Raw genomic sequence first — 60,948 nt, forward strand, 5'->3', positions numbered from 1 at the left:
TATTTCATTGTCATCTATAAAGTTTATACTTCAAACTTTATTTAAGTGTCACATACATGTTCTATAGCATTTTTGTTCAATAAAAATTAGTTTTAAACCCTACTCGTTAACTGTACGAATTATGGAGCAACTTCGTTTCACATTTTTGTTGATCGTTTTAGTTGCAATGCTTTATCTACTCACTTCACCACATGTATTAACACACAAGTATGATGCTCATGACATGTTTTAGTAAATGATTTAGGGTGTAACATTGAGTGTGTTACACGTGCGGCGCGCCTAGGGTCCTGCGACGGGGCGTGCTCGTCCTCATACTGGCTCCCGGGCCCCGCCCGCCAGGAGAGAGAGAGGAAGGGGTTAGGGAAGGAGCGGTGGGGGCGGGACGGGGTAGACGGGGATGGGGACAGACGCGCGCGTGCAACAGTGAATGGCGCAGCGGCAAGCGCGGGCGAGCGGTCGGGCTGGCGACCGAAGCGGGGGTCGCACAATGACATTTTCTAATGGGTCATTCTGCTAGGCCATTCGGTGGGAGTATGCCTAGGTTAACGTTCGACGGAAGCCTATCCCATTGGACGTCCGGGTTCCAACAATTCTCTATTATAATAAGTTCAGGGCAAATAAACATGTTCTACATAAATTTTGTGTCAGTTGCTTATCCTTTAAGACCATCATTGATTGTAAATTCATCTGGTTCTAGAACTTTCTTCTAAACGTACGGCAAAAGTTTTGCTCGTAATATTATTAGAAAGAAAGAATTTGCCTAATACTAAGTGGAGCTAGGTCTAAGAACCATACAATTAGATGGTAAAATTACATACAAAGCAAGCATAATTAAGTTGGTTGAATTTCTTGCGGTAAAACCTATCCATCTAAGTTTAAGGCCTCAACTTAATATACGTCGTCTTTGCATGTATTATAGACGATGTTCTTTCATTACAAGTCGAAATAGTGAAGCATATGTGATGGCTTCATTAATTTGAAAGATCTCAATCTCTTGATGATTCTCATAGAGGTAGGATGCCACAGGAGTGAGCATATATGAGCATTTACGTCTGTAATGACTTGGTTTGTAAAAAAGAAAAATATTATGTGTAGCATTTTTTATGTATATAAATTGGTATAAAATATGGATCAAGTTGTAAATATATATGATCTTAATATATGACTAACTTGTAAGTGTGGATTCTACCATTAATTTGTCACTTATGTGTTTGATTTGTAACAATCTAAGAGTGTGTTTGGTTGAGCTGTGGCTGTGGGAAAAAGCTGTTGTGGGCTATGAGCTGTGGGAAAGCTGCTGTGGGCTGTGAGCTGTAGAAAAGCTGAAAGCTGTTTGGTTAAACAAGTATAAAATATACCTTCTATCTTTATCTCTCTTGAAACAACTGTGAAAAAACTTTTTATGCCACCAATTTCGAAAAGCAGAAAGCCAAAAGCTAAAAGCAAGGTCAAACCAGCTTTCAAAAATGTACTACGAAAAAGCAGCTACTTCTGAAAAAGCAGCCCCTTTGATTGGACTTTTGGCTTTTTTGCTAAAAGCCAAAGCCAAAAACCCAACCAAACGCACCCTAAACCTGGCAACGATGCGATCTCTCTCTATAAATACGTAAAAACAAAATTGTAAGTTTTTTTTTTACTTTGCCCTTATTTCCTTCGTTCTAAAAAAAAAGAATGCCATTTTAGATTGAGGACAAGTCAAAGTTTCTAAAGTTTGACCAAATTAATAGAAAATAATATTAAAATTATATTTTTTAAATAAGTTTAAACAAAAATATATTTTATAACTAATTTAATGAGATTTATTTAGTTCTTGCTCTATTTATACCTAGTAATATGGTCCAACTTATAATCCTAAAGCGGCTTGGCTTCGGCCATCAGCTCCGGAAACTATTTCGTGACCGATTTTCTCCAGAACCGCAGTTTTTTCCATGGAAGACTTTCCGTCGTTTTCCGGTTCCTTCTCGTTTTTTTGCCTTCCCCGCGCCTCCCACAATTACTGTCCGCTCCGAGTTCCGGGCAGGCGTGGGGCGCGGCAGCGCGGCTGCGACCCGAAGACAACTGCGCGGCGCAGGGCGTGTGCTTGGTGCTCGCGTGGTTCGAGACCGGCGTGACGCCCGACGCCGAGGACACCAGGCTCGTGCTCGCCCGCGTGGTCGGACTGCTCCGAGGAGGCCCGCATTCTTGGAGGCCGAGCTGTTGGAGCGCCTGGACACCGGCAGCGACAACGACATCGACCACGTGCTCATTGTCGGCCTCATGGCGTTCCTGCTCTACTGCCGCGTCGTCTTGTTTGACAGCATTGTTGATTACAGCAAGGCCGACAAGGCCGCGACGCAGGGGCGGATCCACCAATATGTCGAGCTCTGGCGGTCGTCAGGCCTCCCCGTCGGCGACCCCTCCCTCAGCGCGGTGTGAACTGCCTCCATGTTCGGCCATGGCCCTCTGCTTCTGTTATTTGACGGAGATAGACGACGACAGACATGCAAGTGGACCTGGCGAAGGCGAAACGTTTTCTGCCTTCAAGCCGTGTCCTCTCAGTAGAGAAGCCCAAGTTGGAAGGCGAACAGTTTTTTTTTTTTTTTTTTTTTTGCCTTTTAGCGTGTGTCTTCCGCCCTTCATCTCGTCGTCTAATAGTTCTCCGCTATGCTAAGCCACCGCCGAGCGTTGATCAAGCGCCATCGTGCTACGGTGCTGTTGACGCTGAAGATGACTCCAAGTCAACGCACCGTCGGGGCCTGGACGCCAAAAGAGGTTGAAAGCCTTAGTTTAATTTTAGATAATTAATAAAATCTTAAGGGTACTGATCATTGCTTTAAGTGAATATGAGATAGACGCTCTGTTCGCTGGTTGGTTTCTGGGCTGATAAGCCCAACTGATACTAGTTTGTTGTGAGAGAAAAACATTACTGGTTGGCTGATAAGCCTTGACTGAAACCAATGAGCGAACAGGCTGAGAAAGTGATAGAGCTAGATGATGGTAGTGGTGACGGCCTAAGTGATGGATCAATTGCTCCAAATTTAGAAAAAAAAGAAAGAGAAAAATAAAATGAGCTCAAGACAAATGTATTTTTGTTAGGGACATTTTATTTTGCCGATCAAGACGCAACAGAGTGTGTGATCGGGTTTAGGATAGATAACCGTACTATAAATAGGAGAAATCTTTAATTGCAATGGTTATCTAGTGCCACTAAGTATGAGTGTCATTTATAAGAAATCCTGAAAAATTATTTGTAAAAAGCTAACTTACGTGCCCAATTTATTTTGGACTATCTCGGTGAAGTTAGCACTTAAAAAAGGACAGAAATGAAAAGGGGTCAAAACTGGAGCCTACAGCTGTATTTCCGGTTCATCTGGACTTTTTGATGACCGAAGGTGTTCGGTTTGGGCAAGCTGATACGCGTCGTAACAGAGAGGGTGTGCTCGGCAATTTAGTGAGCTGAGTCGGCATTTCTATTGGGCGCGCGCAGGCGTGTGCCAAGCTGGCTCGGTCCATGCATGAGAGAGAGAGCGCGCTCAGCCAGCAAATTCTAGCTTCTCAGCAAGAAATTCTTGTTGAGAGTAGGGGGGGCCGCTGCATGTGTCAGACTAGAGATAGAATGAGTGCAGGCAGCCGCTCGTTTACTCTGTGTGGGAGAGAAAAAGAGAGCGGGTGTTGCTGGCGCTCATGGCCGCTGCCGAGTGGGGGCACCTGCTTGTGGGCCCAGCGCGTCAGCCTTTGCTTGCGGGGCACTCGTGCGTGAGACAGGGTCGCGACTCGCGTTTGGCCGAGTGAAAAGCGCATCCGTGCACAGGGCGTTGTCGCTCCCCCATTGGCTGCTACTGGTTCCACCGTTTGTTCTCGCATGTTTGCCGTTTGCTGCTCCGTTCGCTGCAGTAGGAGCCGTTGCTGTGGGGCCATGCGTCAGTGTGAGAGTGCTGGAGGGAGCCGTTGCTCCTGCCGTTGGCTTTCCCGTGCGCTGAGAGGAGGGTGGCCGGTTGGACCAACTGCGTGGGAGGCTGGCCGGCTGGGGATTAAGGCAGTGCCTTACTCTTCTCCCTTGTTCATCCTTGCAAGAACCCTAAGGGCCTGTTTGGATTGCAGGTTTCTCGTAGAAACTTCAAAGGAATAGCATTCCTTTGTTTTGCTGACGTCACCGTCCATTTGGAATGGAGGATTACAACTTCCCTTTCCTGAGGAAAGGTTTGCTTCCCATCTCAAAACGCAGGAATCAGAAAATCCACTCTGATCTCTTGGTTTCTCTTCCTATCGCGAAGTCCGAGACAAAGCGCTAACCTATAGAGAGAAGCAGCAGCCAGCGCAAAGTAGATTCTTGTTCACGTGAGGTTAGGTGCTTTTAATACTTTCTAAGTACCCATATTTGCCTAACATGTTATAATTCCTATGTTATAAATTCTTATGTTCCAAACAGCCAAATTTTCTGTTCCTGTGTTTTGAAATCCTGTAGTTTTTCACTTTTTATCATACCTTATTCCTGCGTTTTTTTTCTATTCCTGTGTTTTGGATTCCTTCGTTCCAAACAGACCCTAAGAAAAGAAAATAAAAGCTTTCTCCTCTCATCTCTCACTCTCTAGCATTTGTGCTCCATTAAAGTGAGAGATTGAGCTCTAGTGTTGATTTTGAGAGTTTCAAGAGCATCTCTTCCCTCTCCTCTCTCTCTCCTAGCTTGTTGCTCATTTGAGAGAGGATTTGGGGGGAAACCCTAGTGTTGTGCATTTGTGATTGCATATTTGGTGGCATTAGGTGGTGATTGCAATTGTGGATTTCTTGTTACTCTTGGTGATTGTCGTCACCTAGACGGTTGATGATTTGGTGATTGGTGAGGGGATTTGGTAATTGTGTTCGCCCCCAATCAAAGATTATTGTTGTGAGGGGTTCTTGACCTTTTTCCCAGTGGAGAATCAAAAGGTACTCTAGTGGATTGCGCGTGGCTTGTGTGATCCTCATCTTGTGTTGGTTGTGCGGCACCCGATTACGGGTTAGGCGTGTGATGTCTATTAACGCGTGAACCTCCAAGTGGATGAATCGCCACAACGGGGACTAACTTGCCGGCAAGCAAGTGAACCTCAGAGAAAAATCATTGTGTCATCTTGTCTCAGATAAGATCATTGGTATTCATTGTGATTGTGTGATTGATCTCTTGCCACGGCGGTATAACTACTCCACTCATTCTTGTATTTACATTCTAGTGTAGCTAAGCTCTTTAGTGTAATTAGTTTTGAGAGCTATCTTCTTTGTTGAGTAGTTTGATTAGTGAGGCTCTTTAGTTAGTCTTTGAGAGCTCAATAACTTAGATTTAGTGACATAGCCTTTGCTTGTGATATAGAGATCATAGATAACTAGAATTGTGGTTAGGAAGCTTGCAACCCTAGTAGAGCTAGCGCAACATTCGCTTCGCCATTTAGCTGTCTAGCCACTTGGTTCAAGTGTTGTTGTAGAAATTTTGATTAGGCTATTTACCCCCCCCCCCCTCTAGCCATTTAGAACCTTTCAGCAATGCAGCAAGAACACAACGTAATTGACCAAACCGATCTAGAGACTGATAAGGGCGTTGTAGAGCCCGTTCTTGGCTAAAAATGCTCCCGAACTTCTCTCAGGAAGACCCGTCGGGGAGAAGCACGTGGAGGATCTCCTAGGACTAGCAAGGTCGCCTTGGATGCCGCTGAATCTCACCGAGAAACTCAACGAACAACAGGAGGGGTTGAGAGGAGAAATAGGGCAAAAGGAGTTGATATGTTGTGTTTTTAACGATTGGATAGATGGGATCTCAATCGGCCATGATCCTCTCATATATAGAGGGGGTGGTCTTATCCCTATAGGAAACCTCTCCCAGCCTTATTTTCCAAGTTTCCCATGAGGTCGAAACTCCCGACAGTCGAAACTTCTAACCTTTGTCGGAACTCTCGACGTGGGGATAACCCTAAACACCCGAGCAAGTTTCTTCAGGCTTTCCAAAAGTTTCGACACCTGTCGGAACTTCCGACAGTCAGAAGTCCTGACTTAGGTCGGAACTTCCGACAACAGAGCATCTTTCCGGGGGCATAACTCCTTCATCCGGACTCTAAATTAGACGTTCCATATATGTTTTTTGACCATCTCGATGAGAGGAACACAATGGTAAAGTTTGTTTCATATTTTGACAACTTCAAAAAATGGACAATTTTAGTTGTCAACATATGCTTCCCTATTTTCTAGTGAATGATGCATAAATCTGAAGACACTTAATCAAGTAAATTAAAACAAAATAGCGATGATACGCATCTCATCGGCTGCTCAGTGACTAAGGGCAATGTATACATCAGCTATTTTTGTTCTAAGGGCGATACATGTATCAGCCATTGCTTGGAGAGCACTTAGGCTTCTTGCCAAACACTTGGAAAATATTTTTTCAAGTACTTCCCGTTGAATGCTCTATTGAGACGTTCACCTTGCAATGTCTCTAGCAAATAAGAGTTACCAAATATGACTTTGATCACTTTGTAAGGACCATCCTAATTTGGTGACCACTTGCCAAACTGATTGCTCTTCGATCCAATTGATAGTATGGTTTTCCATACTAATTCTCCCACTTGGAAGGATTTGCTCTTGACTTTCTTGTTGTATGCTTTAGCAACTCGAGCTTTATCTTTCTCTATTTCCTTGAGAGCTTTTAATCTCACATCAGTAACCTCATCGATGTTATCCATCACCAAATCATGATACACAACAACTAATAGATCATTTTGTTTAGCAAGCCTATATGCATCCAAATTCACCTCGACAGGCAACACGACCTCTTGACCATATACTAACTCAAAAAGAGTAACCTTTGTAGCACCATGCCTTGAAATGCGATGTGCCCATAGAGCCGCAGACAAAACTTCATGCCACCTCCTTGGATTCTCCTTAATCTTCTTTTTGATGAGCTTGATCAAAATCTTATTACTAGACTCAGCTTGACCATTGGCTTGAGCATAGTATGAAGATGAATTGAGCAACTTGATCTTATATAATTCCACAAATTCCCACACCTCTTTAGACACAAATGATGTCCCTTGATCTGCAGTTAACATTTGAGGGATGCCGAATCTATAAATAATATGCTAAGTGATGAACTCAATTACCTCCTTATGTATTATATTCTTCAAAGGAACTGCCTTGGTCCACTTAGTAAAGTAATCCATATCACCTAACACAAATCAATTTCTGTTCGAAGATGGGGGATGTATTTGGCCAATGAAGTCTAGCCCCCAACCATGAAAAGATAATGGTTTGATGATAGGATGAAGCATAGCAGCAGACACAAGCTGGACATTCCCAAACCTTTGGCACTCCTCGCAACCTTTGTAGTAACGAAAACAATCGGCCATCATAGTAGGCCAATAGAAATCGGCTCTACGCAATAACCACTTCATCTTTGGGCCGATTGATACGTACCACAAATACCTTCATGGACTTCTCCCATAGCCCCTCTTGCCTGATCTAATCCCAAGCACTTAAGTAACAAGTCTTCGGCGGTTCTTCGATAAAGCTCATCATTATGCAACACATATTTAAAAGCGCTCAACCGAACATTCTTATCAATTGTGGCATTAGGATCATGTAAATATCTCAACAAGGGAGTCCTCGAATCTTCTTAATTGGCTCCAACATCACTAGAAATTGCGTTGGGCCGATTTGGTAGCTTCATGGGTGAATTGATAGGGCCGGTCACAAGGGAGTCGGCTGAGCCGACTAGATCAGTTGGCTTAGTTGACTGGGAGGAATCGGCCTGGCCGACTAGGATAGTTGGCCTAGCCGACTTGGCTGCTGCAGGGAAAGAGTCGTCTTAGCCTGTACGTACACGAGAAAAATGTAAATTTTCATGCATCGGCTATTCTTGAATATGAAAATTATGCCCACCGACATCATAGCCAGATGCTTGTTGAGCTAACATGTTGGCCTTTTGATTTTCATGCCTTGGAATATACTGAATCTAAAATTCAGCAAAATAGTCAATAACATCAAAGCAAGCTCTTAGTGATCCTTCTAAACATTGAAACTCACCAGCAACTTGTTGAACCACCAACAAGGAACCACCATAGGATTCAACATGTTTTACCTCCATGGACCGCAACATGATCAACCCGAATAATAGAGCTTCATATTCGGTTTGATTGTTGGTACAAGAGAAATCTAATCGGCTTGACATCCCAACTTCAGCACCATTGGGAGAAATAAGAATAATACCAACACCTTGGCCATCTTTATAAACCGATCCATCAAAGTATAATTTCCATGGAGTAAAAGTAAGGTAATTGACTTCATTATCTAAATCAATACCATGCTCAACAATAAAATTAGCAAGAACTTGACCCTTTAATGTTTTCAATGGTTCAAAAGTCAAGTCATATTCTATTAGTGTGTATGCCCATTTGCCTATCCTTCCATGAAGAATTGGCCGATATAACATGTGCTTTATCACATCGGCCTGCCAAGCAACAACATATGTACAAGACAAAAGGTAGTGTCTCATCTTAGCACAAGCATAGTACAGTGACAAGCATAATTTCTCTATATGGTCATACCTTATCTCGGGATCAAGAAGACGGCGACCAAGATAAGCAATCACATATTCTTTACCTTCGTCTTCTTAAGTCAAAATAGCCCCGATTATCTTCTCTTCGGCAGCAATATATAATTTGAAAGGAACTCCTCTTCTAGGTGCACGAAGAACCGGTGGTGTTGACAAATATTCCTTTATTTTCTCAAATGCCTCTTGTTGCTTTGCCCCCCATGTGAATTTAGTTTCATCCTTCAGCTTCAATGTGGGGGTGAAAGGAACAATTTTCTCGGACAAGTTAGTAATAAATCTTCTCAAGTAGTTCACCTTCCCTAAGAACTTTTGCAAGTCCTTGTTGCATCTAGGCGCTTGAACATTCTTGATCTTCTCTATCCTCTTGGGATCAACCTCTATGCCTTTATCATGAATTATAAACCCCAAGAACTTCCTAGCCGATACTCCAAAAGCACATTTAAGTGGGTTCATATTTAATCCATAGCAATGCATCCTCTCAAAAGTAAGACACAAATCGGCCAAATGTGATTTATTGGTAGCCGATTTAATCACAATATCATCAATGTATACCTCCATAATTACCCTAATTAGATCATGAAAAATCAAATTCATAGCTCTTTGATAAGTAGCACCTGCATTCTTTAGCCCAAATGTCATTGCAACCCACTCAAAGAGACCAACAAACCCAGGACATATGAAAGCCATCTTAGACATGTCTTCCTCAGCCATGAAAATCTGATTATAACCGGCATTACCATTAAGAAATCTAATAACCTAGTGTCCTGAGGCATCATTGATAAGCATATTGTTTATAGGTATAGGATATTCATCTTTTAGAGTATCTCTATTCAGATCTCTAAAATCAATACAGACTCTAATCTTTCCAAAATCCTTCTTCTCAATAGGCACAATATTATAGACCCACTCTGCATACCTGCATGGTTGAATAAACCCCGCTTGCAATAGCCGATTAATCTCTTCTTTAATCCTATCATAAATTGTAGAATTAAATCGGCGGGGGTTTTGCTTGAAAGGCCTGAATCCTTTCTTAATGGGGAGCCGATGCTCAACAAGCTCTCGGCTCAATCCAGGCATCTCTATATAATTCTATGCAAAACAATCAACATATTCCTTGAGAAGCATGATTAACTCAACTTTGTAATCGACTTCCAAGTTTTGATTAATAAACGTCGGTCGCACAGAGCCATCCCTAATATCAACTTGTTCCAAAGGGTTGGTCGACGTAAAACCTTGGCCCAACTTATCGAGCTCATCAAAATCATCAATAACTTCATAGCCATCGGTCTCATTAGCCCGATACTGTTCAACATGATGTTTTAACCATTCAACATTGGCATCCATTACAGTAATGATTACTTGATGATATTGGGTCGATTATTAATTGGCTTCAAGGACATAGGAACAAAACTTTGCCTAGTAACACTAATAAATTTAAAGCTAGAAAGGTCTCTACCAGACAAGCAAGCAATAGCATCATGCCCCCAAGCGTAGGAGCATCGACTGCAGCAACATCAGCTGATGAATCTTAATGCACAACTAATAGAGATGGGGATCCCAATCTTCCATCAGGTGATGGTAACTATCATTGTGGCAGAGAATGACACACCGATCCGGCTTCAGATCAAAAGATCGAACCCTGCAATCTTAGCACCATAGCTCCTCTGGTTATCAACCAAGTCACGGACCAGGTTGACCTCACCAAGAAGGCTAATCCCTGCCTGTGCAACAAAGAATACAAGCAAGAACAAGAAAGAATGCAACCAAATTGTAGATGAAAGATTAATCTCATGAGTTGGGGTCTCACAAACCGAAGAATGGCGAAACTGTTTCTTGACAGAATAATCTAAGCAAAACCCCAAAACCTAATGACGGCGGCGGCGTATGATTATAAAGGTCTTAGGGTCATCGCCTACCCTGGACACGCCCCCTAATGGGCCCAAACACGATACACGGTCCAACGGACCAAAAGTAGGTGTCGCAGCACCCTGGTAGATTCTGGATGCTGACTTGTTTCGACTATTCCCGTTGATTCCGAAGAGATTTTGACATGAAACCACTTGGATTGGCTTCCTTATCAAATTATCTTTCTATCCATATGTGGATCATCGAAAACGGAGTTCGGATGCGTCCTGGGCATCCGTTTTATTGCAGACTGATCCTGACGGCCGAGGCAGACTCGAACTCGGATTGGACTGGGCCTCTGGCTTGGCTTGGACGTCCTTGCTGGCCTCCTAAGGTGGTGGCCAAGGAGGAGGACGTCCAAGGCCATCTCTTAGGTGTTCTCCATCTTCTTGGGGCATGCTCCAACTTGGGCCTGGGTCCCAAGGATGTCTAACAAGCCCATGACGACAGTATAGCTCCCGCCAGAAATAGTGACAGAATATATTGGTGATTTGGAGGCCTTGCCGACGTGATATTGAGATGGGACCAGATCTATTTGAAAGCTTATCAAACAAGCTTTCTATCAAGTGCTCATTGACCTCGATCGCACTCCGGATGGATGAGTTATGGCCTTTCCAATGAGGCACTATCGGGCTGCCGACGAACCGAAAGTTCAACTTTGATGAACTTCTATTATGAAACACATTTGAACCTACAATCAAATAGTGACATGTACATGTGGAACCAAGTGAATTGTACCAAAAATCACTATGCAAATGTAGGAACGAGCTCACCTTATAAATAATGGTTGTATCTGATGGTGTCATGTCCTCATCATCCTCCCCTTCTTGACAACAAACCATCCTCGATTTGGGATTAGCTGAAGAAAACGTTGTTGGTAGTAGCCAACATTGCTTCCCTTCTTGAAATTTAACATGTTTCTTTATAACAAAACTAGGGGACATGACAAGATTATAGCAATTATAATCCTTTGGTTGATCATACTTTTGCACAATGAAAGGAGATTTCAGAGTTGAATAAATATAGACACGATGCACCATATACTCTTCTTTACAATTATATTTTCCAATAAAATGATATGTACAAGTAGACAACCATGACAATTCAACACATTTAAGTTTCTCTTCTAAACTACTAAGAGCATATAAAGTATCAAACTCAATATAACCCAAAGTATTTGAAGAATACAATAATTTATTTTCATCTTTTTCGATAGCAATGGGAAGCAATTTTTTATGTTCAGCATAAGTAATTGGTTCCAAAATATGTAAAACTAAAGCATCTTCAACCAATTCATCTTTGTCACAAGGAACATCAAGCAAATTATCATGGGACAAAGATAAATCAGAAGAGGGTTCCACTAACAATTGCTCTATGACAGCATGGTTTGTGGAAAAATTTAGTACATTAGGACAATTTTCACCTTCCGTGAGTGTAGGACCATGGGCATTACCTGTGTTCTCAGCAGGAGTAATAGGTGCATGGTGAAGTGATGGTTCTAAATTTGCATATGAGGTTGTGAGCTCCTCATTTTCTTCTATGACATCCTCTCGCTTATGGACATTATCCTGTAGAAGGTTAGTCATAGCAAGAGGAATAACAACAGACTCTTCCTCTAAATGGTGCACCTCAGCATACAAAGTCAAAATAGGAGGTGGATTAATAAAGGTTTCTCGCATAAGAAGTTTCATATCATTCCAAGTTTGAGGTTTATCAGACGGATCTAAAGACTCCCCCCAAGATAAAGCAGAATGTCGTAAAACACTAGCTGCATTTTTTATCTTCCTCCTTGGACACATAAAGCGAGTAGCAAATATGTTATCTATGGTAATTTCCCACTCCATGTACTCATCAGCACCTATACCATCATAAGTCGGTGGATACGAACAACCTGTCATTGTTAGAAGACAGCAAAAGACAATACAAAAATATTATCCCTATCAAATGACTATGTGGTTGCAGTGGTGTCACTTTTGACAGTAAGTGGAAGCGTCTTACCAAGCTCTTACAAAGTTCTTACCAATGCAAGCAGTGGGCGGTACAACCGGCAGCTGGTTCGTGATACCTATGAGGTAGTGGTACCGAGATTGCAATGACTTTTTTCTGTACTGATATGAAGTATATATGTGGAGTTTGGGAGGCACGAAAAAAACAAATATATATATGTGGCACACAAGTCAGTGACAGACAGCAATATTGAATAAATGTCCAGAGCACTTGTCCTAGTTGCTGGTCTATACGTGTTCCTATCACCAGTTGTGATAAACAAGAGAAGAAACAAGGATGAAAGGAAACAAGTATTAAAGGTAGCAACGGATATGGACAAGGCAAAAGGTACCACAAACAATAGAGCTATTGAGTGTTCCTTATGTGCTCCTTTTCGATATCTTCTATTCTCTTTTACTATTTTTTTTCTTTTATTTTTTTTGTCCAATCTTTTTTTTCTTGCTTTTGCTCTTTTGATATTTTTTTTCTCAGCAAGGAGCACACAAGAATAAACCACAAAAAATTTGAGCTCAATTGAATAAAAGATGTGGCCTATAGAAAACTAGGACTGTGCTCTAAAAAGCATACCAAAACTTGTGGGCCCAGAAACTTAATTTTTCTAATCGAATTTTGCAAATCTAATTTTTTGCGAACCCAGCAAAGCTAGGATGAAATAGATCTAAAATTTTCTGGCGTTCTCCGTAGATATAAAATTTTCTCCGTTTCGAGTTCGGATGCAAAAGTTATGACTGTTTTAAGGAAGCTGCTCGAATAAGGGTTTTAGTGGACACAAGATGCAAACCGATGGTGATATGGAATAGCGGCGGGTGGAGGGATCAACACCAACTAGAAAAGAACATAATCTAAACCAGCAATAAGACTTTGACCTAGGACACAAACTCAACAACGGAATCTAAAACTGAAATATATAAAGGCTATGTCGTGGAAGGTTCTAGGATAGGAAATAAAAGTATGGCACTGGACTATAGGATGAATGCAAAACTCTCAAACTAGGGAATAAAAGTGAACCTGACGGTATACCTTAGCTCTGATTACCACTTAATAGAGACGGGGATCCCGATCTTCCGTCAGGTGATGGTAACTATCGTTGTGGCGGAGAATGACACACCGATCCGGCTTTAGATCGAAAGATCGAACCCTGCAATCTTAGCACCACAGCTCCTCTGGTTATCAACCAAGTCATGGACTAGGTTGACCTTGCCAAGAAGGCTAATCCCTGCCTGTGCAATGAAGAACACAAGTAAGAACAAGAAAGAACGCAACCAAATTGCAGATGAAAGATTAATCTCATGAGTTGGGGTCTCACAAACCGAAGAACGGCGAAACTGTTTCTTGACAGAATAATCTAAGCAAAACCACAAAACCTAATGACGGCAGCGGCGTATGATTATAAAGGTCTTAGGGTCATCGTCTACCCTGGACGCGCCCCCTAATGGGCCCAAACACGATACACGGTCCAACGGACCAAAAGTAGGTGTCACAGCACCCTGGCAGATTCTGGACGCTGACTTGTTTCGACTATTCCCGTTGATTCCGAAGAGGTTTTGATGTGAAACCACTTGGATTGGCTTCCTTATCAAATTATCTTTTCATCCATATGTGGATCATCGAAAATAGAGTTCGGATGCGTCCTGGACATCCGTTTTATTGCAGACTGATCCTGACGGCCGAGGCAGACTCGAACTTGGATTGGACTGGGCCTCTGGCTTGGCTTGGACGTCCTTGCTGGCCTCCTAAGGTGGTGGCTAAGAAGGAGGACGTCCAAGGCCATCTCTTAGGTGTTCTTCATCTTCTTGGGGCATGCTCCAACTTGGGCCTGGATCCCAAGGATGTCTAACAAGCCCATGACGACAGTGTAGCTCTCGCCAGAAATAGCGATAGAATATATTGGTGATTTGGAGGCCTTGCCGACATGATATTGAGATGGGACCAGATCTATTTGAAAGCTTATCAAACAAGCTTTCCATCAAGTGCTCATTGACCTCAATCGCACTCCGAATGGATGAGTTATGGCCTTTCCAATGAGGCACTGTCGGGCTGCCGACGAACCAAAAGTTCAACTTTGATGAACTTCTATTATGAAACACATTTGAACCTACAATCAAATAGTGACATGTACATGTAGAACCAAGTGAATTGTACCAAAAATCACTATGCAAATGTAGGAACGAGCTCACCTTATAAACAATGGTTGTATCTGATGGTGTCATGTCCTCATCAACAACCTCAACAACATCTCCCACCCATTGGATGAGAAATTGGTACAAGCTAGATGTCACATAGTGATTGGCATGAATCCAATCATGCCCAAGAATCAAATTATAGCTACCTTGCATGTCGACGATAAAGAATGTCGTAGCCAAAGTATTGCTTCCAATGGTGAGCTCCATGTTTGAAACTCTTCTAGCTGGGATGGGAGAACCTCCTCCAACATTGCTGATTGTCATGTTGGTCTTGATCAGCTCCTCATCAGTGCCACCGAGCTTCTTGTAAAGTGGATATGGCATCAAGTTCACTATTGCCCCACTATCGACCAACATGCTATGGACTAGTGTGCCATTGATATGGCCCTTCACATGTAGAGGCTTGAGATGGTTGATGGAGTCATCTATCTTCTGAAATACAGCGCTCTCTGTTACAAAGTTAAATTCCGCCACTGTAGAGTCATCTGCTACGATGTAGTAATCAATAGACAAAACAACCACATTGATCTCCCCTCTTTCCAAGGTGGCCTCATAGTTAACCATCTCCTCATCGGGAACCTCAGGGACCTCCATGCCAACCAGGACAGCAACGGTAGTAGCTAAATCATAGGAGGACACCTTGAAGGCACTCAGGACAGCAGGAGTTGGCTCAGTCGACTTTGGCACATCTAGGGCAGTAGGGGTAGGCAAAGTTGGCTTAGCCAACTTAGGAGTTGGCTTGGGCGATTAACTCAGCACAGGAGTTGACTTAGCCAACTAGCTAGCAGCAGCAGCAGTGTTCTGATCTTCCGAAGGGTTTTCGATGTGTACGGAGTTGAGAATTTCACCCTCCATCTTGGCAAGCTTTTCCCTCTTCTGTTGCTTATGTCAAGCACGCTGCAACTTACGCCTTTGAGTTTTATTCAACCCATGAGGACACCATATGAGTTGCCAATACTTAGAATCTCCTTCGGCGTGCTTCTTTTCTTCAATTCTAGCAACTTCTTTGGGAGCTTCATCTTGCTTAGATGCTGGAATTTCTTCAATTACAATCGGCCCATCATGATTAATGATAGGAGCTTCCATGGAGCCGATTGTGATGACTAATCAAGGCCTAGCACATGGTGGGGGAAACAACGGGAACCTCAACCTTCTTAGGCACATAGACTTGCTGCATTGGTGCCTTTCTCGATTCTTGTGGAGTTAAAGTCCTAGAAGTAATCACATGGTCTTGGCTTGCACCGCCGAAGCTCGATTGACCATTGTTCAATTAGCTAAACATGGAGGTCCTTGGGACTTGACCAGCAGGCTCTCTCCACCTTTGTTGACCATGCATAGGTGCCACCAGAGGATACGACACCCAAACTCCATAAGGACCCCATTGTGGCATAACCGGAGGTGGAATTAGGGGACCCCAGCGAGATACCCATGGAGCAACTCTCTAAAGTGGAGCTGCTAGTTGCGCCATTGTCAATTGCTTGGACTTGTCATCTTCTCGCTTAGGTGGAGTAGACTCTCTTTTTTTTAACGGCCAATCCTGGGAATCGCCCTTTTGTTGCTTATACTTGGTCATGGGCCTGTCAAAGGTGCATTGCTTCTTCACAAGCTCTCCCTGGTTCTTCTTCTCATTGGTCTTCTAGGTACCAATCTCCAGTAGCTGTGGAACAAATGTGCGCAAAACACGAACACCAGAGGAACTGGGGCTGCTAAAACCAGGGGAGTTGGCTCAGCCAACTTGGCTGAGGTGGGAGCAGAGTCTCCCTAAGTCGGCTGAGCTGACTGGCTCTGCTGTGTGTTAGGGTCAACTTGGCCGACTGGTGGAGTCGGCCTAGCCAGCCTCTGCTGTGCCACCATTGTTTCATACCACCGCTGCCTTCTCAAATATTACGTTGATCCAGTGGTGATCTTCAACTTGTTCTTGCCTTCATCATCCTTCTCAAGCACCACCTTGCGACTCAAATTCTTTTCGACATTCAGTGCTACACATGGTTCACCGATAATCACATTCTTGCCTTGAGTTGTATCGGCTTTCTCTAGACGAATCAAAACAGCGGGCGCCTGAAAGCTCTAGTTTGGTTTTGGTGAATTGATGAAACCCTAAGTGCTAATCTAGTTTATCAAAATGATCATGAGATAGGTAGCACATTCCAAGTGGTGAAGCAAATGAAGATCATGACATGATGATGGTGATGCCATGGTGATGATCAAGTGCTTGGACTTAAAAAGAAGAAAGAGAAAAACAAAAGGCTCAAGGCAAAGGTATAAGTGGTAGGAGCCTTTTCGTTTCGGTGATCAAGACACTTAGCGAGTGTGATCACATTTAGGTTTGATAGCCATACTATTAAGAGGGTTAAAACTCGTATCAAAATACAGTTATCAAAGTGCCACTAGATGCTCTAACTTATTGCATATGCATTTAGGATCTAGTGGAGTGCTAAAACCCTTGAAAATGTTTTTGTCAAAATATGCTAACACACATGCACAAAGGTGATACATATTGTGTTTAGCACTTGGGAGCAAGGGTTCAAAACTTCACCGGTGCCCTGTACAAAAAGGACAGGGTTTCACAGAGTGCATCGGACGCTGGTCACACAGTGACCGAACTCTGACCCTACATCTGGTCAGTAGTAGCTGTGAGCGCGCGGTCTTGGTCTCATGGCCGGACGCCGGTGCAAAGAGTGACCGAACGCTTAGGGCCTACGTCCGGTTAGTTGAAAGGTCCTTGTGTGGTTTTGGTAATTGAGTGACAACCCTAGGCGGACTAATTGTGTTTATGTGAGATACACAGGTGATTAGTCCACAAGTACATATGTGTGAGCAACATATGCCGTGAAGGTGAAAATGGTTTGGAGATGTTGCAAAGCTCACACATGTGATGATGAAGGAGCTTATTGCACATGAGACATGACATTGAGTCATGTGATCAAGGTGGAGAAGATCAAGACAAGACTTGGCTTGATGGACCGGTTGCAAGCGTGAAGGGCAAGTCAGAGGCTTTGGAGTGATGGACCACGTGGCGGTGAAGCTTGAGCAAGACTTGGCACTGATGGACGAAGGCAACGGTGAAAAGCAAGTGAAGTCAAGATCGATGAACCAATATGATCACATGATGATATGAAGTGGATCATATCATTGTTGATCATGTTGGTGCATGTGTAGCATCAACATTGGAGGAGATGGAATGGAATGCGCAAGGCAAAGGTATAACCTAGGGCATTTCATTTCACCGGTCATAGGTGTGTAGAGAAGTTGATGACTGGGTTTAGGATAGATGGTCGTACTATCAAGAGGGGCAAACTTGTTTGCATATCCGTCATCTAGTGCCACTCGAGTGATCTAACTTTGCATCATCGCTAGGATCGAGTGGCGTGGCAAGTTGAGTGACTAATCCTTTGGAAAATGTTTGTGAAAAGATAACACACATACATATGGTGGTGTACACTTGGTGTTGGCACATTTGCAAAGGAGAAGAAGTTAGATTTGTTGTGAATCAACTTAGAGAAGAGAAAAAAAGGTTTTTCGGTGTACTCCAAACTATAGGATGGTCCTTGGATTGGAATGCTGCTTTGATCCATTGTGATTTGGATCAAGTATGCATGTGGGATGTGTAGCCCTCTGAGTTAGCTTTCCAAAATGTCCAAGATCATCGAAATCGAAGTTCAGAACTAAGAGTTATAGCTGTTTTAGCGCTGAAAGGTCTGTGACTGGACGCTGGCGCGAAAAACGGCCGGACGCTCAGGGTATGCGTCCGGTCAGCACCTGTGAGTCCGATCACAGCGTCCAATCAGTGTTTTTAGCATGTCTAGAAGCGACCGGACGCTGGGAGAGTCTGGTCAGTGATGACCGGACGTGTACGGTCGCTGAAAAACATCTCTGGAACCTCTCTATAAGTGACCGGACGCTGGGGTCCAGCGTCCGGCCATTATGACCTGCGTGTCCGATCAGTACACGCTTTGCCCAATGATGGGGTAATGGCTATTTTAGCCCTTGGGGCTATAAAATGAGTGTGTGGCCGGCCTTGGCCTGGTAGCTGAGCACCCTCATGCCTATGTGGCTTGTGTAGGAGTGCTTGGATGCCCTCTAACTCACTTATGCTTGCAAGAGTGCGAATCAATTGCGAGTGAGTGTGATTCTAGTTCGTTGCATTGTGAGATTGCATCGAGTGGCACTAGGTGATCGAGTTGCAAGCCGGTGGTGCTTGTTACTCTTGGAGGTTGCCACCTCCTAGACGGCTTTGTGGTGGTCTCCGTCGAAGCCCTCAAGAAGCTTGTGCGGTGCTCTGGAGAAGAGCTTTGTGAGGGGCATTGTGCTCGCCCCGCAGGAGCCACGAAGAGCAACTCTAGTTGAGTGTGTCATTGAGCTACCCTCACTTTTGAGGTAGGTTCTTGCGGTGCCCGACGTGCGGGCTTGGCGGGTGATGCCAATTAGCCATCGAACCACCAAGTGAACGGGCGACACAACGGGGACGTAGCATGTTGGCAAGCACGTGAACCTCAGGAGAAAATCACCGTGTCAACCTTATTTTTCCTGTTGGTTTGCGATCCCCTTACACAATCTTGTGATTACTTTTATATACATTATGCTTGTGTAGTTGCTCTTGTGATTAGTTAGCTTGTGTAGCTCACTAGTTACCTTCTTGCTTGTGTATCATAGAAGTAGCTCCCTTGTGTGGCTAATTTGGTTTATGTAACCTTGTTAGTCACTTTGCTTAGTTTGTGTAGCTAAGTATTTACGCTCTCTAATTTGGCATTGGTTGCCTTGTTATTGAGCATTGCTAGTGAGCTTAGTTGGCTTTGTGCTTTTGCTTACTAGCATGTGTAGGAGCTCCCTCATTGCTTGAAATATTAGTAGCATAGGTTTGTGTGACCTTGCTCCTAGAATTGGTTAGGTGAGCTCTAGTTAGCCCGGCACCTTTGTTGCTTAATTAGGATCTTTGCAAGGTGCTAGAGAACATAGATAGAGGGGGTGTAGTCTTGGCTAGACTGATAATTTTAATTCCGCACTTATTTCGGTTAGCCGACACGATTAAGTTTTAGAAACAACTATTCACCCCCCCTCTAGTCGCCATCTCGACCCTTCAAGTGGTATCAGAGCTAGGTCTCTCATTTATGGTCTTTACCGACCCGAGAGGATGACGAACTTTGGGCTACAAGTTGTTTGTGACTCACACATTTTTTATGGCACACACTATGCACGGTGGAAACGTCATATGCTTGATCATTTCCATGGATTGGGTCCCAAGGCATGGTGGACCATTGTTGTTGGTTTTTCTCATGATGCTTTGGATAAGGACAACCTAACCCAAGCGTAAGAGGATTGCTTACAACTTGATCATCGTGCTCTTTATTATCTAACGTGTGCTTTACATGATGATGTTTTTAGATGTGTGTGGGACTTAGAAAGTGCTCATGATATGTGGATGGCACTCCAAGCCTTCTACGATGACTCCTCCACAAGTGATGATGGGAAATTCAAGAAGGAGGATGATCACAAGGTGGAGGCACATGAGTGTGTTGAGCATAACCACAATTTGATGATTGTGGAAGATTGCTCCACCTCATGGTCAAGTGATGATGATGACAATCGATCCACTATAAGTTCATTTGACAAGGTTGATGATGATGCCACAAGTGTTGCACATAAAGATTCTACCTCAAGCACACTTGGTGGTGATCTTGACGATGTTGGTTCATGCTCAAGCCATGATGATGATGCTACTACAAGCTCTCCAACTTCACCACATTGCTTCATGTCACAAGGTGACACCAAGGTATCAAATAATAATGTGGTTGATCATGTTGATTCATATGATGAGCTTGTTAGTAGACTTGCTAGAATGATCGTGTCTTTAGAAAATGAGAAAGCTAAAATATTGAAATTAGAAAATGAAAACTTATTTCTAAAGAACTCTTGTGAAGAACATAAGAAATTACTTGATGCTTTTAAATCTTCACATGACGAGCTAAAATTGAATCATGAGACACTTCTTGCATCTCATGATGAATTATTAAAATAACATGCTTCTCTCATTAAAATGTTTACAAAGAAACTTAAAAATAATGAGAGCTCATCACATGGATCAAATGATAAATCACGAATCGTTGCTAACCCTTGTGATGTAGGCAAGAAGCATGTATCCACCTCTTGTGATGATTTATTAGATATACCATGCTCTTCACATATAGATGCTTGTTCTACTTCTATGTCTTGTAAAACTAACCTTTTGAAGGAGAACAATGAGCTCAATGAACAAGTGAAAAAATTGAGCAACAAGCTAGAGAGGTGCTACAACTCAAAAGTCACCTTTGAGCACATGTTGAAGACTTAAAGAAACTATGGTGGCAAGTGTGGCCTTGGCTTCAAGAAGAAGATGACAAAGGGCGAAATAAAGAGAGAAAGAAAGATGAAGAAGATACAACAAAGAAAACTCTCTCATACCATGTGCTACCGGCGTCATGAAGCGGGACACCTTGCAAATGGTTGCCCTAACATTGAGAAGCTCAAGAAGATAAAAGAAGAAGAGAGGCTCAAGCATGTGAAGTGCTTCAAGTGCCGCACTTAGGGTCACCTTACCTCAATGTGCCTAACCAAGCAATTGGTGAAGCAACTAGAAGAGCCTCAACCAAAGCCACAAGTTGAGCAAGAGAAGACACCCCAAGAGCAAATCAAGATCAACCATGAAGATGGTGGTGATTTGATGATAAAGAAGAAGAAAACAAGAAGGGGTGGAAAGGCAAGGCATCCAATGCAAACTCAAGATGCCAAGCTGATGAGCAAGAATGAAGATGAGAAGAAAGATTATGCTCACATCAAATGTTTCAAGTATGGAAGTATGGGACACTTTGCCTCTAAGTGTCCTACCAAGCTTGAGAAGAAGGCTCAAGCAATCCATGAGAGGCAAGGCAATGAGAAGCACCACATGAGCAAGGAAGAGAAGGCTCAATCAAAGAGAAAGTGCTACTCATGCCGGGAAAGGGGACACATGGCACATTCATGTCCCCTAGGTAACACCCCTAAGCCTATTTAAATTAATGATGATTCTATGCTTAGGAAGGGTGGTAATGGTACCTCTATGGTTGCTATTGCAAAATATTCCACTATTCATACTAAGGCTATGCCTAAGTATGTTGCACCTAACTTGAGAGGACCCAAAATTATTTGGGCCCCATCAAAAAGTGGATGATTGTTTGTAGGTTCCATCAGCATTGGAGACTTGATTCAATTGATCTCACATTGTTCACATATGGTGAATCAAGTTATGAAGCTTAGTGCACATCCAAACCCAATGACAAGTGAAAATTGAGTGAAGTCCAAGTGCTGTCAACATACAAGTGCTATAATTCAAGTTGTTGGTGATTCATTGGATATATTTGATGACTTGTAAATAATTGAGTTAAAGCTTGCTAGTTGGATGATCATGAGCTAGCCAAGGTATATCTCTTGTTGATCATTTTCATTTGGGTGCATATGAGTTGATTGAATTGGATAAATATGCAATGTTGCTTACTATGGGATGATTAAATGGATAATTGATTAGTAGTCAAGTTTGGATTGATTCATGTTGGATAAGTTCATAAGATGACATTTAGTAAGTGGATTGAATGGATTTATGTCTTGTGAAAGTTTTCAGATGAGTTAGTTTCAAGTTTGATTCATATTTGATGAAGTATAGCTTAAATGATTGAAATCTGTCCTATATTATAAAATCTGAGCTAGCTATGATCTTAGCCATGTTTGAGTGACCAAACTTATTAGATTGGCATGAAAATTGGTGTACATGTTCTAGACTTATGGTATGGGATTCTATACAAATTTCATGAGAATTAGATAAGACATGTTTCGGTTTTGGAGTAGATCTTGTCAGCTATAGTGCAGCAGTTTTTAGCATGTAGCAGTGGTGGAAGAATTGAAATCTGGTAGCAATATAAAATTCAAATAAAGTTCAAATTTTTACATATGCTAGACAACCTAGTGATACACATCTCCACCAAATTTCGTGGTATTTGGATTTATACTTTGGGAAATATGCTTATTTCTTTGAAGGGTACAGAATCTGCCAGAAAAGTGATAAATGTTGGATTGATCTAGAGTCACTTTGATTGAAAGGTCCTCAAGTTGGAAACATCTTTACAAGTGATTGAGGTAGCTAAGCTTGGTTTTGAGATGATCTAGAAGCATGACAAGCAAAGAGTACAAGGCCATTTGATTATGGAGTGTACTTTGCACACATTCAGTACTCAAATTGGAAGATGAAGATCAAACTCAAGATAAAGATGAAGTTTAAGTTCTAGTGACTATTGGAAATCATTTGGTAGAAAGGAAATGACTTAAACAAGTAGAAAGAAAATGACTTAAAGAAGGAATCAAGGTTACTCATCAAGTTAAGTCCATCACTTGGATCAAGCAATCAAGTTATTTCAAGTGAGTATCAAGAATGGTTCTTGGAGAGAGGTCACTTCTCCCTATTGTAGGGGCTTGTCGCCTATGAGTAGGTAAACCAAGTGTGGTACTTAGAAGGCTAACATGGAAGTGGTGATCCGAGAAATATTTGAGATGCTTAGTTGAAGCAATAGAAAGGGTTGACCGAGAAAAACAAGCAACACCTAAAAGAGAGCTAATCATAATATTTTAAGTGGTATTCTCACATTGATGCTCTCATGCAAGCATTGATCAAAAGATGAAGCAAGTCAACAACAACAAAAAAAGTGTACTTGATCATAAGTGGTATTCATTTTATATGGGTGAAGAATGGAATTCAAAACAGTATCTATTGGTCTTCATCAAGCTTATAATTGGACTTCATATTGCTATTGGAGTAATGAATTGAAATCTATGTGACTATCCTCTACTCCAACATAGTAAAGGTATCATTGTAATGTGCATAATCATTTCATCCCTTACTAGTATGTGGTTAGTGCATATAGTACATGCCTCATATGATCATGCATAACAAACAAAAGTTTTATATTCATAGCCTACCACTATTGCTTGAATGATAAATTGATCTAGTGGTTAGTATATGAATTTGTTCATGAGCTAGTAAAACCAATTACTTGACTTAATTTGGATTGCTAACAAGTTACAAGTACAACATTGGCAAGATAACCCTTGCAAGAGGTGTGAAGAAGCTTGTCATTGGTTCAAACCGGACTTAGAAGCTTAAGCAAATTAGTTTAGTTCAAGTCAACCATAGAAGCTCATGTTAGTGATAAGAGTACAAGCACAAGACAACAATGCAAATGAATATCTAGTTTGTTTGTTACAAGTGGTATCTAGACTCAAGTATTTCATCAAGAATCTACAAGTGATGTCTAGATCAACTCACAAGTGATATCCTATAAGTGGTACTCATGAAGATAGCAAATGTTCAAGAAATAATTTTTATTGATAAATCCAATAAGTGGTTCCATACTAGAAGATTCTTTCAAGTGGTATCACATCTACACATGGCATCAATCATGCAAGATGATGGTTCCACAAGTGATCCTCAACTTTAAGTGATCATCAAATGAAGAATGCATCCCTCACCCACAAGAGCTCAAGTGTATCAAATGGATGACCCATGCTATCACATAGGGGATGTGTCACACAAATTGATATCAAGATCAAAGATCCTATGTGTGGTATCTCAAGAAGCCCTACACAAGATACAAGTGGTACAAGTTAAAAGTGGTATCTTCAAGTGGTGTCATTCCAACAATCAAGTGATGTCTATAAAAAATGCAAGATTCAAGCCTCAACCATCTATCCCAAATGCATATCTTTGCATCAATGAGAAGCACACCTTTTATGGAAATTGATGACAAAGGAGGAGAGATTGTACAAAGATATGAAAGCTTTAAGATTGAGATTGCAGATATGAAAGCTTTAGGAGAAATTAAAACAAAGAAGTAGAGGTTGGACATGGACATGGACAAAGAGGGAGTAACATTGAAGAAAAGAGATGGATCAAAATTCTTGGACAAGAGAAGCACACAAATAGGGGGAGCCAGCTCATGAACTTCGATTGATTGCATTTAATATGTGCATATTCATGTGCTTGCTTGCATTGCATAAGTTCTTAAATTCAATATGCATGCTTGTGTGAAGTATACTAATTGTAGAATTTGATTGATGAAATGAAAACTAGCATGCATAGGATGATAGCTAGACACTTGGTATGCTTTTCAAGTAATGCTAGTACCTTGGTTTTAATGTTGATCTCATGAGGTATCTAGTGATTTTATTTCCAAGTGATATCTAGCTAACCATGGTGCTAAGGATAAACTTAAATGTGCAACTCCGATTGGTATCACGCTTCAAAGGTTTACTCTATACACCTTAGCATTATTTAGTAGTAATTACTCTCCTACAATTTCAATCTATGCATATGTGCGAGCTTCAAAACAAACACTCTAGCACATATGTAGGGGGAGCTAATACTACCATTTCGGGTTTGTGGTACTTGTCCAAAATCATTTACACATGGTAAAATTGCTTGGGCAAGCAACATGAATCCAAAAGAGCTTAATTTCCATATCTTTGTAGAGTTGCCATCAATTACCAAAAAGGGGGAGATTGAAAGGTCCTTGTGTGGTTTTGGAAATTGAGTGACAACCCTAGGTGGACTAATTGTGTTTATATGAGATACACAGGTGATTAGTCCACAAGTACATATGTGTGAGCAACATATGCCGTGAAGGTGAAAATGGTTTGGAGATGTTACAAAGCTCACACATGTGATGATGAAGGAGCTTATTGCACATGAGACATGACATTGAGTCATATTATCAAGATGGAGAAGATCAAGACAAGACTTGGATTGATGGACCGGTTGCAAGCGTGAAGGGCAAGTCGGAGGCTTTAGAGTGATGGACCACGTGGCGGTGAAGCTTGAGCAAGACTTGGCACCGATGGACGAAGGCAACGGTGAAAAGCAAGTGAAGTCAAGATCGATGAACCAATATGATCACATGATGATATGAAGTGGATCATATCATTGTTGATCATGTTGGTGCATGTGTTGCATCGACATTGGAGGAGATGGAATGGAATGCGCAAGGCAAAGGTATAACTTAGGGCATTTCATTTCACCGGTCATAGGTGTGTAGAGAAGTTGATGACTGGGTTTAGGATAGATGGCCGTACTATCAAGAGGGGCAAACTTGTATGCATATCGGTCATCTAGTGCCACTCGAGTAATCTAACTTTGCATCATCGCTAGGATTGAGTGGCGTGGCAAGTTGAGTGACTAATCCTTTGGAAAATGTTTGTGAAAAGCTAACACACATACATATGGTGGTGCACACTTGGTGTTGGCACATTTGCAAAGGAGAAGAAGTTAGAGTTGTTGTGAATCAACTTAGAGAAGAGAAAAAAGGTTTTTCGGTGTACTCTAAACTATAGGATTGTCCTTGGATTGGAATGCTGCTTTGATCCATTGTGATTTGGATCAAGTATGCATGTGGGATGTGTAGCCCTCTGAGTTAGCTTTCCAAAATGTCCAAGATCATTGAAATCGGAGTTTAGAACTCAGAGTTATAGCCGTTTTAGCGCTGAAAGGTCTGTGACCGGACGCTGGCGCAAAAAACGACCGGACGCTCAGGGTCTGTGTCCGGTCAGCACCTATGAGTCCGGTCAGTGTTTTTAGCGTGTCTAGAAGTGATCGGACACTGGGAGAGTCCGATCAGTGATGACCTCTCTGTAAGTGACCGGACGCTGGGGTCCAGCGTCTGATTGTTATGACCTACGCGTCCAATCAGTACGCGCTTTGCACAGTGAAGGAGTAACGGTTATTTTAGCCCTTGGGGCTATAAAAGGAGTGTGTGGCCGGCCTTGGGCTGGTAGCTGAGCACCCTCATACCTATGTGGCTTGTGTAGTAGTGCTTGGATGCCCTCTAACTCACTTATGCTTGTAAGAGTGCGAATCAATTGTGAGTGAGTGTGATTCTAGTGTGTTGCATTGTGAGATTGCATCGAGTGGCACTAGGTGATCAAGTTGCAAGCTGGTGGTGCTTGTTACTCTTGGAGGTTGCCACCACCTAGATGGCTTGGTGGTGGTCTCCGTCGAAGCCCGCAAGAAGCTTGTGTGGTGCTCCAGAGAAGAGCTTTGTGAGGGGCATTATGCTCGCCCCGTGGGAGCCGCAAAGTGCAACTCTAGTTGAGTGTGTCATTGAGCTACCCTCACTTTCGGGGTTGGTTCTTGCGGTGCCCAATGTGCGGGCTTGGCGGGTGATGCTAATTAGCCACCGAACCACCAAGTGAGCGGTCGACACAATGGGGACGTAGCGTGTTGGCAAACACGTGAACCTTGGGAGAAAATCACCGTGTCAACCTTGTTCTTCATGTTGGTTTGCAATCCCCTTACACAAACTTGTGATTACTTTTATATACATTGTGCTTGTGTAGTTGCTCTTGTGATTAGTTAGCTTGTGTAGCTCACTAGTTACCTTCTTGCTTGTGTAGCATAGAAATAGCTCCCTTGCGTGGCTAATTTGGTTTGTGTAACCTTGTTAGTCACTTTGCTTAGTTTGTGTAGCTAAGTATTTGCACTCTCTAATTTGGCATTGGTTGCCTTGTTATTGAGCATTGCTAGTGAGCTTAGTTGGCTTTGTGCTTTTACTTACTAGCATGTGTAGGAGCTCCCTCATTGCTTGAAATACTAGTGGCATAGGTTTGTGTGACCTTGCTTCTAGAATTGGTTAGGTGAGCTCTAGTTAGCCCGGCACCTTTGTTGCTTAATTAGGATCTTTGCAAGGTGCTAGAGAACATAGATAGAGGGGTGTAGTCTTGGCTAGACTGATAGTTTTAATTCTGCACTTGTTTCGGTTAGCCGATGCGATTAAGTTTTAGAAATGACTATTCACCCCCCTCTAGTCACCATCTTGACCCTTCATCAGTACTGACATACGCTGACGTGGTAGCATGTGGAACAACAGTGATGCGTGGTAGTTGGAGAATGACCAGATTCAGGTGCTGTGTCCGGTTGTAAATTTCCACCTCTGGAACCTTACTAGAAGTGACCGGACGCTGGGGTCCCGCGTCTGGTCGTGATCAAACTGACATGTCTGGTCGTGAATGGAACCTCTCTGGAAATGACAGGACTCGGTAGAGGTGCGTCCAGTCTTAGCACTATGTTGCATCCAGTCATCACTTAACCATTGAGATCGGGCGCTCAGCATTTGAAGAGAGGGATGACATGGCAGCCATCCATTGACTGGACACTGGCAAGGTGCGTCTGGTCGATCTGACCGACGCGTCTGATCACCCCAATTTTCAGTGAACTAAGGAGCCAATAGCTCTATTTCGTGGGGGCTTCTATTTAAGACCTATGGCTGGCTCAAGCTCACTCTCTTGACCATTTACACTGAAATAGCAACCTTATGAGCTTAGCCAAAGTCCTCCTACTTATCTCTATCATTGATTCATCATCTTTGTGAGATTGGGAGTGAATCTAAGTGCATTGCTTGAGTGTTTGCATCTAGAGGCACTTGGTGTTTGTGTTTCACTATAGGATTCGCTTGTTACTCTTGGTGGTTGCCACCACCTAGATGGCTTGGAGCAGTGGGGATCATTGAGCGGAGGTTGGTGATTGTCTCCGGCTCCGATCGTGGTGATTGTGAGGGGTTCTTGATCTTTCCCTGGCGGAGAGCCAAAAAGTACTCTAGTAAATTGCTCGTGGCTTGTGTGATCCTCATCTTGTGTTGGTTGTGCGGAACCCTATTAAGGGTTTGGCGTGTGATGCCAATTAGCGTGTGAACCTCTGAGTGAATCGCCACAAAGAGGACTAGCTTGTCGGTAAGCAAGTGAACCTCGGTAAAAATCGTTGTGTCATCATTTGATTTCGAGGTGATTGGTCTTCATTGATATTCATTCTTGTGATTGATTGGTTCATTCCTTGACTCGGCGGTATAACCATCTTGCTCTCTTTCTTTACATTACCGCAAACTAGTTGTCATGCTCTTTAGTGTAGCTAGTCGTGAGAGATTGTTAGTTTGGCTAGTGTGGCTCTTTAGTTATCTTTTGAGAGCACACTAACTTAGTGTAGTGATATAGTCATTCTGTGAATAGAGATTATATAAACTAGAATTGTGGTAGGTGGCTTGCATTTTTAGTAGGCTAGCGCAACACTCGCTTCACCTTATATTTATCTAACTGTGTTGCTAAGTATTGTTGTAGAAATTTTAATAGGCTATTCACCCTCCCTCTAGCCATTAGGACCTTTCAGCGCCCTTGCTTCAACCATATGCATGGGAAAAGGGACCTTATCAACTTCCATATCAGAAAGACTCAATCGTCCCTCATTAAGGGCTGATTGGACATGTCGACGGAAAACATTTCAATCGTTAGTGGCATGAGAAAAAGAGTTGTGATATTTGCAATAAGCCCGTCTTTTAACTCATCAACTAAAGACAATGTATAATTAATTCTAATATAACCGAATTTCAATAATTCATCAAAGATTCGGTCACATTTAGAGAAATCCAAAGTAAAATTTATCTCCTCATTCCGATTCTTATGAATCGGCTTGAGAGAAGGACAAGTAACCATCTTATTCTCTGTTGGCCATTTAATTTCAGCATGGAACAACTCTTTGTTATCATCATCAGAGTAATCAGAATTATCATCAACAAAATGCACCCCTGACGATGTGACTTATAAGCATCATGAGACTCTTTAAGACGCGATTCAACCGAAACGGCCTTTTGTAGCAATTGAATAACATTAACAAATTCATAATGCTCAAGTTTCTCCCTAATACTAGGATGCAAACCAGCAAAGCATAAATCAGTTAAGTCTCTTTCTGAAATCATCAAATGAAAGCATCGATTCTTGATTTCTCTAAATTGTTTGAAAAAATCAAGGACAAGTTCATCACGACCTTGATGAACCGATGCAAGATAAGGCAACCTAGTTTCATGAGCTCCATTGTAAAAGTGATTATGAAACTTTTCCTCTAATTCAGCCCATGAACCAATAGAACAAGATGGTAATAAAGTAAACCATGCAAAAGCTGTGCCGGTAAGTGACAATGGAAAATTATGAACTTTCATAAAATCAAAAGCACTAACTTCACCTAATTGTGCAAGAAACATGCTAATATGCTCCATGGTTGACTTACTATCATCACCACTAAATTTATTAAAATTAGGTACCCTCCACCCATCAGCTGCTTTCATGAAATCAAAATGCGAATGGTACGGCTTATGGTACATAGTCCTACTAGGCTTGATTTGTACACCTAAACTTTCCTCAAGTGATTTAGACAATTCTTCTCTAAACCGATTCAACGTATCGCTAAAATCGGTAGTAGGAGCAGTAGGTGCATTATCAAGTATAGGAATTTGACTTGGTGACTTCGGCGGGTTAGGAAGGACCGTGTTTTGCCCTGCCGAAGCTCGGTTTGTTGCTAATCTTTGATCGGTTCGAGTGTTTCGAGCCGAATTTTGATCATAGATAACAAATTGTGAAGATGGAGCACTACCGGCTAAACCAGCCTTATCGGTTTCAAGTGCTGAAGAGGCCGATTTGCCTTTGTTTGCTGCTGCATATAATCCTTGATTATCATAAAAATTCAAAGGCATGCCAAATTTAGGTTGTTTAGAAGAAGAAGCAACACCCAATTGATTCCCATCGGTTGTTTTCCTTTCCAACTTATCAAAACGAGCCATGATCATATTCATTGTAGCTAAAAGGTTATTATCTATTACTTTCTTATGATCATCCATCATAGTAGCGTAACTGGCATGCGTAGGATAAGGATCAATGATATCATCATACTTGGGTTCATTGGTCCTTACCTCAGGTGCAGCGGGTGCAGATGACATAGAAGTGATCAACTCGCTGAAGTCTGGCTCCTTGTATTGGGTGATCTTGTCCTGTCGATCTTTAGTGAAACTCTGAAGAAAAGCCCACAGAACGGCGTTGAACTTGGCCTCCACTTGCTACTTTAGCTCCTCAGGAAGCTCATCAATGGTGTCGGGATGGTTGAAGTTAGCACCATGAGGGATGCTAGTCCTATCGCCCTTCTCACCTGCATCATCACCATTGCTTCCCATGTCGACCTTAGATTGAACCTTGGATCGCTTTGCTTTCCCCAGTGGAGTCGCCAAAAAGTATGTTGACGCTAAAGATGACTCCAAGCCAACACACCAGTAGGGCCTTGGACGCCCAAAAAGGTTGTAGATCAACGTGCAATGCAGCAAGAACGCAGCGTAATCGATCAAACTGATCTAGAGACCGATAAGGCCGATGTAGAGCTAGTTCTTTGCTGAAAACGCTCCCGAACTTCTCCCGGGAAGACCCATCGGGGAGGAGTACGTGGAGGATCTCCTAGGACTAGCAAGGCCGCCTAGGATGCCGTTCAATCTCGCTGATAAACTCAACGAACAGCAAGAGGGGTTGAGAGAAGAGAATTAGGGCAAAATGAGTTGATATGTTGTGTTTTTAATGATTGAATAGATGAGATCTCAATCGGCCATGATCCTATCATATATAGAGAGGAGGGTGGTCTTATCCCAGTAGGAAACCTCTCCAAGCCTTATTTTTTAAGTTTCCCACGAGATTACAATAGTTCTGATCGGAATCCAGAAGGAACTTCCGACCTTTATTGAAACTTCTGATGTGGGAATAACCCTAGACACCTGAATAGATTTCTTCAGGCTTCCTGGAAGTCCCGACACCTGTCGGAACTTCCGACAGTCGGAAGTCCCGTCTTGGGTCGGAACTCCCGACAATGGAGCATCTTTTCGGGGGTATAACTCCTTCATCCGGACTCCGAATTAGACGTTCCATATATGTTTTTTGACCGTCTCGATGAGAGGAACGCAATTGTAAAGTCCGTTCCACATTTTGATAACTTCATAAAATAAACAATTTTGGTTGTCAACAGGTGCTTACATCGCTTCTCTGGCTCTCCATGCGGCATCGCCGCCGCCAGCCAGTGGCCGAAGCCCGGCTCATGGATGGCGCCACAACAAAGGGGCAAAAGGTAAAGATAAAAAAATGATCTTCCAAATGCGCATCAGATTCTTCTATAGTTCTGCAATTAGAATCAGGCCATGATTGATGCATTCCATGTTTGAAATATATGCTATTCTTTGATTGATTGTTGTAGGTTTGAAGAGATACATTAGCACGATTTTGAGTAAGCATGGTTATAGTTGTTGGTACGGCTGCACAAATTATTACGATTACAGTTTATATGGATGTATATATTTATAGATATATTCTTCTTCCCGTGCTGTTGTCTTATATTTTCTATACAACATGTGACCATATATGGATGTATACATAAATTATTATACAAAGTTCGTCATTTTCATTCTGGATCCACCATGGCCGCGACGGCGAACAGGCTGTGTCAACCTAGAGGCGCTGCAGTGCCCCGATCATGCTGGAGCTGATGACGGACCCAGGAGCAAAAATGATGTCCACAAACGATTTATATTATAGCCCCGTTCGCTGGTCTGAACTTTGGCTGAAACTGACTGAAAACACTGTTCCGGCTAAATTGTTGTGAGAAAAAAATACTGTTCCGACTGAAAAAACAAGCCGACCAAGCCAAATTTAAGACAAGCGAACGGGGCCATTGAGTTTTGCTTCTTTTGAGTTTCGCTTGTTATATCTATGTTGACTATTATGTTTTGAGCTTATATTATGAATGCCATGGTTATCATGTAGATTTGAAAATTTATAAGAAGAATAAAACATACATAGATATGTACTATTTACATTTTCACATGAACATATAGTTTTTTTTCTTCCGTTGCAATGCACGGACATATTAGCTAGTGTGTCATATAAAATAAGAGAGATGTAGATAGAACAAAATAATTTTTAATTTGACCACACAAGATGATAATTTTTCTCCCATTGCAACGCACGGACCTATTTGTTAGTTCCTAATTATAAGACATTTTATATTTTTTAGATATATTATTTTTACTATGTATATAGACATAATGTATATCTAATAGCAAAAGCTATGTATTTAGAAAAGCTAAAACGTCTTATACGACGGGCCTATAATAAATATAAGTATATATTTTTTAAATTTAGTTAAATTTGAATTTGTTTGATTCGTGGGTCAATACCTCGATGCTTCAATCTTCATCCGGTGTCTTTATTTTTTATTATTTAAAAGTAGAAAAGGCAAAAAAAAAAAAATCAATCTCATACGCTGTGGCTGACTGTCTGGCTGTGCAGGTCCAACCCGACCCAACTACTCCGGTCCACCCCATTCCTTACGCTGCCGTCGACTCCGACGCGCCGGCCCGCCGCTCGCTCTCCACCGCCCGGCCAACTCAGGACTCACGGAATACCACAGAACAAGCGCAGTCCAGATGAGTGAGGGTGCCACCTCGCCGGCGCTGGAGCCGGAGGTGGCGCCTTTGCCGGACAACGACGACCTCCATCGGGAGATCTTTCTCCGTCTCCCGCCGCTCCCCTCGTCGCTGCCCCGCGCCTCCCTCGTCTGCAAGCGCTGGCGCCGCCTCCTCTCCGACCCCGCCTTCCTCCGCCGCTTCCGCGCCCACCACCGGGCGCCTCCCCTCCTCGGATTCTTTGCCGACGAAGACGGCGACATCGAGTTCGTGCCCACGCTGCGCCGGCCCGACCTCATCCCCGGCGTGCGCTTCTCCCTGCCGCGGCGCGGCGACGACTACTTGAGCTTCCTCGGCTGCCGCCACGGCCTCGCCCTCCTCGTCGACCGCGCGCGGTCCGAGGCCGTGGTGTGGAACCCCGTCACCGGCAGCCAGTGCCGCGTGCCTTTCCCACCGGAGTTCAACAAAAGATACGTCTACTACAAAGGCGCCGTGCTGAGCTTCTCAGGCGATGGCCACGTGCACGGTGATTGCCGCTTGATCCCCTTCAAATTGGTATTGGTGCATCAGACTGACCTCCCCGACACGCTTGCGTCCGCGTGCCTATATGAATCGGAGTCTGGTAAATGGGGCAATATCAGCTCAATAGCTATTCCATGGTCTCGTTTGCATCAGCCTGCTGTCCTAGTTGGAAACCGACTTTACTGGATACTTTTGGGTACCAGTGACATCCTTGAGTTTGATTTGGATGGCCAGAGTCTAGCCATGATTCAGAAGCCAGAGGACCCCCGTGTTACAAACAATTCAGGCATTCAGACCCTGCGAGTAGAAGGTAACAAGCTTGGCCTTGCAACTTTGTCAAAGCTGAGCATCCAATTGTGGCAGAGAGAGACCAATTCAGATGCTGCTGGCAGGTGGGTGCCATGGAAAACTATTGAACTAGACAAGCTCCTTCCACTAAGTCGGTTAATGAGGATATGGCCAACAACGATTCTGGGGTTTGATGAGGATAGCAATGCTTTCTTTATTTGTACGAGTGTTGGCATCTACATGATCCAGCTTGAGTCAACACAGTTCACGAAACTTTTCGAAGGCGATTCGTTTACTGCCTATTATCCCTACACAAGTTTATATACTGCAGGTAAGCTTATCTTTATGTTGCACAAGTAATGAGATCCAACCATTTTTGCTATATGGCAATTGGATTATCGCTCATATGCTTAAGAGCTCACTAGCAGTTTGAACATATATATTGTGATCTTTTATCGCTTTCTCAAGTTAGTGAACTCATAGTAAAGTAATTTGGTACAATTATTACTTTTGAACTACATGAACCTAGTAGAGAATTTTATTGTTGCCAGGTTATTTAATTATGCAAAAGAGATTCAGTGTTGCTCTCTTGAATTGCTGCTTTCAGTACCAGCTTTGAAATGTTAAGAATTTTTTAGCAATACTAGTACTTAAGTAAAGTCAATGTGCTAAATAAGTAGCTTGATTGCCACACTTGGAAGCTTAAAGCTTATTGTTTCTTTCATTCATTATATTTCTTGCAATATATATTTATGATTAATCTACATTCATCTTGTTATAATCAAATTAAAAAAATCTTAGTGAATTACATGAATTTTAGCTTGTGGAGCAATACTTCTGCAGGTGATGTCTTCACTTCTACTGGGTTAGATTAGAACTAAATAATGTTTTGATCTTCAGGGCAAATTTTTACTTGATGTAACATGTTACATCTACGTGGTCGTTCTCATTTGTTTTTCTCTGAAGTTTCTTAATTTGAACTTATTTAGTTAAGGTTCATTTCAAATGGCTAGAACAAAGTAGTTGTAGTTGCCTTAATGTTTATCTGTCTAAACATGTTGCACATTAGGTAGGTGAGTATTATTGTTCAGAGTGATTTACTGTGTACAGTGTACTTGACATTAGATGTGGCCCGTTTTCTTGCCCATTTCTAACAACAACAACAACAACATAGCCTTTCAGTCCCAAGTAAGTTGGGGTAGGCTAGAGTTGAAACTCACCAAGAGCCCCAAGTCACGGTTCAGGCACTTTAATAGCTGCTTTCCAAGTACTCCTATTCAAACATAGATCTCTAGGTATATCCCAAGCTTTCAAATCTCTTTTTATTGCCTCCCCCCATGTCAATTTCGGTCTTCCTCTACCTCTCCTCATATTATTAGCTTGGCTTAGGACTCCATAATGCACTGGTGCCTCTGGAGGTCTCCTTTGGACATGGCCAAACCACCTCAACCGATGTTGGACAAGCTTTTCTTCAATTGGTGCTACCTCTAGGCGATCACGTATACCATCGTTCCGAACTCGGTCCATTCTTGTGTGATCGCAAATCCATCGCAACATACGCATTTCTGCAACACTCAGTTGTTGAACATGTCGAATCTTTGTAGGCCATTTCTAACCTTGTAATAAAAGCTAATAGGTTACACAGCTGAATCTAATTAGCAAACCTTTTCTCTATTTTATCAATTTGGCTTTACTTATTTTTTATTGGTTCATTGGACTTGTTCTTCTCATAGGCTTGGGCATTGATGATGGAGACGATAGAGCTGAAATGCTGAACAATACATGAGATGATTGTCCCAATATATCTTGTAAACTGAGGTGAGGTGTTTCTTGAACAGGTGATGTTAATTTATCTTTTGCTTTGTGTTTGTTATTTTTCTTGTCAGCATGTTAGTAGAATATATGTTCAAAATGCTTAGGAAATCCATCACCTATTTGTAGTTTATATCAATATCTTTCAGTTGTAAACAGGCTTCATTTCGTATAATTGTTCAGGCTGTTAGGGCCTTTAACCTACAAGTTTATTTCTTATATTGGTGAAATAATACACAGCTCTCCTTTGTGTCTGAGAAAAAGTGTTTAGTGATCAAGTTATTTTGTTCGTTGCTTGGCCTTCATTGTGTGCAATTATTCCATGGTGCTTTCTTTTTCTATTTTTTTTCTAGTAGTGTGAACATCCTATTAGGGCATGAGTAGGTCAATTCAAGTTGTTGTTTTAGTTTATTCATTTATCATTATCTTCTGCAATCATAAACTTGTAACTGAGGCTTGCATATTAACTTATGTAATAGCAGTGCTGTAATTAAAACTTTTTGTGGACTACATGCTGCAAGTGATGTTTGCACTTTTACTGGTTTGGAGATGCTGCTTGGTTTATGTTTCACAAGGCACTTTTTTCTTCTAACCAATAATCCTTATATATTTCACTGATGTTTCTCAGTTTTTATGATTATTTGAATTAATTTCATTGGGAACTAGTGAAACACTCTTTTCCAGAGTACTTGTGGATAACTTTGTTTTGTGTGATGGCTGCATAGTTTATACATGTTCTTCATTACTAGGTTAGCAGTTATGGGAGTGTTTGGTTGCCTGGCTTACCCCCTAGCCAGGCTCCAGTAATGCAGGACAAGCTTGTTTGGTTGCCTGGGCACACCTTTTAGCCTGGCCTGCTGAGTGCACCGACCACCCCTAAGCCAGGCTTCCTGGAAACGCGAGTGTCGAGCGTTCCCAGCTAGCCAGGCTTGTTCTCCCAAGCGTGAAGCATCACCGTCCATACCTTCACCGCACCGCTTCCTCCCTCCCGACACCTTCTTCCTTCCTCCCGCGACCTCCCTCAACTTGCAGCGCCGGCGACGGGATCCGTCGGGTCCTCGTCGTGGAAGCCCAGCATGTTGGGGCACATGAGATCCGCCGCACGTGAGGCTCTGGGAGGGGGTGATCCGCCGCCATCGAATCGGCTTGCGCAGGAGGACGCCCCCCACTCTGAGATCCCGGCCATGGAGGATGAACTCCGGCAGCCCTCTACCTTGCTAGTGACGGCGGCCAGCGCCATGGGATGAGATTCGTGCCATCATGTGCGGTGGTGAGACTGGTGAGGCTGGTCGAGATCCTTGGTGACCGCAGCCCCTGCAACCTCTGCATCTTCCTCGCTGGCGACCGCACTCCTGCACGCTCTGAATCGAGATGGCCACCAAGTAGTGCTCTTCTAGATGGCGTGTGTGAGTTGTGCTCTTCTACTAAATCAAGATGGCGTGTGTGAGTTGTGCTCTGATTTGAGTTGGAGACATGAGAGAAATTGGGAGGGAGATGGCTGCTCCTTGCTGCCGTCGGGGGCTAGCATCTTGCGCAGCCATGGCAAGCAGCAGCCGAGCGCACGAGCTCATCGCCGGAGATGAACACGAGCTCCTCGCTGGAGATGAAAACAAGCGCACTAGCAGCGGTGAAAAATTGGGTGGACCTCGACGGTGTGCTGCTGTTGCTTGCCATGGCCGCTGCGCTTGGCTGCTACGAGCGTGAGGTGGAGCTCGATTGCTGCGCGGAGGAGCGAGGTGGGTGCGGTGGTGTGGTCCCCTGGCGGCGCGATTGTGAAGAGGAGCTCGATGGCCGAGCGGAGGAGCGAGGTGGGCGCGGAGGTGAGCGGACGAGCATACCTAACACCTGTTCGAGAAAATGCCTCAAAGGGGGTGATCTCACCAGCTCAAAGAAGAGGTGACCGGATGCAAAGCAAGCCAACCAACCAAACAAACCTGTGTCTAGCCAGGCTTACACAATGCAGACAACCAAACAACTGGGAATTGGCTTCGTTGGACCAGGCTAAGTCTGCCCTGGCTTAGATGGCTAGCCAGGAAACCAAACACACCATATATGACTACTGTTCTGCATAATTTTCTCATATGACAATAGGTTTAAGACTTGAGACTATTACTCTCTTATTGTTTGGGCTTTTCTTTGTTTTCATTGATTCATTCGATTTGTTCTTCTTCCAGGCATGGAATTGGTGGTAGAGACTATATACTGAAATGAAACGTAATGTCAAACAACCATGAGATGCTTTCCCCCGTTAAATTGGTGAATTGTCATGTTGGCTGAACAATTGATGCAAATTTATCTTCTCCCACGTGTATGTTGTGTTGCTAGTCAGCGTTTTCTGCTGCACTGATACCTATGTATCAATGATGTACTTATGTGTTCGATGTACAGAGTCAGTCTCATTTACTGAATCCATTAAATTTACATTTAGTGATATATAATCTACGGAAACTGCTGCTCTATTTGGTTATTGCATTATTAGTGTTCAGTGATGACTGATTTTGTTCAATTCAATGGTGGTCTGCCCTGCTATCCAAATTTGATCAGCTTTGGCAGCCTGTTCGTGCTTGTACCTGACAATGTCAGGTTGTTCAATCCGGAGGTATATTAGGGTGCGTTTAGATGGCGGAAATTTTTTGTTTTGGCTACTGTAGCATTTTCGTTTGTATTTAGCAATTAGTGTCTAATTATGGACTAATTAGGTTCGAAAGTTTCGTCTCGCGATTTCTCACCCAACTATGCAATTAGTTTTTTTTTCGTTTATATTTAGTACTTTATGCATGTGTCGCAAAATTCGATGTGACACTTTGGGGTGAAAATTTTTGGAATCTAAACAGGGCCTTATAGAACTTAGAACTTGCTGATTTCAGATGGATGTTGTTCTGACAACGCTGATAGCCCGCTTCTGTCGCTACTAGGTGGCCCTTTCTCGCAGGTGCTTCTTCCACCTTGCGCTAGGCTCAGGGGTATGGTTAGGGCGTCTCAGGGTCTAGCTCCACGCTAGCTGAGCTGTGAGCTGGATTCTAGCAAACATGGAAGAGCAGAAGGATAAAAAAGACATGGGTGCTAACGAAGAACAACTCGCTAGTCTATTTGCACATCTTGAGCATACATCGGCAAAGATGCTAACGTGCCAGTTGAGTCACGCTATGACATTAATTCACGTGGAAAGTGATCGTGAGACATGCTAGCGTGTTAGTTAAATCACACCAATACACGTGGTGTGACCTAATTTATTGTAGAAATGTAGTTCCAGACGTACTCTTTTTAAAATAGTTGTTTTTTATGCGGTTAACGCGCGATGGGTCGCGCTGTAGCAAATCGCGCGAACCCCCTCCACCCGCGTGACCGGCTTCACTCCCCTGGCCACCCTTTCCTTTTTCGCTCCACCCAAGCACCCACTCATTTCCATTTGCATGATGTCTGCCAAAACTAGACCCCACTTGCCTATATTTCAAATAATTTTATTTTAGTAGCAATTTATGTGTAAAAATATATTAGGAGACTTATGAAAGAAGTTGCTACCATGTAATACTAAACTTGCTACTTAAAAATACACTAAAGTTTTTACATGGTATGCACATCGATTATTACCATGGGAATATAATAAATTTGTTATATAGTATTCACATAAAGATATTAACCTCTAAAGAGAGTGATAGACCAAAACAAAACAAGCTGCAACATGGAGAGACAAATTATTTAATAAACATTTGCGTAAGCTGTCAATTAGAGGGGCAAGTTATTATACAACAAATTACAAAAAGCCAGAAAACATGACTTGCTGCCAACTGTGGGCATTTATTAAAAAAATAAGGGTAGGGATACAAAACAAGACAAGCTGCAACTTGGGGGAAAATTATTAGAACAAGCTTTGGATAAGCTTCTAACTAGAGGAGCAAGTTATTATAAAACCCACTATGTGAACCGAGAAACATGGCAAGCTGAAAATTAGTGGGACATTTATAAAAAAAACAAGAGTAGCGACCCAAAATAAAATAAGCTACACCCTGAGGAGCAAATTATTAGAACAAATATTACATAAGGTGTCAATTTAGAACAAATTATTAGAACAAACATTACATTAGGTGACAATTTAGAAGGTAAGTTATTATACAACTAATATGTAGAATTTATGAATGCATTCGAAACTAAATAGATAACTGATAACTAAAAATAAAAATATTTTAAAAAAAGCTTTACTGAAAACTGAAGCAAAAAAAATTGACTGAAAATTAAAAATAAAAAAAAGTATTGAAAAAATATAACTCGTTAAACTGAAACTAAAAGACAATGAAAAAAACAAAATAATGAAACTAAAAAAAAATACATAATGAAAAAAATGAAACTTGTAACTGAAATTGACAAACACAGAAAACATAAAAATGCAAAAAATACTAAAAAAACAAATAAAACAAAAAAGGAAAAAATTGCCGCACAAACGGGAAAAAACACAGCGTGGCCAGGCCGAGAAGGGTCGCTCGCTCCTGTGGGCCAGGCCGCACGTGCAAGGCCAGGCCGCGTGCCGGGCCGAATTTTTTATATTTTAGCTCTTTTTTTTAAAAGTTTCTCACAAATAGACCTTTGGCGAAAAGAATTTAGAAAATAAATTCTTAGCTCGGCGTCATTGGTGCTGGCGCTGAGCTAACACATCTCGACGCCAGCGTCTCTGGCGTCAAGCTCCTAGGCACGGCAGATGACATGGCAGTGAGCTCGGCGCCAATCACTCTGGCGCCGAGCTCGATGCCGTAGATCTTGGCGCCGAGCTGAGCTCCCTGCCATTTAACCCCGGCCAACCTTCCTGCCTGAGCATTCTTCCTCTTCTTTCTCCTCCATCTCGGGTTTTTTCTCTCCCCACTTCATCCTACCTCATGAATCGGCATATTGAACCTTAAAAACTTTGATTTGATCTGTAGATCTTCGAGAGCAAGGTATCCTCACTCCCCTCCTAGTTTTTTTTCGCATCGATTCGGTATGTATTAGTCAGATTTTTGAACGTAATAATCGTTATCACTTAGGGTTTCATTATATCCATCAATATATATATTATACAACCGTAGAATGATGCCAAGGCGTGAAAAAGCTAGCAAACCTAGGCGCATGTAGTTATGTTATGGGTTTATTGTTGTGCATCAAATGGGAAACCCTAGGTTTATGGTTTAATGTTAACTGCTTTGGGTTCTTAGAACAAAATTTGTTGTATTGTAGTTATGGTTCTCATTGTTATTTATTTGTGATGTTTTGATTTATGTTTGTTAAATTACATCCGTTTTGTTAGATGCAAGAAATATTTCGGGAGGAGTTTTGGCGAAAATAGGGTCATCCTCGAGAATTATACCCCGACGCATCTAGCAAAGATGCCCCCCCCCCCCCCGCCCCTCCTGACCTCCCTATCCCTAATTGTGACTGTGGTTTCCCGGTCCATGTTTTTTCAATCGAAACATCCGGACACAGCGGCGCGTTGCTTCTACACATGTAGTCATTTTAATATAAGAAATTGTTTCTACTATCCTTTTTCTTTATTTGTGTGAGTATGCTACTAATATTATGTTGGAATCTCGTTGTGTATGACCATGAGAGGTGTTTTTTCTTTCAGTGGATCGACGGTGCAAACAAGTTTGATCCTAGGTACCTCCTTTTCAACGATTGGTTTAGAAGGAAACATCCACGCGAGCACTTCAAGTGGTGGGTTCCACCCCCCTAACCCTCCGTCAATGACGGCTAAGGAGAAGCACCTAGCCACAGTTAGACGACTCGAGAAACCTCCTCTGTGCGATTATGGAGATCGAGTTGTGATAAACCCTGAGAATACGTTGGAGTTTGTGTGTCCAAACAAGCATGAAGTAAGTGCAAAGTGTATGTGTTGAAATGTTGAGCTATATGTGTTAATGTACTAATATCTACTTATTTAGGTGTTTTCAATGGCGAAGTGTTGTTTTAAGGAGTGGTTGTATGGTCCTAAGAATCAATGGCCGAACGAACCGCGAAAGGTTAAGGAAAAGAAGAAAGAAAGGGTAATTTACAAAGCACCTCCTGTCATGTGTGAATGTGGTGTTAAATCCAACTATGACCTAGTCCATTTGAAGCTTGGAATAGGCCATTATTGCGGCCATATGGTTGAGTATGATGAGGTTGGTTATTTTTGTGGTAAACATGAAATCGTATTTTGTTTCTTTTGCTAAGACATATATGATAGAATTTACCATTTGAACAAAGCACTAGGAAATGCAGGTGGGAATGTTATGATGATCAAGCTAAGTTCTTGGATGAACTGAAGAAGAGGCAAATAATTGCACGAAAGAGGGGATATGCACCTAACTACGTCAATCTATTCGTTAAACATCACAAAGAAAAGATGCGTGAGTTTGCTAGACAGCGCGGCGCGGCCATGGGGAGCGGGTCGTCCGCTGGGGCGCAGCATGGGGTGACCTCGGGGCGGCCACGAGGCTCGGGGCGCGCGAGCGGGTGGGCGCGGTGCGGCGCGGGCGAGGGCGGCCGGTGGAGGCAAGGACGCAGGTGGCGGTGGCGGCGGAGCTCGGCTATGCTAGGGCGAGAGAGGGAGACGAAGAGAGGCACGGGGCCCATAGGTATTAAAGGCTCGGCGTCAGTCACTCTGGCGCCGAGCTCACTGTCATGTCATCTGCCGTGCCTAGGAGCTCGGCGCCAGAGACGCTGGCGCCGAGACGTGTTAGCTCGGCGCCAGCACCAATGACGCCGAGCTAAGGGTCCATTTTCTAAATTCTTTTCGTCAGGGGTCTATTTGTGAAAAACTTTCAAAAAAGGGTTAAAATATAAAAAATTCAGTTCGGGGTTGCTTGCTCGGCAGTAGCGTGACCCCGCGCGCAATAACATTTGCGTTCTTTTTTGCTAAACAAAATCACCAAAAGAGAGGATGAAATCAATTGGGCCCAATCACATTGGGGCCATGCCCCCGCATTCAAGCCGTCGCCTTGGCAGTAGAGAGGCCCCGCGATGTGGATCCTATGGACGAAGGGCGTTGCCTCGTGCCTTTTATACCATGTTTACAACAAGATATCATATCCTCTCCCCTATATCTCTGATATAGGAGATGCAACAACTCGAGTAGATCTCCTATCATATTTTGTTTCGGTGGGTCCTAGCAAATATGTAATTCTAATCTCTAAATAAAAGTCAGCAAGAAGATAATTATATCTCCTACAACTAAAAAGAATACAACTAAAAAGAACAAAGTGTGGACACCGTTTTGGTACGACAATTATCTTGGTTCATCCATCTGCCACCCCATGCGATCGATCCCACCTCCCATGCTATCCAATGGGCGAGCGAGAAAAGGAAAGGCGTGATAGAAAAAAAACTATCATCCCTGCGATCCCGCCTACTTTGAAGGAAACAAATCGATCACTTGTAGCCACATGCATGGAAGGAAATAATAATTATGCATAGAAGGAAACAATAATCATGCATGAAACAATAATCATGCATGGAAGGAAACAATATTCATGCATGGAAGGAAACATCAGTGGTGCCAAATAAAAGATGTGCAGGTTATACATGGTGAGACTGGTAAACCTTCTGCAATTTCCTAAACGAATATTCCCATCATTAGTATATAGGTTCATTCCCCTGCGTTTCTTCGTGCTCCCATTAGCATATAATATGAAAGTATTGTTGTGTTCATCACTGTCGATGCAGGACCCACAGGATACCCTGCAAGGGAGAGAGAAGATCTAGTCCAACTAGGATTCTTCTTATGTAATCTTAGTAGTAGTACTATTCAATAATCCTACTAGGAACTCTCATTGTAAACCGACTAGGACTCTGGCCTCCTGACTATATAAAGGAGGGCAGGGCTCCTGGGGAAGGGGATGATAGAGAACAGAACAACAATTGTACGACACTTCATAATCAATCCAACGTAGAGGCTAACGCCAACTGGACGTAGGGTTATTACTCGATCCACGATCAAGGGCCTGAATCAGGATAAATCGACTGTCTCTTGCATTAACCATCGAGTTCAGCATACGCCGAAGTTCAAACATACTACCCTAGGGACCCCCGTGGCACGTTATCGGTGGTAAAACATCAACAGCTGGCGTGCCAGGTAGGGGCTTTCGGTGAATTTGCATCCGAGAGCTCGATGGACCTCAACAACATGATCTTCTCAAGGGGATCCACTTTCCTCTTTGGCTTATGGATCTACGAGGCGAACAACAATGGTAAGCTCCAAAGTTGTCTCCTCAAAGATTTGAAACACCATGAAGACGATTCTATTCCGACGACCACGACAGATCAAATCTCCGAAGGATTCGCGTAGCTCATAGTGTCTGATTCAACTCAGGTTCCGTAGCTTTGCGCATCCGACTCGAATTCGAGCTCCACATTCGAGTTGGAGTCTTATCCGAGTCCTTTTGGGAAGCCGAGTTCTTTTTCGATGGGACTTAAGAATGCGGCCTTGACCTATCAAGAATACAACTCGGAGTACGCGTAGAATCCCTTCAAGAAGTTGGATCTTCCTCCACTTGGACTCCTAAACATGGCAACATCTTATTAGGGATAGTTCGAAAGATCCTTCAATCCAATGCTTGGGATACCACTGACAGGAGCCCAGGAGGGTCTCATGCTAACGATAACATCGCAAGACTGTATCATCCACTGGCCAGGTTCCGTTCCTGAAGATAGCGGAACCCAACTAGTCGGCACAACAACAGCTATTCTACCTTACCAAGAAGGAGACTCGATCTGCGACATCGAGGCATCTACTGAAGTCATCAGCAACTCCGACAGTATGAAGACTAACACCAATAACAGAGCGGCTCACGCACGGGAAGTACTCATGGTTTGACGCCGTCCTCAGTCACCATTAAATCCCCCAGAAGCACTCGATGTTAGGTCATCAGATGAATCAGAATCTAACATATCACCCTTTGCCCAGGGCTACGATGGAGAAACTGAGAGTTAGAAACAAGCTAGAGAAAGGAAAAACAACTTGAAGCAAGGGTGCCAACACCGTGCTAGGCAGCGCAGGGAAGCCTAGATCAGATACGAGTCAGATTTGGCTGAATACGACAGAAGAAAATCACAACGAGAAGTCGAAGAAAGACGCACGGCAAATACGACTTACGATAAGATTCGAGAAGCATTAGAAGAACTCAGGGCAACTTCACATCCCGGAGAGAAGTATGAACAGCTCCAGGACTTGCTCCGGTCGACGATCCCAAGAATGCATGAAGAGAGAGCCCAATCAAGACTACCCGCCAGATCAACGACCCACAGGCAAGAGGATCAAAATCAAAGGAAGTCCGCTTTCGAAAGACTTGGACCAGGTGGAAGCCATAACGGAGAAAGTAGGAAGGAACATAATCAAGGCCACCAATTTGAACAACCAAGAAAGACCAGGAGTAGGGTGCCTACACAGACAGCCTCGCAGAATTATTCTCATCAAAACAACAGTTGGCCAAAAGGAGGTGCCGAATCCGAATTCAAAGAATCCGGAACACACGATAGATTCCCCTGTTTCGCGAACAGGCTTGCATCGATACGATTACCTCACAAGTTCAAACCGTCTAACCACTCCAAGTATGATGGCAAAACTGAACCAAGGCAATGGCTCAGAATATATTCACAATCAATTGAACTAGCCGGAGGAGACAACGATATCAAGACCCTGTTCTTTCCCATGGCACTAGAAGCCATGCCCCTCCAATGGTTCGACAAACTAAATCCAGGATCTATCAGAAATTGGGAGGACTTGTAAAGAGCTTTTTGTGAGAATTTTGCAGGAATCATTACACACCCAATCACTCATGCAGAACTAAAAGGACTTAAGCAAAAGGGAGGCAAAAGTCTCAGAAATTACTATCGACAATTCGGCGAACTACGAGCTCAAGTGCATGACATCACCGAACGAGAAGTAATTGAAGCTTTCTCTCACAGAATCATGGCTAGGTGGCAATTTCAAGACTTCTGCAAAGAAAATCCAAGAAACAATGAAGAATTCAGATGAACAGTAGAAAAGATGATTACTGCAGAAGAGAAAACACGAGAGAGGTTCCCGGATAGAAGCAACCAGGACAACCTGGACAAGCAAAATCATTGGAATAGCAGACATCAAGAAAAAAAAACGTAGACCAGACAATACTATGGCAATGGCCGACAAATCAAAGAAGTTTTCCAAACCCAGAAGATATGATGACATTGAAAACATACGTTGCCCATTGCACCCCAATGGGAGACACACCATCGGAAATTGCTACACTTTCAATGATCGATACACAAGAAAGAATAGTAAGGAGAACACCAAAGAGGACAATCAGAAAAAAGATGAAGACAACCATGAGAACAAAGGATTCCAAAAACCCAGGGGAACGGTAGCAGTGATCTTCTCAGGGGCTCCAGATTGCAGAAGCAAATATCAAGAAAAACTAGCACTATGGACTATCATGACAGCAGAACCGGCTACACCAAGATACCTCAATTGGTCACAGTATCCTATCCAATTTACCAGAGAAGACCAATAGACTAGCGTGGGAAACGTAGGCCATTATTCACTGGTTCTAGATCCAACTATTGCTGGTATGACTATCACCAAAGTATTAATCAACGGGGGAGCCGGACTCAACATCATCTTTTCAGAAACACTAAGGAAGATGGGACTACAACTCGCCGGGATGATCACACCAACAAGCACACCTTTTTATGGAATAATACCTAGCAAAGCAGCCATGTCGCTCGGACAAATTACTCTACCAGTCACTTTTGGAACACCCTCGAACTACCGAACAGAATTCATCAAATTTGAGGTGGCGGACTTTGAGTCATCGTACCACGCAATTCTCGGACGACCGGCACTAGCAAAATTCATGGCGATACCGCATTACCCGTATTTGCTGCTCAAGATGCCAGGACCTAATGGAGTACTTTCCCTCTGAAGTGACTTGAAACGCGCTTTTGACTGCGATGTTCAAGCAATCCAGATTGTAGCCAGAGCACAAGATGACCAAAGTAGAAAAGAAATAGCCACAATTGCTGCAGAGATGAGCCAAAAAGAATTAGAAATACTGGCTAAAAAGCCCAGCATCATCGCACCACCAAAAGAAGCCGACGTCAAGCAAATCGACTTGGGCACTGACGATACCTCCAAGACAGCAACCATCAGTGCTCACCTCTCGGCAAAATAGGAACTCGCGCTCATCAACTTTCTTCGGGACAACAAAGATATCTTCGCTTGGAAGCCGGCCAACATGCCGGGTGTCCCAAGAGAGTTGGCTGAGCACAGAATTGATGTTAATGAAAGCTCCAAGCCTATAAAGCAACGGCTACGATGATTCTCACCTGACAAGAAGGCAGCAATTAAAAAAGAAATCACAAAGCTAATGGCGGCCGGATTCATTAGAGAAATCCTTCATCTAGATTGGCTAGCAAACCTAGTCCTTGTGCAGAAGAAGAACACAGACGAGTGGCGCATGTGCGTCGACTACACAGATCTCAACAAACATTGCCCAAAAGATCTATTCGGGCTACCATGCATTGACCAGATAGTTGACTCAACAGCAAGGTCTGCACTATTATCCTTCCTCGATTGCTATTCAGGGTATCACCAGATCGCATTAAAAGAACAAGACCAGAGCAAGACGTCTTTCATTACTCCGTTCGGTGCTTACTGTTACAAGACCATGTCGTTTGGACTAAAGAACGCTGGCGCCACATACCAAAGAGCTATCCAAACTTGCCTTGGGGATCAAATCGGTGAAAATGTGGAAGCATACATGGATGATGTAGTGGTGAAAACAAAGAACCCAGACACTCTGATTGAAGATTTAAAGCAACCCTTTGAAAATTTGAAGAGATAGAGATGGAAGTTGAACCCAAATAAATGTGTATTCGGAGTTCTCTTAGGACAACTACTTGGATTTTTGGTCAATCAGCGCGGGATTGAAGCCTGCATCAAGCAAATTTGAGCTATAACAGAAATGGGCCCACCTAGAAACATCAAAGATGTGTAAAAGCTAATGGGCTGCATGGCGGCACTCAATCGTTTCATTTCAAGGCTTGGTGAAAAAGGACTACCTTTCTTTAAACTACTAAAGAAGACAGATAAGTTCGAATGGACAGAAGAAGCCAAGGAAGCTTTCAAGAAACTTAAGGCATACCTCACATCCTCACCAATTCTTACACCCCCAAGGAAAGACAAAGATATGATGCTATACATTGCGGCGACTACTGCTGTGGTCAGCACGGCAATGGTCATAGAAAGAGAAGAAGAAGGACATGTGTATACAGTACAACGACCCATATACTACATCAGCGAAGTATTATCTGAATCAAAAATCTAGTACCCGCATGTGCAAAAACTACTCTACGCCCTATTGATCACATCACGCAAGCTTCGCCACTATTTTGAAAGCCACCAGATTATAGTGGTGACAGACTTCCCGCTCGGAGACATCTTACACAACAGAGATGCGACGGGATGCATATCAAAGTGGGCAGTTGAACTTGGAGATCTTAACATCGATTTCACCCCGCGGAAAGCAATCAAATCTCAAGCCCTTGCTGATTTTGTGGTCCAGTGGACAGAGATTCAACAGCCTTTATCAGATACAATCCTTGACCACTGGAAGATGTACTTTGATGGGTCACTCAAACTAGGCGGAGCCGGTGCAGGTGTTCTCCTCATTTCTCCAGAAGGAAAACAACTCAAGTATGTCCTTCAGATATTATGGCAAGCTACAAATAACGAAGCAGAATATGAAGCCCTCATCCACGGGCTACGAGTGGCAATTACCCTCGGAATAAAGAGATTACTCGTATACGGCGACTCAGCAGTAGTCATCAACCAAGTCAACAAAGATTGGGATTGCACCAAAGAAAACATGGGGGCTTACTGTGTTGAAATACGGAAACTTGAAAAACATTTCCAAGGATTAGAAATTCTACACGTCCTGCGTGATTCCAACATTGCAGCAGATGTCCTCGCCAAGCTCGGATCAGACAGAGCGAAGGTTCCACCTGGCGTATTCATAGAAGAGCTATCAGTTCCCTCTATCAAACAACTCGGAGAAACAACCCATGAAATTCAGGCTAAAGGCGTTCAGATCTTGGTAATCAACACTTCATGGAGCCAAGTTTTCATCAACTATATCAAAGAAAATAAATTGCCAGCAGACAAAGCAGAAGCCACCCAAGTTGTTCGCAGAAGCAAAAACTACGTTCTAGTAGGAGATAGACTTTATAGAAGAGCAACATCATCAGGAGTACTCCTAAAATGTGTCTCATTTGAAGAAGGCAAAGAGATCCTAGACGAAATACACTCAGGTTGCTGTGGAAATCATGCCACTTCAAGAATACTGGTTGGCAAAGCATTTCGCACCGGATTCTACTGGCCAACCGCTTTAAAAGACGCAGAAGAACTTATCAGAAAATGCAAAGGTTGCCAAATGTTTGCAAGACAAGCCCATGTGCCAGCTCACAATCTTATCTGCATCCCACCCGCTTGGCCTTTTTCCTGCCGGGGGCTGGATCAAGTAGGACCTCTGAAGAAAGCAAAAGGCGGCTTCGAGTACATCTTTGTAGCAATCGACAAGTTCACCAAGTGGATTGAATACAAACCACTCGTGAAATACAGCGCAGCCAAAGCAGTCGAGTTCATCCAAGACATTATGCACCACTTCGGTATGCCCAATCGAATCATCACAGATCTAGGCTCCCCCTTCATAGCTATAGAATTCAAAAGCTGGGCATAAGAATGTGGTTTCAGTATAGACTAGCGTCTGTTGCACATCCAGAAGCCAACGGACAAGTAGAAAGGGCTAATGGACTCATACTAGCCGGATTAAAACCAAGGTTATACGAAGAACTAGTGGACTATGGGTCCAAATGGATTGAAGAATTACCTAAAGTAGTATGGGGGCTACGAACTCAAATAAGTAGAGCAACAGGCTACTCACCCTTCTTCCTAGTTTACGGGTCAGAAGCCGTACTGCCTGCCGATTTGATTTGGACATCACCAAAGATAGAACAATACGATGAAGGAGAAGCAGAACACATAAGAAGATTAGAACTCGACAGCTCAGAAGAAGTCAGGGTAAACGCTACCCTCCAATCAGCCAGATACCTACAAGGTTTAAGATGACACTACAACAAGAGTACCCATCCTCGATCATTACAAGTCGGAGACTTAGTGCTAAGAAGGATACAAAAAACTGACGGACGACATAAGCTACTCAGTCCATGGGAAGGTCCGTTCATTGTCACAAAAGTCATCGGACTAGGCACATACAAGTTAATAACCAAAGATGGAAGAGAAGTCAACAATACATGGCACATCAGCTAGCTAAGAAGATTCTACGCATGAAAACAACTCAAAGGAGAATACATGTACGAAGCACAAGAGATCAACGTTCATGACCTATAAAGATGTTGTTCCCCAACAAAATGTGTATTATGGCTTATCAAACGATCATAATCAATAAAGATGGTTTTTTGACAACATATGTCTTATGATGACTAAGCCCCGAGTTGTTTCCAAAAGAGCAAAATGGCTGAAACATGCCTGAGCCTACCGGCCGAGAGCAAAATAGCTGAAAAGATACTTGAGCCCACCGATGAGGGTAGCTAATAAGCTAACACCCGAACAAAAGAGCAAAATGGCTGAAACATGCCTGAGCCTACCGGCCGAGAGCAAAATAGCTGAAAAGACGCTTGAGCACGCCGATGAGGGTAGACACCCGAAACAAAAAGCAAAATGGCGGAAAACATGCCTGAGCATCCCGGCCGAGAGCAAAATAGCTGAAAAGATACTTGAGCCCGCCGATGAGGGTAGCTAATAAGCTAACACCCGAACAAAAGAGCAAAATGGCTGAAACATGCCTGAGCCTACCGGCCGAGAGCAAAATAGCTAAAAAGATGCTTGAGCCCGCCGATGAGGGTAGCTAACAAGCTAACACCTAAACAAAAGAGCAAAATGGCTGAAACATGCCTGAGCCCACCGGCTGAGAGCAAAATAGCTGAAAAGACCCTTGAGCACGCTGATGAGGGTAGCTAAAAGCTAACACCCGAAACAAAAAGCAAAATGGCAGGAAACATGCCTGAGCATCCCGGCCGAGAGCAAAATAGCTGAAAAGACGCTTGAGCCTGCCAATGAGGGTAGCTAAAAGCTAAACACCTAAAACTAGTCGATCGAGATTAAGCTTCAAAAGACCCTCTAGCTCTTCATTCCGAAAAGCAAGAGGCTCGGGGGATACATCCAGATAGGAATACTTTTCCCTCAGAAAAGCACAAGCGCCACTCAAGAAAGCACTCGGATGCCGAAGTTTGTCAAGGCAACATTCTATACTGAGTCGTTTTACATAGCGCAGACGAAAGGTTGTCAACACAAAGATCTACATCTAACAAGTCATAGCACGGACAAAGCACTCGACGGATCACAAAAGAGGAAGAAAAGAAAAGTACTCGACAAATCGAGGGATTTCGTCAGGATAACACATAGAGTTGTTTACAGAGCAGAGACGAAAACGAGACAAAGTACTCAGCAAGTCAAGTAATTCCGACTACACCCGGGCAAAGAATACATCAACGAAAATAAAGAATCTTCATTTGAAGAGGAGTGTAATATTACAAGAGGTTGGTCAATTGGATCAGGCATTGTCATCAGGAAGGGAAATATCAATATTAAGACTGTCTACAACCCTACTGGCTAAATCTTCGACTTCAGGCTCCATCCTCTCAATGGCATCAAGGTATTCTTGACTATCAGCTTCCTCTGCTATCTTGGACAGAGGCGCCTCTAGAGCAAGGACCCGGACCTGGGCCAGCACATTCTTGGTACATACTTGAGCGCACTTCTTCGTGAACTCTTGGAAATGAGTCGGAATCCGAGGAATGAACTGAGCCCAAGATTGCCTGTCATCCGCTGGAGTCCGGAGAACATCAGCTACTGAACGAAAGGATTTCCACAAAACGTTCCAATTTTCAGTAGCCGTCGCTAGCTTCCCAAACAAGTCTTCAATAGTTTTTTGGGCCTGCACAAGATCTTTATCAGCTCCACGCCTGATCAACTTAGCAAGTGCAAGTTCTTCTTCAGCACGAGTAGTTACCTCCTCAGCCTTGTTATGACTTGTATGAACAAGAGTCTTCATTTCATCAATGCCCTCCGAGAGCTTTTTTCCTTCAACTCGGAGAACTGGACAAGACACCAAACAACAAGTCAGCAGGAGGGAAAGGTTTGAATACTGAAAGAAACAGAGAGAACCTAAAATACCTTTGCATTCTTTCTTCATGGCTTCCAAGCTCTTCATGGCCTCCGAGTTCTTTGAAGCCTCCCGGATAGCAGCATCTTTCTGTTTCTCCAACTCCTGGGCAACAGTGTCTCTCTGTTTCTCTACTTCTACCACCCGGGCACAGATAGCCTTTTCCTCTTGTAGATGCGACTTATGCTCAGTCTCCAACTTGGCCTGGAGGAGGTCAAGGTCAGTCTTCAGAGAACTTACCTCGGAGGACAACTTCTTCTCGGTTTTAGATGAAAAGAAGAAGCCGGTATGGTCACGAGAGAAAGTCTAAACAATTAAAGAAAGAGAAAAATAAGGCATAAGGACGAAGGCAAAACAAATGACCTAAGAAAGAATCTTAGAAAAACTTACGTGAAGCTTCTCCCTGAAAGAAGTCATAGAGGACGCCAAGCTCCCCCAGGCTATGGTCAGCTCCGATAGCCGATGGGTGGCATCGAACTGTTGCACCACGTCACCGGTAAAAGAGGGACCGCCAGAAGCAAGAGAAGGGGAAGGAGAGGCTGGCTGGGGCGAAGAAGGAACGACCAAAGCAACCTCCAGGGAAGCCGAAGCCAATCCCTCAGAAGGACCCGATGCGACGGCCACAGTCACCTCCAGGGCGGCCAAGTCCGCAACTTCGCCAGGTAGCTCCGAAGCCCCCACAGCAACTTCACCAACAGTATGTTGCGAGTCCTGAGGCTTGGAACTCGATGGCACGGTGGAGGGCCGAGAAGAAGTCAATGAAGAAATGAGAGAAGACAAAAGACTGAAAATTAATAAAAGAAAGCACCGATGAGAACCAGAAGAAGGAAGACAGAAGCAAAAGGATGAAGCCAGAATCTACTCACCCAACCACTTTCTTCTTCGCGAAACCAAAAGAAGGCCTCGCAGGGGGGACCATGATGGCAAAAACGTCCCCGCCACCTGACGACGGGAGCGGGATAGCAGATACCGGAGCCATAAAAGAAGCCGGGGCTAGAGCCATGGAAGAACTCTGCACTGGAGGAGCGGTAGAGCTCGGTACCAAGGCTACCAAAGAACTCGACACTAGAGCTTCAGAAGAAGTCGGCGTGGGAGCCTCAGAAGAACTCATACCCGACGTCCGGTTACTTCAAAAAAAAGTTCAAAACTAAAAGTCAAGACAAAGAAGAGAAATTCAATGCAACAGGAATATGAAAACAACTCACCACCGCATGATGAGGGGTACTTCGTCATCCTCCTCTCCCTCAGCCAAGGAAACTAGAGCACCTGCTGAAAAAAGAATAAAAAGTACTCAGTTCAAGATAGAAACAGGAAAACAAAGGAGCAAAGAGTATTAAATGTGCTCACCTAAGAGCATGCTAGCAACAACTAGAGTACCTGAGAGAGCACTTGGTTTGTGAGGCTTCTTGAAGACAGGCAGGCCAGATGAAGACCCATCCGTTCGCCCCCTCTTCGGGACACTACGAGGACCACGAGGGACTAGACGAGGAACATATTCTTCATATACATCAACAAATCCGGAAGAAACTCCAGGAAGCGCTGTGGAGGATGGGGACTTACTAGTTGCAGAAGTTCTAGCAAGTTTATCCCCAGTCTCTGCCACGGCAGGGAGAACATCAAGAGGGATCAGGTCAACAAAGTTCCGCCCAAGCTCCTACGAAAAAGGATAAAATAGCAAGACAAGGAAAAGCTAAGCAAAAATGGATACAGCAAGAGTACATAAAGTATCCAAACAAAGAGATAAACAACTCACAGCTGAGGGCGGGTTGTTGGCAGAGAACTCAGAGACAGCAGGAGGAATAACGCTCACTCCTTTCAGCATCATCTGGAGACGCTCGAGTACCTCCTCATTGGTTAGCTCAAGAGCTAGGACCATGTGTGAAGGATCCTCGGCCCCAGAATACTCGAAGCCAAGGTGCTCCCGCTCTTTCAAAGGCTGAACTCGGCGATGAAGAAAACTCAAAACAATACCAAAACCGGTTAAACCTTGCTGTTTCAGCATGCTAATCCTATCAAGGAGTGGCTGGATCACTTGAATCTCAGCAGGTGAATCAAGTTTCTTGTCCCATCGGTCATTCACCACAGGACCAGATCCAGAGTGGACAACAAGGGAAGGGATCAAATTGGCAGCATAAAACCAGTCGGCACGCCAATCTTTTACAAAATCGACCAGGTCATAGTCAAAAAACTTAATCTTAAGACCCTGGCGAAACTGAATCCCACAACCACCAAGAACGCTGGTTTCTTCGCGGCGGGGTTGAGGTTTCAGACAAAAGAAGTAGCAAAAAAGAGATAGAGAAGGAGGGATTCCGAGGAAAGCTTCACAGAGATGAATGAAAACAGAAAGATGGAGAACGGCATTAGGGGTTAGATGGTTCAGACTAACCCCGAAATAACCAAGAAACTGATGAAGGAAGGAGGAAGCAGGAAGGCAAAGTCCGACGCGGACAAAGGAAACGAAGAGGACAATCTCACCAGGACCCAGAGCAGGAACCCGATGCTTGCCCGGAACTCTCCATTCAGCGATGACTTTGCTTTGGATCAAGCCATCGCTAACGAGCTCGTGCAGCTAATCTTCGCTTGTTGTTGGAGCCGACCAAACCTTCTGAGCAGCCCTCATGGCCATGAACTCTTGGTTCTCGATCAAAGAAAGGGATGACTCCTTGTCCACGAAGGTCGCCTAGGACTTGCTCACGGTTTTCTTCTTACCCATGAACTAGCGGAAGCAAAAAGGTACTGGGGAAGATGAAGCTAGATGGCGGCGCTAAGGACGGCGGCGGCAATGACGATGGCAGATGATTAAGAGCTAGGGTTTGAAGGCAAAAGAAAGGCAGTAAAGAAAAAGAGGACGAAGGGTCTATAAATAAATTTTACAGCGTTAGAAACAGCCCACCAGGCCCGTTAAAACACCGTGTGAGAACGCAATGGTCCATTTACCGATGCAGCTAAAACGACGGAGGGCACAAATCCACACAATGGTACAATCCAATGGGCAGATTTCAGACTTATCCGTCCAGCACCACGGCAGGGTTATCAGATCATTATAAGAACAACTCGTCAACCAAGAAGAAACAAAGGGCTACCTCACAAGGAACAAAAGAACCCAGTTATTTAAGAAAGAACTCAGTAATCTCATGAATGACAGGGATCACAGTAGAAAAGTAAAGGACAACTCAGAAGACAAGATTCATTCCATTACAAGCGACTTCAAAAATAGAAGATTACAAATCTTACAAGACCCAATGAACTCGGTACCACGAAAAGCAAAGTAGCAAAGAGGAACATGGACATGGCTAGGCTCTGGAATGACTATGTGTCCCAAATTGCTACTCGGAAGGACAAACCGCCATCAGCTACACTGTTTTCTTCAAAGGACGGACGCAGTGCATCCAAGGCGGAAATCGGCAGCATGGCAAGACAACATGGAGCAGAGAAGGCCGGCGGGCATCTGTCTACCCAAGACCGATGTGATGCTAGATATGGTGTTGATCTGTAGCAGACAGTCTTAGGACAGGCGACGAAGATCAACCCAGAACTGCCAGATGAAGGAACGAAGCCCACATCACAAGACTTCCTCCAACTACCACCACGTACATCCTGGTACAATGCTGTCACGGGATTAGCCTACCTCTAATCCCTATCACAAGACTTCCTTCAGCTACGACAAGACACACAGGAACTACAAAATATGCTAGGGGGCTGCTCTGCTTCACAAACTACCATGTTCATGACCATGAAGGTTTTAACAGAATGTCCAATGGATGAAAACAAGCACTCCAGGACAGTATTTATAGATCAAAGGAGCGGCGCACATGGACTAAGAGTACCAACGAAATAAGCCTAACAAAGGACACAGTGAAAAGACAGGACTCAATAATGGAAGACTCAGGTGAGAAGGAACAATACTCGAAGATGAGCATATTCGGAAGAATATACCAGCACAGTACAACCCGTGAACAAAAGGCATTTACACTCAACCACCACCATACAACTACATCTGACAATAGCAGACTATCAAAGAATACGCCAAGACCTCACATCTGAGTTCTTCCTGAACAAAACAACACAGATATACGCTTGGAGGCTGCATGCTGTGAAACTACTCGGATGGTGATTTAATCCAAGACTAAAGGGCTGCTTCGGAAAGATGCCGCAAAACTACTCAGATGATGACATAATCCAAGTCTCGGGGACTACTTCAGAACACAAATTTTCAAACAACATAAAGATTCAAGATCCTCCAACTTTTTGTTCCAAATAAGCAAGAGGCTCGGGGGCTACACTCAGTGAGTGCGCTTTTTCTTTGAAAAAGCGCACGTCACCAAAAGACTTCCTCAACGCAGACCACTTCAAGACATTACGACAAAAAGAACCCGGAACGAGCCATATTCGAGTTCTTTTTGATAAAACTTCAACGAATAATCAGAGCAACTTCAAGACAAGATCCTCTAGCTCCTTGTTTCAAATAGCAAGAGGCTCGGGGGCTACAACCAGATGGATGTACTTTTTCTTCAAAAAGCACTCACCACTCGAAGGTCCCAAGAAGCGCTACAAGGTTTCACTCAAGAAAGCACTCGGATGACATTTGTTCCTACTCAATAAGACTTGAAGGAGCAAAACGAGACTTTCAGAGCTCAACCATGAAGTGCTCGGGGGCTTGTCGATACGGGACCCACAGGATACCCCGCAAGGGAGAGAGAAGATCTAGTCCAACTAGGATTCTTCCCATGTAATCTTAGTAGTAGTACTATTCAGTAATCCTACTAGGAACTCTCATTGTAAACCGACTAGGACTCTGGCCTCTTGACTATATAAAGGAGGGCAGGGCTCCTAGGGAAGGGGACAACAGAGAATAGAACAACAATTGTACGATACTTCATAATCAATCCAACGTAGAGGCTAATGCCGACTGGACGTAGGGTTATTACTCGATCCACGATCAAGGACCTAAACCAGGATAAATCGACTATCTCTTGTGTTAACCATCGAGTTCAGCATACGTCGAAGTCTGAACATACTGCCTCGGGGACCCCCGTGGCAGGTTATCGATGGTAAAACATCGATAATCACCACTTCCAGTTGACTACTCCCATTAGCATATACTTCCTCTATCCCAAAATATAAGTCGTTATGGGATACGTGTAGGTCAAACTTTCTCAACTTTGACTAGGTTTATAAAAAGTACATGTAACATTTATATCTCTAAATAAGTTTATTATAAAAATATATTCAATGTTCTATATAATGATACTAATTATGTATTATAAATATTAATATTCTTTTATATATAATTGGTCGAAGTTAAAAAAAGTTAACTTCTTGGGAAACGAGAATGAATTCTATTTTGGGACAGAGGGAGTATATGAAAGCAGTGTTAAAAATATTTTAACAATCAAGTTCATCTCTGTCTGATTGGTAAGCTTAGACATCATAATGGCATAAAAAATTTCGACTCTCATGGACACCCTCATGGATCAGTGTAAAGTATCCCAATCCTATAGCATACACAAATGACAACCTTAAAGTTATGATATTTTCAAAGGGTGGATAATAAAGATCATCTTAGATGTTCTGGCATTAGAGTATATACATACAGACACATAGGCATGGTGGTGCAAGTGAGCAGCCAGCAAGAGTCGAGAGTCAGGGGTGTTTGGATCCTAGAACTAAACTTTAGTCCCTGTCACATTGAAATTTTAGATATCAATTAAGAGGACTAAACATGAGCTAATTATAAAACTAATTACATAAGTTGTGGCTAATTTGCTTGCCAGTGCTGTGTATAGGATGGTATGGAGATGCGGTGAAACTTATTCGTGGATTTGTTAGCGCATGAAAGAAATGGATATCGGAAATCTCTTCCTGCTGGTATAAAAAATGATCTTAGCCGTATCACGGAAAGATCTACACAGTAGAGTTTGTGAGCCGCGATGCCATGCTCTGTGACTGTGTAAATTTCATGAACTTAGCCTTTTGGATTAAATGTCATTTTAACGTCGGTCATATACTTTTACAGTATTGTTATCTTATCGTGCGATCCGTGTGTTTTTAGTATAAAAGTTTAGCTGTCCCGTAGCAAAACACGGGCACGAACCTATTTGCATATATACTCAAACCTGTGTGTACATGATTATATGGAGATACAGCGGAACTTATTCATGGATTTATTGGCGCATAAAAGAAATGGATATCGTAGAATTCTTTTTACCGATATAAAATATTATCTTAGTCGTATCACGAAAAAGTCTATACAGTAGAGTTTGTGAGCCTACGACGTCGCGCTCTCTGTGACTGTGTTAATTTCACAAACTTTGCTTTTTGAATTAAATGTCATTTTGATGTCAGTATTTCATTTAACAGTATTGTTATTTTATCGTGCGATCCGTGTGTTTTTAGTACAAAAGATTTAGTTGTCCCGTAGCAACGTACGAGCACGCTACCTAGTCAACATGTTCATGTTAGCATTGGTTTGTTCGCTCATGACTACTCCCTCCGTACTAAAAAATGAAGTCATTTTGGATAGCGACATGGTCTCCAAAGCATAACTTTAACTCCTTGATCTTATAAAAATATTTATCAAAAAGTGATATATGTATATTTTTATGAAAGTATTTTTTAAGACAAATCTATTTATATGGTTTTCATATTTCCAAACTCAACAACTTAAAATTTATTCATGATTTATATTCCCAATGTTTGACCCAAACCTTGTCCAAAACGGCTTCATTTTTTTAGTATGGAGGGAGTATAACAAAAGATATCTAGATTTTATACTCATAAATGATTGCACTGGTATATTAGTACAACTTAGAGACACATTTATTTGGACTGGATTGGACAATAGACCACTTAAGATTTCATTGTATTGTATGATTAGTTAGACCACCAGCTGATCCAAATTCTAATAAAAATAAAATTTGTATCTCATCAAAACCATATCAACACACTAGTATAAAAATGATTTCAGGAGACAAAGCCTTTTGATTAACGGAGGCGGGCATAAAGTGCTACTATCTCCCAAAATACTAAATAATTTGTGGAGGTGGTTAGGCCATTTACGGAGACATCATAAAGACATCCGCCTCTATAAACCAATTTAAGATGTCCGTCTCAGAAAAAGGCCTGAGGCCTAAGAGGCCCGTTACCTATGTTCACGTATATATACGTGAGTTAGGGTTTGGACGCTCTCCTCCTCTCTCTCTCTCTCTCTCTCTCTCTCTCTCTCAACCGGCTCTCCTTCTCATCTCTGAGCTCTCTCTTCATTTCTCCTAGATTTGGATCTCTCTCTCATCTCCCAGTGGCGATAGACGCGCGGGGGTGACAGATCTCGTGGTGGCTTTGAGGAGCATGGCGGCGATGATCAGATTAAGCCACCCTCCACATGAGTGTAGCAGATCAAGGAGCACGAGAGCTGCAGCAGCGGGCTCCTGTGAGTGTTTTTTGACCTATTTTTAGAAATGGACGTTAGGGCCACCTCTGTAAATGTTTATTGATAGTGGTGTTGATATAGAGGCGGAGGCTTTGCCTGCCTTCAAAAATGGTTTTTGTCGTCTTTTAACATGACATTGGCGTTGATTTAGAGGTGGAGGCTTTGCCTACCTCAAAAAATGGTTTTTGGCCATCTCTTAAAAAGGATTAAGTAGTATGGTGGTAGGAATCTTTGTTTTTAGAAGGATCAAAAGTTAGAAAGCCCATAAGACTACATTTATCATTGTTTCTAATGTTTATATTATATTTATGTAAGATAAAAACATGAGAAACCCAGGAGCAGAACCAGAACGCAAGTGTCAAGGGCGTCGAGGGATAGGGTAGCTGGACCTCAGTTACGTAGTTCGTAGCCTCGATCCATGGTGTTGGGGCAAGGTTTTACCCCTCGGTGCCCGATTGTTGAAGAAGGGAAAGATTAGGGAATTTGGGTAATTGATATTACTTGTGTTTGCTCTCGCATTACAAGAATATAAATAGAAATTGTTCTCTAACAGCCTGAGAACGAAACTACTAAGTTTAGGCCTTGATCGACCATGCAAATCTCCTGGACTACCTCCAGCGGCCAGGACTAGTATGCTGCCATGCGTCTAGACTGGATCTGCTGCCATGCGCCTAGACTGAGCCTACGGTGCTGCTGCGTCGCCGAGTACCGATAGGGCATTGCCGTTCTAGCTCGCCCTTGTGCGTCACCAGTTACCGGTAGGGGCGAACGGCCACGGGCTATGACCCTGGAAGGAGGACGATGCTGTGGTCGTGGCCACGTGGTGGAAGCAGCCCATGGGGCTCGGCGAAGACATCGAGGAGCACGCCCGATAGGTTGTCATTGGCGGCGGTCATGTGCAGCTTGGGTGCCTCTAGCCCGACCACGCCCTACCAGCAGACCTAGCGCTCGTGCCGCCGGAACGACATCGTGTAGACACTAAAGTCCTAGAGGATCGGACCTAGCATAGCGAGCCACTAGGTGCTGAGGACGACGTCATACCCGGCCAGTGGAAGGATGAAGAGGTCGGTGTGGAAGTCATCATCGTCGACGGTGAACGCAGCCTGGGCGAATAACGCCTAGGCAGGAGACGTGCTCACCGTTTGCCACCGTGGCCATCATGCGGGGGTGGTGTTGCAGGAGAAGCCCGGTCTGCTACGCCGCCGCTTCCAAGATGAGTTGTGCGTCGAGCCCGAATCGAGCAGTGCAATGAGGGGAGGTGTTGTCGAGCTGGAGGTGGATCTGCATCGTCTCGTTGAGGCAAATGTAACAGAACCGACCAATTATACGAAATTAAGTAAGAAAATCACCTACCAGAGCAGACGATTTAGCAAACTTAAGCCTGTATAACCTGATAGTCCGTGAAATCACGAAGGATTTCAAACCAACTCACATACCAGCCAAGATCGTAATAAGCTTAGCGGTCACCATCACATATTACATAAAAGTTTGCATCACAGGTACATCGGAGTTTAAACGTAGTTATTACAAACCGAGTTCAAATAGAAGTAGTGGAAGCCATTTTTTTCAAAATCACACACACTCACACGGAGTTCAAGTACAGTGCTAGCTGATGATCATCTCCAACAAAAGCATTAGATGAGACGTAAGGAATGACCATGCCCATGGTCCTAAGCATCATCCATCATAGGATAAAGGCAATTGATACAGTAGCCGTAATACA

General features: G+C 43.2%; 1 protein-coding gene across 4 annotated transcripts; it reads left to right on the top strand.

The window, feature by feature from the left end:
• The first annotated feature begins 32,844 nt into the window (after positions 1-32,844).
• Positions 32,845-38,052, top strand: LOC136518054 (uncharacterized). Of its 4 annotated transcripts, none has more exons than XR_010774425.1 (3): positions 32,845-34,089; positions 35,492-35,596; positions 37,745-38,052. XR_010774425.1 is itself a non-coding variant. In XM_066511706.1 (3 exons), exons 1-2 carry the CDS (start codon positions 32,970-32,972, stop codon positions 35,542-35,544), a joined length of 1,173 nt encoding a protein of 390 aa, XP_066367803.1. In that variant the 5' UTR covers positions 32,845-32,969; the 3' UTR covers positions 35,545-35,576; positions 37,745-38,052. The 4 variants fall into 4 exon arrangements, 3 of the variants coding, with proteins under 3 accessions (XP_066367803.1, XP_066367804.1, XP_066367805.1); XM_066511706.1 differs by having other exon boundaries at positions 35,492-35,576; XM_066511707.1 differs by lacking the exon at positions 37,745-38,052 and having other exon boundaries at positions 35,492-35,777.
• The last annotated feature ends 22,896 nt before the right edge of the window (positions 38,053-60,948 follow it).

This window comes from Miscanthus floridulus, chromosome 17, assembly GCF_019320115.1.
Source record: "Miscanthus floridulus cultivar M001 chromosome 17, ASM1932011v1, whole genome shotgun sequence".
NCBI classification, from domain to species: domain Eukaryota; kingdom Viridiplantae; phylum Streptophyta; class Magnoliopsida; order Poales; family Poaceae; genus Miscanthus; species Miscanthus floridulus.

Excerpts from the sequence above, each read along its gene's own strand:
- LOC136518054 (XM_066511706.1), top strand. The coding sequence starts at position 32,970 with ATGAGTGAGGGTGCCACCTCGCCGGCGCTGGAGCCGGAGGTGGCGCCT. Across the intron at positions 34,090-35,491 it reads CACAAGTTTATATACTGCAG|GCTTGGGCATTGATGATGGA; the intron begins GTAAGCTTATCT and ends TTCTTCTCATAG.